This window comes from Schistocerca gregaria, chromosome 7, assembly GCF_023897955.1.
Source record: "Schistocerca gregaria isolate iqSchGreg1 chromosome 7, iqSchGreg1.2, whole genome shotgun sequence".
NCBI classification, from domain to species: Eukaryota; Metazoa; Arthropoda; class Insecta; order Orthoptera; family Acrididae; genus Schistocerca; species Schistocerca gregaria.
This window is the reverse complement of record NC_064926.1, coordinates 2,559,992-2,632,080: the sequence shown is the minus strand read 5'-3', so window position 1 is coordinate 2,632,080 and position 72,089 is coordinate 2,559,992.

The following is a 72,089-nucleotide window of genomic DNA, read 5'->3' as shown; positions in this document are numbered from 1 at the left end:
GTTGTATTCAATCCCGATGCAATTTCTGTGTTTCATCAACACTCAGTTAGTCCACAGATTTCAGAATGCCTCCAGATGTGCATCGGAAACTACTACTGGTCTTCCAGGGAACGATCAAAGCGTAGACTGTTTGAGACATTACTCCCATGGAGGAAAGTGCGCATGGTGACTGTTGAATTCAATCCCAACGCAATTTCTGTGTTTCATCAACATTCTGATAGTCCACAGATTACAGAATGCCACCAGACGTACATCGGGAACTACTACTCGTCTTCCAGGGAACGATCAAAGCGTAGACTGTTTGAGACATTACTCCCGTGGAAGAAAGTGCGCACGGTGAATGTTGTATTTAATCCCGATGCAATTTCTGTGTTCCATCAACACTCTGATAGTCCACTGATTACAGAATGCCTCCAGATATGCATCGAAAACTACTTCTGGTCTCCCAGGGCACGATCAAAGCGTAGCCAGTTTGAGACACTACTCCCATGGAGGAAAGTGCGCATGGTGATTGTTGTATTCAATCCCGATGCAATTTCTGTGTTTCAGCAACACTATGATAGTCCACAGATTACAGAATGCCTCCAGATGTGCATCGGAATCTACTACTTGTCTTCCAGGGAACTCAAAGCGTAGACTGTTTGAGACATTACTCTCATGGAGGGCGGTGCGCATGGTGACTGTTGTATTCAATCCCGATGCAATTTCTGTGTTTCATTAACACTCTGATAGTCCACAGATTACAGAATGCTTCCAGAAGTGCATCGGAAACTACTACAGGTCTTCCAGGAAACGATCAAAGCGTAGACTGCTTGAGACACTACTCCCACGGGGGAAAGTGCGCATGGTGACTGTTGTATTCAATCCCGATGCAATTTCTGTGTTTCATCAACACTATGATAGTCCACAGATTACAGAATGCCAAAAGATGTGCATCGGAAACTACTACTGGTCTTCCAGTGAACGATCAAAGCGTAGACTGTTTGAGATATTACTCCCGTGGAGGAAAGTGCGCATGGTGACTGTTGAATTCAATCCCAACGCAATTTCTGTGTTTCATCAACACTCTGATAGTCCACAGATTACAGAATGCCACCAGACGTACATCGGGAACTACTACTGGTCTTCCAGGGAACGCTCAAAGCGTAGACTGTTTGAGACATTACTCCCGTGGAGGAAAGTGCGCATGGTGACTGTTGTATTCAATCCCGATGCAGTTTCTGTGTTCCATCAACACTCTGATAGTCCACAGATTACAGATTGCCTCCAGATGTGCATCGGAAACTACTTCTGGACTTCCAGGGAACGATCAAAGCGTAGACTGTTTGAGATATTACTCCTGTGGAGGAATGTGCGCATGGTGACTGTTGTATTCAATCCCGATGCAATTACTGTGTTTCATCAACACTCTGATAATCCACAGATTACAGAATGCCAACAGATGTGCATCGGAAACTACTACTGATCTTCCAGGGAACGATCAAAGCGTAGACTGTTTGAGACATTACTCCCGTGGAGGAAAGTGAGCATGGGACTGTTGTATTCAATCCCAATGCAATTTCTGTGTTTCATCAACACTCTGATAGTCCACAGATTACAGAATATCTCCAGATGTGCATCGGAAACTACTACTGGTCTTCCAGGGAACTTAAAGCGTAGACTGTTTGAGACATTACTCCCATGGAGGAAAGTGCGCAAGGTGACAGTTGTTTTCAATCCCATTGCAAATTTCTGTGTTTTATCAACACTCAGTTAGTCCACAGAGTTCAGAATGCCTACAGATGTGCATCGGAAACTACTCCTGGTCTTCCAGGGAACGACCAAATCGTAGACTGTTTGAGACATTACTCCCATGGAGGAAAGTGCGCATGGTGACTATTGTATTCAATCCCGATGCAATTTCTTTGTTTCATCAACACTCTGCTAGCCCACAGATTACAGAATGCCTCCAGATGTGCATCGGAAACTACCACTGGTCTTCCAGGGAACGATCAAAGCGTAGACTGTTTGAGACATTACTAACATATAGGCAAGTGCGCATGGTGACTGTTGTATTCAATCCCGATGCAATTTCTATGTTTCATCAACACTTTGAAAGTCCACAGAATACAGAATGCATCCAGATGTGCATCGGAAACTACTACTGGTCTTCCAGGGAACCATCAAAGCGTAGACTATTTGAGACATTACTCCCATGGAGGAAAGTGCGCATGGTGACTGTTGTATTCAATCCCGATGCTATTTCTGTGTTTCATCAACACTCTGATAGTCCACAGATTAAAGAATGCCACCAGATGTGCTTCGGAAACTACTACTGGTCTTCCAGGGAACGATCAAAACGTAGACTGTTTGAGACATTACTCCCATGGAGGAAAGTGCGCATGGTGACTGTTGTATTCAATCCCGATGCAAATTCTGTGTTCCATCAACACTCTGATAGTCCGCAGTTTGCAGAATGCCTCCAGATGTGCATCCGAAGCTACTACTGGTCTTCCTGGGAACGATCAAAGCGTAGACTGTTATGGACATTTCTCCCATGTAGGCAAGTGCGCATGGTGACTGTTGTAATCAATCCCGATGCAATTTCTGTGTTTCATCAACACTTTGAAGGTCCACAGATTACAGAATGCATCCAGATGTGCATCGGAAACTACTACTGGTCTTCCAGGGAACGATCAAAGCGTAGACTATTTGAGACTTTATTCCCATGGAGGAAAATGCGCATGGTGACTGTTGTATTCAATCCCGATGAAATTTCTGTGTTTCATCAACACTCTGATAGTCCACAGATTACAGAATGCCTCCAGATGTGCATCGGAAACTACTACTGGTCTTCCAGGGAACGATCAAAGCGTTGGCTGTTGGAGACATTACTCCCGTGGAGGAAAGTGCGCATGGTGACTGTTGTATTCAATCCCGATGCTATTTCTGTGTTTCATCAACACTCTGATAGTCCACAGATTACAGAATGCCACCAGATGAGCTTCGGAAACTACTACTGGACTTCCAGGGAACGATGAAAGCGTAGACTGTTTGAGACATTACTCCTGTGGAGGAAAGTGCGCATGGTGACTGTTGTATTCAATCCCGATGCAAATTCTGTGTTCCATCAACACTCTGATAGTCCGCAGTTTACAGAATGCCTCCAGATGTGCATCGGAAACTACTACTGGTCTTCCAGGGAACGATCAAAGCATAGACTGTTTGAGACATTACTCACATGGAGGAAAGTGCGCATGGTGACTGTTGTATTCAATCCCGATGCAATTTCTGTGTTTCATCAACACTGTGATAGTCCGCAGTTTACAGAATGCCTCCAGATGTGCATCGGAAGCTACGACTGGTCTTCCTGGGAACGATCAAAGCGTAGACTGTTAGAGACATTTCTCCCATGTAGGCAAGTGCGAATGGTGACTGTTGTAATCAATCCCGATGCAATTTCTGTGTTTCATCAACACTTTGAAGGTCCACAGATTACAGAATGCATCCAGATGTGCATCGGAAACTACTACTGGCCTTCCAGGGAACGATCAAAGCGTACACTATTTGAGACATTACTCCCATGGAGGAAAATGCGCATGGTGACTGTTGTATTCAATCCCGATGCAATTTCTGTGTTTCATCAACACTCTGATAGTCCAGAGATGAAGGAATGCCACCAGATGTGCATCGGAAACTACTACTGGTCTTCCAGGGAACGATCAAAGCGTAGACTGTTTGAGACACTACTCCCATGGAGGAGAGTGGTCATGGTGACTGTTGTATTCAATCCCGATGCAATTTCTGTGTTTCATCAACACTCTGATAGTCCACAGATTGCAGAATGCCTCCATATGTGCATCGGAAACTACTACTGGTCTTCCAGGGAACGATCAAAGCGTAGACTGTTTGAGACACTACTATCTTGGAGTAAAATGCGCATGGTGACTGTTGTATTCAATCCCGATGCAATTTCTGTGTTTCGCCAACACTCTGATACTCCACAGATTACAGAATGCCTCCAGATGTGCATCGGAAACTACCACTGGTCTTCCAGGGAAATCAAAGCGTAGACTGTTTGAGACATTACTCCCAAGGATAATAGGGAGCATGGTGACTGTTGTATTCAATCCCATTGCAATCTCTGTTTTCTATTAACACTCATTCAGTCCACATATTTCAGAATGCCCCCAGATGTGCATCGGAAACTACTACTGGTCTTCCACGGAAAGATCAAACGTAGACTGTTTGAGACATTACTCCCATGTAGGCAAGTGCGCATGGTAACTGTTGTATTCAATCCCGATGCAATTTCTGTGTTTCATCAACACGTTGAAGGTCCACAGATTACAGGATGCATCCAGATGTGCATCGGAAACTACTACTGGTCTTCCAGGGAACGATCAAAGCGTAGACTATTTGAGACATTACTCCCATGGAGGAAAGTGCGCATGGTGACTGTTGTATTCTATCCCGATGCAATTTCTGTGTTTCATCAACACTCTGATAGTCCACAGATTACAGAATGCCACCAGATGTGCTTCGGAAACTACTACTGGTCTTCCAGGGAACGATCAAGGCGTAGACTGTTTGAGACACTACTCCCATGGAGGAGAGTGGTCATGGTGACTTATGTATTTAATCCCGATGCAATTTCTGTGTTTCATCAACACTCTGATACTCCACAGATTACAGAATGCCTCCAGATGTGCATCGGAAACTACTATTGGTCTTCCTGGGAACGATAAAACCGTATACTATTTAAGACACTACTCCCATGGAGGAAAGTGCGCATGGTGACTGTTGTATCCAATCCCGATGCAATTTCTGTGTTTCATCAACCATCGGATAGTCCACAGATTACAAAATGCCCCCAGATGTGCATCGGAAACTACTACTGGTCTTCCAGGGAACGATCAAATCGTAGACTGTTAGAGACATTACTCCCATGTAGTTAAGTGCGCATGGTGACTCTTGTATTCAATCCCGATGCAATTTCTGTGTTTCATCAACACTTTGAAGGTCCACAGATTACAGAATGCATCCAGATGTGCATCGGAAACTACCACTGGTCTTCCAGTGAACGATCAAAGCGTAGACTATTTGTGACATTACTCCCATGGAGGAAAGTGCGCATGGTAACTGTTGTATTCAATCCCGATGCAATATCTGTGTTTCATCAAAACTCTGATAGTCCACAGATTACAGAATGCCACCAGATGTGCATCGGAAACTACTACTGGTCTTCCAGGGCACGATCAAAGTATTGGCTGTTTGAGACATTACTCCCGTGGAGGAAAGTGCGTATGGTGACTGTTGTATTCAATCCCGATGCAAATTCTGTGTTCCATCAACACTCTGATAGTCCGCAGTTTACAGAATGCCTCCAGATGTGCATCGGAAACTACTACTGGCCTTCCAGGAACGATCAAAGCGTAGACTATTTGAGACATCACTCCCATGGAGGAAAATGCGCATGGTGACTGTTGTATTCAATCCCGATGCAATTTCTGTGTTTCATCAACACTCTGATAGTCCACAGATTACAGAATGCAACCAGATGTGCATCGGGAACTACTACTGGTCTTCCAGGGAACGATCAAAGCGTTGACTGTGTGAGACATTACTCCCGTGGAGGAAAGTGCGCATTGTGACTGTTGTATTCCATCCCGATGCTATTTCTGTGTTTTATCAACACTCTGATAGTCCACAAATTACAGAATGCCACGAGATGTGCTTCGGAAACTACTACTGGTCTTCCAAGGAACGATCAAAGCGTAGACTGTTTGAGACATTACTCCTGTGGAGGAAAGTGCGCATGGTGACTGTTGTATTCAATCCCGATGCAAATTCTGTGTTCCATCAACACTCTGATAGTCCGCAGTTTACAGAATGCCTCCAGATGTGCATCGGAAGCTACTACTGGTCTTCCTGGGAACGATCAAAGCTTAGACTGTTAGAGACATTTCTCCCATGTAGGCAAGTGCGTATGGTGACTGTTGTAATCAATCCCGATGCAATTTGTGTGTTTCATCAACACTTTGAAGGTCCACAGATTACAGAATGCATCCAGATGTGCATCGGAAACTACTACTGGCCTTCCAGGGAACGATCAAAGAGTACACTGTTTGAGACATTACTCCCGTGGAGGAAAGTGCGCATTGTGACTGTTGTATTCCATCCCGATGCAATTTCTATGTTTCATCAACACTCTGATAGTCCACAGATTACAGAATGCCACCAGATGTGCTTCGGAAACTACTACTGGTCTTCCAGGGAACGATCAAAGCGTAGACTGTTTGAGACATTACTCCCATGGAGGAAAGTGCGCATGGTGACTATTTTATTCAATCCCGATGCAATTTCTGTGTTTTATCAACACTCTGATAGTCCGCAGTTTACAGAATGCCTCCAGATGTGCAACGGAAGCTACTACTGGTCTTCCTGGGAACGATCAAAGCGTAGACTGTTAGAGACATTTCTCCCATGTAGGCAAGTGCGCATGGTGACTGTTGTATTCCATCCCGATGCTATTTCTGTGTTTCATCAACCCTCTGATAGTCCACAGATTACAGAATGCCACCAGATGTGCTTCGGAAACTACGACTGGCCTTCCAGGGAACGATCAAAGCATAGACTGTTTGAGACACTACTCCCATGGAGGAAAACGCGCATGGTGACTTATGTATTCAATCCCGATGCAATTTCTGTGTTTCATCAACACTCTGATACTCCACAGATTTCAGAATGCCTCCAGATGTGCATCGGAAACCTCTACTGGTCTTCCTGGGAACGATCAAAGCGTAGACTATTTGAGACACTACTCCCATGGAGGAAAGTGCGCATGGTGACTGTTGTCTTCAATCCCGATGCAATTTCTGTGTTTCATCAACCATCGGATAGTCCACAGATTACAAAATGCCCCCAGATGTGCATCGGAAACTACTACTGGTCTTCCAGGGAACGATCAAAACGTAGACTGTTAGAGACATTACTCCCATGTAGGCAAGTGCGCATGGTGACTGTTGTATTCAATCCCGATGCAATTTCTGTGTTTCATCAACACTTTGAAGGTCCACAGATTACAGTATGCACCCAGATGTGCATCGGAAACTACCACTGGTCTTCCAGTGAACGATCAAAGCGTAGACTATTTGTGACATTACTCCCATGGAGGAAAGTGCGCATGGTAACTGTTGTATTCAATCCCGATGCAATTTCTGTGTTTCTCAACACTCTGATAGTCCACAGATTACAGAATGCCACCAGACGTGCATCGGAAACTGCTACTGGTCTTCCAGGGAATGATCAAAGCATAGACTGTTTGAGATATTACTCGCGTGGAGGAAAGTGCGCATAGTGACTGTTGTATTCAATCCCGATGCAATTTCCGTGTTTCATCAACACTCTGATAGTCCACAGATTACAGAATGCCACCAGATGTGCTTCGGAAACTACTACTGGTCTTCCAGGGAACGATCAAAGCGAAGACTCTTTGATACACTACTCCCATGGAGGAAAACGCGCATGGTGACTTATGTATTCAATCCCGATGCAATTTCTGTGTTTCATCAACACTCTGATACTCCACAGATTACAGAATGCCTCCAGATGTGCATCGGAAACTACTACTGGTCTTCCGGGAATGAACAAAGCGTAGACTATTTGAGACACTACTCCCATGGAGGAAAGTGCGCATGGTGACTGTTGTATTCAATCCCGATGCAATTTTTGTGTTTCATCAACCATCGGATAGTCCACAGATTACAAAATGCAACCAGATGTGCATCGGAAACTACTACTGGTCTTCCAGGGAACGATCAAAACGTAGACTGTTAGAGACATTACTCCCATGTAGGCAAGTGCGCATGGTGACTGTTGTATTCAATCCCGATGCAATTTCTGTGTTTCATCAACACTTTGAAGGTCCACAGATTACAGAATGCATCCAGATGTACATCGGAACCTACCACTGGTCTTCCAATGAACGATCAAAGCGTAGACTACTTGTGACATTACTCCCATGGAGGAAAGTGCGCATGGTAACTGTTGTATTCAATCCCGATGCAATTTCTGTGTTTCAACAACACTCTGATAGTCCACAGATTACAGAATGCCACCAGATGTGCATCGGAAACTACTACTGGTCTTCCAGGGAACGATCAAAGCGTTGGCTGTTTGAGACATTACTCCCGTGGCGGAAAGTGCGTATGGTGACTGTTGTATTCAATCCTGATGCTATTTCTGTGTTTCATCAACACTCTGATAGTCCACAGATTACAGAATGATACCAGATGTGCTTCGGAAACTACTACTGGTCTCCCAGGGAATGATCAAAGCGTAGACTGTTTGAGACATTACTCCTGTGGAGGAATGTGCGCATGGTGACTGTTGTTTTCAATCCCGATGCAAATTCTGTGTTCCATTAACACTCTGATAGTCCGCAGTTTACAGAATGCCTCCAGATGTGCATCGGAAGCTACTACTGGTCTTCCTGGGAACGATCAAAGCGTAGACTGTTAGAGACATTTCTCCCATGTAGGCAAGTGCGTATGGTGACTGTTGAATCAATCCCGATGCAATTTCTGTGTTTCATCAACACTTTGAAGGTCCACAGATTACAGAATGCATCCAGATGTGCATCGGAAACTACTACTGGTCTTCCAGGGAACGATCAAAGCGTAGACTATTTGAGACATTACTCCCATGGAGGAAAATGCGCATGGTGACTGTTGTATTCAATCCCGATGCAATTTCTGTGTTTCATCAACACTCTGATAGTCCACAGATTACAGAATGCAACCAGATGTGCATCGGAAACTATTACTGGTCTTCCAGGGAACGATCAAATCGTTGGCAGTTTGAGACATTACTCCCGTGGAGGAAAGTGCGCATGGTGACTGTTGTATTCCATCCCGATGCTATTTCTGTGTTTCATCAACACTCTGATAGTCCACAGATTACAGAACGCCACCAGATGTGCTTCGGAAACTACTACTGGTCTTACAGGGAACGATGAAAGCGTAGACTGTTTGAGACATTACTCCCATGGATCAAAGTGCGCATGGTGACTGTTGTATTCAATCGCGATGCAAATTCTGTGTTTCAACAACACTCTGATACTCCACAGATTACAGAATGCCTCCAGATGTGCATCGGAAACTACTACTGGTCTTCCAGGGAACGATCAAAGCGTAGACTGTTTGAGACATTACTCCCATGGAGGAAAGTGTTCATGGTGACTGTTGTATACAATCCCAATGCAATTTCTGTGTTTCATCAACACTCTGATAGTCGACAGATTACAGAATGCCACCAGACGTGCATCGGAAACTACTACTGGTCTTCCTGGGAACGATCAAAGCGAAGACTGTTTGAGACACTACTCCCATGGAGGAAAACGCGCATGGTGACTGTTGTATTCAATCCCGATGCAATTTCTGTGTTTCATCAACCATCGGATAGTTCACAGGTTACAAAATGCCCCCATATGTGCATCGGAAACTACTACTGGTCTTCCAGGGAACGATTAAAACGTAGACTGTTAGAGACATTACTCCCATGTAGGCAAGTGCGCATGGTGACTGTTGTATTCAATCCCGATGCAATTTCTGTGTTTCATCAACACTTTGAAGGTCCACAGATTACAGAATGCATCCAGATGTGCAGCGGAAACTACCACTGGTTTTCCAGTGAACGATCAAAGCGTAGACTATTTGTGACATTACTCCCATGGAGGAAAGTGCGCATGGTAACTGTTGTATTCAATCCCGATGCAATTTCTGTGTTTCATCAACACTCTGATAGTCCACAGATTACAGAATGCCACCAGATGTGCATCGGAAACTACTACTGGTCTTCCAGGGAACGATCAAAGCGTTGGCTGTTTGAGACATTACTGCCGTGGAGGAAAGTGCGCATGGTGACTGTTGTATTCAATCCCGATGCAATTTCTGTGTTTCATCAACACTCTGATAGTCCACAGATTACAGTATGCCACCAGATGTGCTTCGGAAACTACTACTGGTCTTCCAGGGCACGATCAAAGCGTAGACTGTTTGAGACATTACTCCAGTGGAGGAAAGTGCGCTTGGTGACAGTTGTATTCAATCCCGATGCAAATTCTGTGTTCCATCAACACTCTGATAGTAGACAGATTACAGAATGCCTCCAGATGTGCATCGGAAACTACTACTGGTCTACCAGGGAACGATCAAAGCGTAGACTATTTGAGACATTACTCCCATGGAGGAAAATGCGCATGGTGACTGTTGTATTCAATCCCGATGCAAATTCTGTGTTTCATCAACACTCTGATACTCCACGGATTACAGAATGCCTCCAGGTGTGCATCGGAAACTACTACTGGTCTTCCTGGGAACGATCAAAGCGTAGACTGTTAGAGACATTACTCCCATGTAGGGAAGTGCGCTTGGTGACTGTTGTATTCAATCCCGATGCAATTTCTGTGTTTCATCAACGCTCTGATAGTCCACAGATTACAGAATGCCACCAGATGTGCATCGGAAACTACTACTGGTCTTCCAGGGAACGATCAAAGCGTAGGCTGTTTGAGACATTACTCCCGTGGAGGAAAGTGCGCATGGTGCCTGTTGTATTCAATCCCGATGATATTTCTATGTATAATCAACACTCTGATAGTCCACAGATTACAGAATGCCACAAGATGTGCTTCGGAAACTACTACTGGTCTTCCAGGGAACGATCAATGCGTAGACTGTTTGAGACATTACTCCTGTGGAGGAAAGTGCGCATGGTGACTGTTGTATTCAATCCCGATGCAAATTCTGTGTTCCATCAACAATCTGATAGTCCACAGATTACAGGATGCCTCCAGATGTGCATCGGAAACTACTACTGTTCTTCCAGGGAACTCAAAGCGTAGACTGTTTGAGACATTACTCCCATGGAGGAAAGTGCGCATGATGACTATTGTATTCAATCCCGATGCAATTTCTGTGTTTCATCAACACTCTGATAGTCCACAGATTACAGAATGCCTCCAGATGTGCATCGGAAAATACCACTGGTCTTCCAGGAAACGATCAAAGCGTCGACTGTTTGAGTCATTACTCCCATGGAGGAAAGTGCGCATGGTGACTGTTGTATTCAATCGCGATGCAATTTCTGTGTTTCATCAACAATCTGATACTCCACAGTTTACAGAATGATTCCGGATTTGCATCGGGAACTACTACTGGTCTTCCAGGTAATGATCAAAGCGTAGACAGTTTGAGACATTACTCCTGCGGGGGAAAGTGCGCATGGTGACTGATGTATTCAATCCCGATGCAATTTCTGTGTTTCATCAACACTCTGATAGTCCACAGATTACAGAATGCCACCAGACGTGCATCGGAAACTACTACTGGTCTTCCAGGGAACGATCAAAGCATAGACTGTTTGAGACATTATTCCCGTGGAGGAAAGTGCGCATAGTGACTGTTGTATTCAATCCCGATGCAATTTCCGTGTTTCATCAACACTCTGATAGTCCACAGATTACAGAATGCCACCAGATGTGCTTCGGAAACTACTACTGGTCTTCCAGGGAACGATCAAAGCGTAGACTGTTTGAGACACTACTCCCATGGAGGAAAACGCGCATGGTGACTATTGTATTCAATCCCGATGCAATTTCTGTGTTTCATCAACACTCTGATACTCCAATGATTACAAAATGCCTCCAGATGTGCATCGGAAACTACTACTGGTCTTCCTGGGATCGATCAAAGCCTAGACTATTTGAGATACTACTCCCATGGAGGAAAGTGCGCATGGTGACTGTTGTATTCAATCCCGATGCAATTTCTGTTTTTCATCAACCATCTGATAGTCCACAGAATACAGAATGCCTCCAGATGTGCATCGGAAACTACTACTGGTCTCCCAGGGAACGATCAAAGCGTAGGCTGTTTGAGACTTTACTCCCGTGGAGGAAGTGCGCATGGTGACTGTTGTATTCAATCCCGATGCTATTTCTGTGTTTCATCAACACTCTGATAGTCCACAGATTACAGAATGCCACCAGATGTGCTTCGGAAACTACTACTGGTCTTCCAGGGAACGATCAAAGCGTAGACTGATTGAGACATTACTCCTGTGGAGGAAAGTGCGCATGGTGACTGTTGTATTCAATCGCGATGCAAATGCTGTGTTCCATCAACACTCTGATAGTAGACAGATTACAGAATGCCTCCAGATGTGCATCGGAAACTACTACTGGTCTTCCAGGGAACGATCAAAGCGTAGACTGTTTGACACATTACTCCCATGGATTAGAGTGGTCATGGTGACTGTTGTATTCAATCCCGATGCAATTTCTGTGTTTCATCAACACTCTGATAGTCCGCAGTTTACAGAATGCCCCAGATGTGCATCGGAAGCTACTACTGATCTTCCAGGGAACGATCAAAGCGTAGACTGTTAGAGACATTTCTCCCATGTAGGCAAGTGCGCGTGGTGACTGTTGTAATCAATCCCGATGCAATTTCTGTGTTTCATCAACACTTTGAAGGTCCACATATTACAGAATGCATCCAGATGTGCATCGGAAACTACTACTGGTCTTCCAGGGAACGATCAAAGCGTAGACTATTTGAGACATTATTCCCATGGAGGTAAATGGGCATGGTGACTGTTGTACTCAATCCCGATGCAATTTCAGTGTTTCATCAACACTCTGGTACTCCACAGATTACAGAATGCCTCCAGATGTGCATCGGAAACTACTACTGGTCTTCCAGGGAAATCAAAGCGTAGACTGTTTGAGACATTACTCCTGTGGAGGAAAGTGCGCATGGTGACTGTTGTATTCAATCCCGTTGTAATTTCTGTGCTTCATCAACACTCTGATTGTCCACAGTATACAGAATGCCTCCAGATGTGCATCGGAAACTACCACTGGTCTTCCAGGGAACGATCAAAGCGTAGACTGTTTGAGACATTACTAACTTGTAGGCAAGTGCGCATGGTGACTGTTGTATTCAATCTCGATGCAATATCCGTGTTTCATCAACACTTTGAAGGTCAACCGATTACAGAATGCATCCAGATGTGCATCGGAAACTACTACTGGTCTTCCAGGGAACGATCAAAGCGTAGACTATTTGAGACATTACTCCCATGGAGGAAAGTGCCCATGGTGACTGTTGTATTCAATCCCGATGCAATATCTGTGTTTCATCAACAATCTGATAGTCAACAGATTAAGGAATGCCACCAGATGTGCATTGGAAGCTACTACTGGTCTTCCTGGGAACGATCAAAGCGTAGACTGTTAGAGACATTTTTCCCATGTACTCAAGTGCGCATGGTGACTGTTGTATTCAATCCCGATGCAATATCTGTGTTTCATCAACACTCTGATAGTCCACAGATTACAAAATGCCACCAGACGTGCATCGGAAACTACTTCTGGTCTTCCAGAGAACGATCAAAGCGTAGGCTTATTCAGACATTACTCCCGTATAGGAAAGTGCGGATGGTGACTGTTATTTCAATCCCGATGCTATTTCTGTGTTTCATGAACACTCTGATAGTCCACAGATTACAGAATGCCACCAGATGTGCTTCGGAAACTACTACTGTTCTTCCAGGGAACGATCAAAGCGTAGACTGTTTGAGACATTACTCCTGTGGAGGAAAGTGCGCATGGTGACTGTTGTATTCAATCCCGATGCAAATACTGTGTTCCATCAACACTCTGATAGTAGACAGATTACAGAATGCCTCCAGATGTGCATCGGAAACTACTACTGTTCTTCCAGGGAACGATCAAAGCGTAGACTATTTGAGACATTACTCCCGTGGAGGAAAGTGCGCATGGTGACTGTTGTATTCAATCACAATGCAATTTTTTTGTTTCTTCAACACTCTGATAGTCTGCAGTTTACAGAATGCCTCCAGACGTCCTTCGGATGCTACTACTGGTCTTCCTGGGAACGATCAAAACGTAGAGTGTTTGAGACATTTCTCCCATGTAGGCAAGTGCGCATAGTGACTGGTGTAATCAATCCCGATGCAATTTCTGTGTTTCATCAACACTTTGAAGGTCCACAGATTGCAGATTGCATCCAGATGTGCATCGGAAACTACTACTGGTCTTCCAGGGAACGATCAAAGCGTAGACTATTTGAGACATTACTCCCATGGAGGAAAATGCGCATGTTGACTGTTGTATTCAATCCCGATACAATTTCTGTGTTTCATCAACACTGATAGTCAACAGATTAAGGAATGCCACCAGATGTGCATCGGAAGCTACTACTTTTCTTCCTGGGAACGATCAAAGCGTAGACTGTTAGAGACATTTCTCCCATGTAGGCAAGTGGGCATGGTGACTGTTGTATTCAATAACCATGCAATTTCTGTTTTTCATCAACACTTTGAAGGTCCACAGATTACAGAATGCATGCAGATGTGCATCGGAAACTACTACTGCACTTCCAGGGAACGATTAAATCGTAGACTCTTTGAGACATTACTCCCATGGAGGAAAGTGCGCATGGTGACTGTTGTATTCAATCCCGATGCAATTTCAGTGTTTCATCAACACTCTGATACTCCACAGATTACAGAATGCCTCCAGATGTGCAACTTAAACTACTACTGGTCTTCCTGGGAACGATCAAAGCGTAGACTGTTAGAGACATTACTCCCATGTAGGGAAGTGCGCATGGTGACTGTTGTATTCAATCCCGATGCAATTTCTGTGTTTTATCAACACGTTGAAGGTCCACAGATTACAAAATGCATCCAGATGTGCATCGGAAACTACTACTGGTCTTCCAGGGAACGATCAAAGCGGAGACTGCTTGAGACATTACTCCCATGGAGGAGAGTGGTCATGGTGACTGTTGTACTCAATCCCGATGCAATTTCTGTGTTTCATCAACACTCTGATAGTCCACAGATTGCAGAATGCCTCCAGATGTGCATCGGAAACTACTACTGGTCTTCCTTTGAACGATCAAAGCGTAGACTGTTTGAGACACTACTATCTTGGAGGAAAGTGCGCATGGTGACTGTTGTATTCAATCCCGATGCAATTTCTGTGTTTCATCAACACTCTGATAGTCCACAGATTAAGGAATGCCACCAGGTGTGCATCGGAAACTACTACTGGTCTTCCAGGTAACGATCAAAGCGTACACTGTTTGAGACATTACTCCTGTGGAGGAAAGTGCGCATGGTGACTGTTGTATTCAATCCCGATGCAATTTCTGTGTTTCATCAACACTCTGATTGTCCACAGATTACAGAATGCCTCCAGATGTGCATCGGAAACTACCACTGGTCTTCCAGGGAACGATCAAAGCGTAGACTGTTTGAGACATTACTAACATGTAGGCAAGTGCGCATGGTGACTGTTGTATTCAATCTCGATGCAATATCCGTGTTTCATCAACACTTTGAAGGTCCACCGATTACAGAATGCATCCAGATGTGCATCGGAAACTACTAATGGTCTTCCAGGGAACGATCAAAGCGTAGACTATTTGAGACATTACTCCCATGGAGGAAAGTGCGCATGGTGACTGTTGTATTCAATCCCGATGCAATTTCTGTGTTTCATCAACACTGTGATAGTCAACAGATTAAGGAATGCCACCAGATGTGCATCGGAAGCTACTACTGGTCTTCCTGGGAACGATCAAAGCGTAGACTGTTAGAGACATTTCTCCCATGTAGGCAAGTGCCATGGTGACTGTTGTATTCAATCACGATGCAATTTCTGTGTTTCATAGACACTCAGTTAGTAGACAGATTTCAGAATGCCTCCAGATGTGCATCGGGAACTACTTCTGGTATTCCAGGGAACGATCAAAGCGTAGACTGTTTGAGGCATTACTCCCGTGGAGGAAAGTATGCATGGTGACTGTTGTATTCAATCCCGATGCAATTTCGGCGTTTCATCAACACTCTGATAGTCCACAGATTACAGAATGCCACCAGACATGCATCGGAAACTACTACTGGTCTTCCAGGGAACGATAAAAGCGATGACTGTTTGAGACATTACTCCCGTGGAGGAAAGTGCGCATGGTGACTGTTGTATAAAATCCCGATGCTATTTCTGTATTTCATCAACAATCTGATAGTCCACAGATTACAGAATGCTTCCAGATGTGCTTCGGAATCTACTACTGGTCTTCCAGGGAACGATCAAAGCGTAGACTGTTTGAGACATTACTCCTATGGAGGAAAGTGCGCATGGTGACTGTTGTATTCAATCCCGATGCAATTTCTGTGTTTCATCAACACACTGATAGTCCACAGATTGCAGAATGCTTCGAGATGTGCATCGGAAACTACTACTGGTCTTCCAGGGAACGATCAAAGCGTAGACTGTTTGAGACATTACTCCTATGGAGGAAAGTGCGCATGGTGACTGTTGTATTCAATCCCGATGCAATTTCTGTGTTTCATCAACACCCTGATAGTCCACAGATTGCAGAATGCTTCGAGATGTGCATCGGAAACTACTACTGGTCTTCCAGGGAACGATCAAAGCGTAGACTGTTTGAGACATTACTCCCATGGAGGAAAGTGGGCATGGTGACTCTTGTATTCAATCCCGATGCAATTTCTGTGTTTCATCAACAATCTGATAGTCAACAGATTAAGGAATGCCACCAGATGTGCATCAGAAGCTACTACTGTTCTTCCTGGGAACGATCAAAGCGTAGACTGTTAGAGACATTTCTCCCATGTAGGCAAGTGCGCAAAGTGACTGTTGTATTCAATCCCGATGCAATATCTGTGTTTCATCAACAATCTGATAGTCCACAGATTACAAAATGCCACCAGACGTGCATCGGAAACTACTACTGTTCTTCCTGGGAACGATCAAAGCGTAGACTGTTAGAGACATTTCTCCCATGTAGGCAAGTGCGCAAGGTGACTGTTGTATTCAATCCCGATGCAATATCTGTGTTTCATCAACAATCTGATAGTCCACAGATTACAGAATGCCACCAGATGTGCTTCGGAAACTACTACTGGTCTTCCAGGTAACGATCAAAGTGTAGACTGTGTGAGACGTTACTACTGTGGTGGAAAGTGCGCATGGTGACTGTTGTATTCAATCCCGATGCAAATTCTGTGTTCCATCAACACTCTGATAGTAGACAGATTACAGAATGCCTCCAGATGTGCATCGGAAACTACTACTGGTCTTCCAGGGAACGATCAAAGCGTAGACTATTTGAGACATTACTCCCATGGAGGAAAGTGCGCATGGTGACTGTTGTATTCAATCCCGATGCAATTTCTGTTTTTCATCAACACTCTGATATTCCGGAGATGAAGGAATGCCACAAGATGTGCATCGGAAACTACTTCTGGTCTTCCAGGGAACGATCAAAGCGTTGACTGTTTGAGACATTACTCCCGTGGAGGAAAGTTTGCATCTTGACTGTTGTATTTAATTCCGATGCAATTTCGGCGTTTCATCAACACTCTGATAGTCCACAGATTACAGAATGCCACCAGACATGCATCGGAAACTACTACTGGTCTTCCAGGGAACGATAAAAGCGTAGACTGTTTGAGACATTACTCCCGTGGAGGAAAGTGCGCATGGTGACTGTTGTATTCAATCCCAATGCAATTTTTTGTGTTTCATCAACACTCTGATAATCCACAGATTGCAGAATGCTTCGAGATGTGCATCGGAAACTACAACTGGTCTTCCAGGGAACGATCAAAGCGTAGACTGTTTGAGACACTACTCCCATGGAGGAAAGTGCGCATGGTGACTGTTGTATTCAATCCCGATGCAAATTCTGTGTTTCATCAACACTCTGATAGTCCACAGATTGCAGAATGCTTCGAGATGTGCATCGGAAACTACTACTGGTCTTCCAGGGAACGATCAAAACTTAGACTGTTTTAACACTACTCCCATGGACGAAAGTGCGCATGGTGACTTTTGTATTCAATCCCGATGCAATTTCTGTGTTTCATCAACAATCTGATAGTCAACAGATTAAGGAATGCCACCAGATGTGCATCGGAAGCTACTACTGTTCTTCCTGGGAACGGTCAAATCGTAGACTGTTAGAAACATTTCTCCCATGTAGGCAAGTGCGCATGGTGACTGTTGTATTCAAGCCCGATGCAATATCTGTGTTTCATCAACACTCTGATAGTCCACAGATTACAAAATGCCACCAGATGTACATCGGAAGCTACTACTGGTCTTCCTGGGAACGATCAAAGCGTAGACTGTTAGAGACATTTCTCCCATGTAGGCAAGTGCGCATGGTGACTGTTGTATTCAATCCCGATGCAATTTCTGTGTTTCATCAACACTTTGATGGTCCACAGATTACAGAATGCATCCAGATGTGCATCGGAAACTACTACTGGTCTTCCAGGGAACGATCAAAGCGTAGACTCTTTGAGATATTACTCCTGTGGAGGAAAGTGCGCATGGTGACTGTTGTATTCAATCCCGATGCAATTTCTGTGTTTCATCAACACTCTGATACTCCACAGATTACAGAATGCCAGCAGATGTGCATCGGAAATCACTACTGGTCTTCCTGGGAACGATCAAAGCGTAGACTGTTAGAGACTTTACTCCCATGTAGGGAAGTGCGCATGGTGACTGTTGTATTCAATCCCAATGCAATTTCTGTGTTTCATGAACACACTGATAGTCCACAGATTGCAGAATGCCTCCAGATTTGCATCGGAAACTACTACTGGTCTTCCAGGGAACGATCAAAGCGTAGACTGTTTGAGACACTACTATATTGAAGGAAAGTGCGCATGGTGACTGTTGTATTCAATCCCGATGCTATTTCTGTGTTTCATTAACACTCTGATACTCCATAGATTTCAGAATGCCTCCAGATGTACATCGGAAACTACTACTGGTCTTCCAGGGAAATCAAAGCGTAGACTGTTTGAGACATTACTCCCATGGAGGATAGTGCGCATGGTGACTGTTGTATTCAATCCCATAGCAATCTCTGTCTTCTATCAACACTCAGTTACACCACAGATTTCAGAATGCCTCCAGATGTGCATCGGAAACTACTACTGGTCTTCCAGGGAACGATCAAAGCGTAGACTGTTTGAGACACTACCCCCATGGACGAAAGTGCGCATGGTGACTGTTGTATTCAATCCCGATGCAATTTCTGTGTTTCATCAACACTCTGATACCCCACAGATTACAGAATGCATCTAGATGTGCATCGGAAACTACTACTGGTCTTCCAGGGAACGATCAAAGCGTAGACTATTTGAGACATTACTCCCATGCAGGAAAGTGCGCATGGTGACTGTTGTATTCAATCCCGATGCAACTTCTGTGTTTCATCAACACTTTGAAGGTCCACAGATTACAGAATGCATCCAGATGTGCATCGGAAACTACTACTGGTCTTCCAGGGAACGATCAAAGCGTAGACTCTTTGAGACACTACTCCCATGGAGGAAAGTGCGCATGGTGACTGTTGTATTCAATCCCGATGCAATTTCTGTGTTCCATCAACACTCTGATACTCCACAGATTACAGAATGCCTACAGCTGTGCATCGGAAACTACTACTGGTCTTCCTGGGAACGGTCAAAGCGTAGACTGTTAGAGACATTACTCCCATGTAGGGAAGTGCGCATGGTGACTGTTGTATTCAATCCCGATGCAATTTCTGTGTTTCATCAACACGTTGAAGGTCCACAGATTACAAAATGCATCCAGATGTGGATCGGAAACTACTACTGGTCTTCCAGGGAACGATCAAAACGTACACTATTTGAGATATTACTCCCATGGATCAAAGTGCGCATGGTGACTGTTGTATTCAATCCCGACGCAATTTCTGTGTTTCATCAACACTCTGATAGTCCAGAGATGAAGGAATGCCACCAGATGTGCATCGGAAACTACTACTGGTCTTCCAGGGAACGATCAAAGCGTATACTGTTTGAGACATTACTCCCATGGAGGAGAGTGGTCATGGTGACTGTTGTATTCAATCCTGATGCAATTTCTGTGTTTCATCAACACACTGATGGTCCACAGATTGCAAAATGCCTCCAGCTTTGCATCGGAAACTACTACTGGTCTTCCAGGGAACGATCAAAGCGTAGACTTTTTGAGACACTACTATATTGAAGGAAAGTGCGCATGGTGACTGTTGTATTCAATCCTGATGCAATTTCTGTGTTCCATCAACACTCTGATACTCCACAGATTACAGAATGCCTACAGCTGTGCATCGGAAACTACTACTGGTCTTCCTGGGAACGGTCAAAGCGTAGACTGTTAGAGACATTACTCCCATGTAGGGAAGTGCGCATGGTGACTGTTGTATTCAATCCCGATGCAATTTCTGTGTTTCATCAACACGTTGAAGGTCCACAGATTACAAAATGCATCGAGATGTGGATCGGAAACTACTACTGGTCTTCCAGGGAACGATCAAAACGTAGACTGTTTGAGACATTACTCCCAAGGAAGTTAGTGCGAATAGTGACGTATTCAATCCCATTGCAATCTCTGTCTTCTATCAACACTCAGTTAGTCCCCAGATTTCAGAATGCCTCCAGATGTGCATCGGAAACTACTACTGGTCTTCCAGGGAACGATCAAAGCGTAGACTGTTTGAGACATTACTCCCATGGAGGAAAGTGCGCATGGTGACTGTTGTATTAAATCCCGATGCAATTTCTGTGTTTCATCAACACTCTGATACTCGACAGATTACAGAGTGCCTCCAGATGTGAATCGGAAACTGCTATTGGTCTTCCAATGAACGATCAAAGCGTAAACTGTTTGCGACACTCCTCCCATGGAGGAAAGTGCGCATGGTGTCTGTTGTATTCAATCCCGATGCAATTTCTGTGTTTCATCAACACTCTGATAGTCCACAGATTACAGAATCCCACCAGATGTGCTTCGGAAACTACTACTGGTCTTCCAGGGAACGATCAAAGCGTAGACTATTTGAGACATTACTCCCATGGAGGAAAGTGCGCATGGTGACTGTTGTATTCAATCCCGATGCAATTTCTGTGTTTCATCAACACTCTGATATTCAACAGATTAAGGAATGCCACCAGATGTGCATCGGAAGTTACTACTGGTCTTCCTGGGAACGATCAAAGCGTAGACTGTTAAAGACATTCCTCCCATGTAGGCAAGTGCGCATGGTGACTGTTGTATTCAATCCTGATGCAATTTCTGTGTTTCATCAACACTTTGAAGGTCCACAGATTACAGAATGCATCCAGATGTGCATCGGAAACTACTACTGGTCTTCCAGGGAACGATCAAAGCGTAGACTATTTGAGACATTACTCCCATGGATCAAAGTGCGCATGGTTACTGTTGTATTCAATCCCGATGCAATTTCTGTGTTTCATCAACACACTGATAGTCCACAGATTGCAGAATGCCTCCAGATTTGCATCGGAAACTACTACTGGTCTTCCAGGGAACGATCAAAGCGTAGACTGTTTGAGACATTACTCCCATGGAGGAAAGTGCGCATGGTGACTGTTGTATTAAATCCCGATGCAATTTCTGTGTTTCATCAACACTCTGATACTCGACAGATTACAGAGTGCCTCCAGATGTGAATCGGAAACTGCTATTGGTCTTCCAATGAACGATCAAAGCGTAAACTGTTTGCGACACTCCTCCCATGGAGGAAAGTGCGCATGGTGTCTGTTGTATTCAATCCCGATGCAATTTCTGTGTTTCATCAACACTCTGATTGTCCACAGATTACAGAATGCCTCCAGATGTGCATCGAAAACTATTACTGGTCTTCCAGGGAACGATCAAAGCGTAGACTGTTTGAGACGTTACTAACATGTAGGCAAGTGCGCATGGTGACTGTTGTATTCAATCCCGATGCAATTTCTGTGTTTCATCAACACTCTGATAGTCCACAGATTGCAGAATGCCTAAAGATTTGCATCGGAAACTACTACTGGTCTTCCAGGTAACGATCAAAGCGTAGACTGTTTGAGACACTACTATCTTGGAGGAAAGTGCGCATGGTGACTGTTGTATTCAATCCCGATGCAATTTCTGTGTTCAATCAACACTCTGATAGTAGACAGATTACAGAATGCCTCCAGATGTGCATCGGAAACTACTACTGGTCTTCCGGGGATCTCAAAGCGTAGAGTGTTTGAGACATTACTCCCTTAGAGGAAAGTGCGCATGGTGAGTGTCGTATTCAATCCCATTGCAATTTCTGTGTTTCATCAACACTCAGTTAGTCCACAGATTTCAGAATGCCTCCAGATGTGCATCGGAAACTACAACTGGTCTTCCTGGGAACGATCAAAGCCTAGACTGTTAGAGACATTACTCCCATGTAGGGAAGTGCGCATGGTGACTGTTGTATTCAATCCCGATGCAATTTCTGTGTTTCATCAACACGTTGAAGGTCCACAGATTACAAAATGCATCTAGATGTGCATCGGAAACTACTACTGGTCTTCCAGGGAACGATCAAAACGTAGACTATTTGAGACATTACTCCCATGGATCAAAGTGCGTATAGTGACTGTTGTATTCAATCCCGACGCATTTTCTGTGTTTCATCATCACTCTGATAGTCCAGAGATGAAGGATGCCACCAGATGTGCGTCGGAAACTACTACTGGTCTTCCAGGGAACGATCAAAGCGTATACTGTTTGAGACATTACTCCCATGGAGGAGAGTGGTCATGGTTACTGTTGTATTCAATCCTGATGCAATTTCTGTGTTTCATCAACACACTGATAGTCCACAGATTGCAGAATGCCTCCAGCTTTGCATCGGAAACTACTACTGGTCTTCCAGGGAAATCAAAGCGGAGACTGTTTGAGACATTACTCCCAAGGAGGATAGTGCGAATGGTGACGTATTCAATCCCATTGCAATCTCTGTCTTCTATCAACACTCAGTTAGTCCCCAGATTTCAGAAAGACTCCAGATGTGCATCGGAAACTACTACTGGTCTTCCAGGGAACGATCAAAGCGTAGACTGTTTGAGACATTACTCCCATGGAGGAAAGTGCGCATGGTGACTGTTGTATTAAATCCCGATGCAATTTCTGTGTTTCATCAACAATCTGATACTCCACAGATTACTGAATGCCTCCAGATGTGCATCGGAAATTGCTATTGGTCTTCCAATGAACGATCATAGCGTAGACTGTTTGAGACTCTACTCCCATGGAGGAAAGTGCGCATGGTGACTGTTGTATTCAATCTCGATGCAATTTCTGTGTTTCATCAACACTCTGATAGCCCACAGATTAAGGAATGCCACCAGGTGTGCATCGGAAACTACTACTGGTCTTCCAGGTAACGATCAAAGCGTAGACTGTTGGAGACATTACTCCTGTGGAGGAAAGTGCGCATTGTGACTGTTGTATTAAATCCCGATGCAATTTCTGTGTTTCATCAACACTCTGATACTCCACAGATTACAGAATGCCTCCAGATGTGCATCGGAAACTGCTATTGGTCTTCCAATGAACGATCAAAGCGTAAACTGTTTGAGACACTCCTCTCATGGAGCAAAGTGCGCATGGTGACTGTTGTATTCAATCCCGATGCAATTTCTGTGTTTCATGAACACTCTGATAGTCCACAGATTACAGAATGCCACCAGATGTGCTTCGGAAACTACTACTGGTCTTCCAGGGAACGATCAAAGCGTAGACTATTTGAGACATTTCTCCCATGGAGGAAAGTGCGCATGGTGACTGTTGTATTCAATCCCGATGCAATTTCTGTGTTTCATCAACACTCTGATATTCAACAGGTTAAGGAATGCCACCAGATGTGCATCGGAAGCTACTACTGGTCTTCCTGGGAACGATCAAAGCGTAGACTGTTAGAGACATTTCTCCCATGTACGCAAGTGCGCATGGTGACTGTTGTATTCAATCCCGATGCTATTTCTGTGTTTCATCAACACTTTGAAGGTCCACAGATTACAGAATGCATCCAGATGTGCATCGGAAACTACTACTGGTCTTCCAGGGAACGATCAAAGCGTAGACTGTTTGAGACACTACTATATTGAAGGAAAGTGCGAATGGTGACTGTTGTATTCAATCCCGATGCTATTTCTGTGTTTCATCAACACACTGATGGTCCACAGATTGCAGAATGCCTCCAGCTTTGCATCGGAAACTACTACTGGTCTTCCAGGGAACGATCAAAGCGTAGACTTTTTGAGACACTACTATATTGAAGGAAAGTGCGCATGGTGACTGTTGTATTCAATCCCTCATGCTATTTCTGTGTTTCATCAACACTCTGATACTCCACAGATTACAGAATGCCTCCAGATGTACATCGGAAACTACTACTGTTCTTCCAGGGAAATCAAAGCGTAGACTGTTTGAGACATTACTCCCAAGGAGGATAGTGCGAATGGTGACGTATTCAATCCCATTGCAATCTCTGTCTTCTATCAACACTCAGTTAGTCCCCAGATTTCAGAATGCCTCCAGATGTGCATCGGGAACTACTACTGGTCTTCCAGGGAACGATCAAAGCGTAGACTGTTTGAGACATTACTCCCATGGAGGAAAGTGCGCATGGTGACTGTTGTATTAAATCCCGATGCAATTTCTGTGTTTCATCAACACTCTGATACTCCACAGACTACAGAATGCCTCCAGATGTGCATCGGAAACTGCTATTGGTCTTCCAATGAACGATCAAAGCGTAAACTGTTTGAGACACTCGTCCCATGGAGGAAAGTGCGCATGGTGACTGTTGTATTCAATCCCGATGCAATTTCTGTGTTTCATTAACACTCTGATAGTCCACAGATTACAGAATGCCACCAGATGTGCTTCGGAAACTACTACTGGTCTTCCAGGGAACTATCAAAGCGTAGACTATTTGAGACATTACTCCCATGGAGGAAAGTGCGCATGGTGACTGTTGTATTCAATCCCGATGCAATTACTGTGTTTCATCAACACTCTGATATTCAACAGATTAAGGAATGCCACCAGATGTGCATCGGAAGCTACTACTGGTCTTCCTGGGAACGATCAAAGCGTAGACTGTTAGAGACATTTCTCCCATGTAGGCAAGTGCGCATGGTGACTGTTGTATTCAATCCTGATGCAATTTCTGTGTTTCATCAACACTTTGAAGGTCCACAGATTACAGAATGCATCCGGATGTGCATCGGAAACTACTACTGGTCTTCCAGGGAACGATCAAAGCGTAGACTATTTGAGACATTACTCCCATGGATCAAAGTGCGCATGGTGACTGTTGTATTCAATCCCGATGCAATTTCTGTGTTTCATCAACACACTGATAGTCCACAGATTGCAGAATGCCTCCAGATTTGCATCGGAAACTACTACTGGTCTTCCAGGGAACGATCAAAGCGTAGACTGTTTGAGACACTACTATATTGAAGGAAAGTGCGCATGGTGACTGTTGTATTCAATCCCGATGCTATTTCTGTGTTTCATTAACACTCTGATACTCCACAGATTACAGAATGCCTCCAGATGTACATCGGAAACTACTACTGGTCTTCCACGGAAATCAAAGCGTAGACTGTTTGAGACATTACTCCCATGGAGGAAAGTGCGCATGGTGACTGTTGTATTTAATCCCGATGCAATTTCTGTGTTTCATAAACACTCTGATACTTTACAGATTACAGAATGCCTCCAGATGTGCATCGGAAACTGCTATTGGTCTTCCAATTAACGATCAAAGCGTAGACTGTTTGAGACACTACTCCCATGGAGGAAAGTGCGCATGGTGACTGTTGTATTCAATCCCGATGCAATTTCTGTGTTTCATCAACACTCTGATACTCCACAGATTACTGAATGCCTCCAGATGTGCATCGGAAATTGCTATTGGTCTTCCAATGAACGATCATAGCGTAGACTGTTTGAGACTCTACTCCCATGGAGGAAAGTGCGCATGGTGACTGTTGTATTCAATCCTGATGCAATTTCTGTGTTTCATCAACACACTGATAGTCCACAGATTGCAGAATGCCTCCAGCTTTGCATCGGAAACTACTACTGGTCTTCCAGGGAAATCAAAGCGGAGACTGTTTGAGACATTACTCCCAAGGAGGATAGTGCGAATGGTGACGTATTCAATCCCATTGCAATCTCTGTCTTCTATCAACACTCAGTTAGTCCCCAGATTTCAGAAAGACTCCAGATGTGCATCGGAAACTACTACTGGTCTTCCACGGAACGATCAAAGCGTAGACTGTTTGAGACATTACTCCCATGGAGGAAAGTGCGCATGGTGACTGTTGTATTAAATCCCGATGCAATTTCTGTGTTTCATCAACAATCTGATACTCCACAGATTACTGAATGCCTCCAGATGTGCATCGGAAATTGCTATTGGTCTTCCAATGAACGATCATAGCGTAGACTGTTTGAGACTCTACTCCCATGGAGGAAAGTGCGCATGGTGACTGTTGTATTCAATCCCGATGCAATTTCTGTGTTTCATCAACACTCTGATAGCCCACAGATTAAGGAATGCCACCAGGTGTGCATCGGAAACTACTACTGGTCTTCCAGGTAACGATCAAAGCGTAGACTGTTGGAGACATTACTCCAGTGGAGGAAAGTGCGCATTGTGACTGTTGTATTAAATCCTGATGCAATTTCTGTGTTTCATCAACACTCTGATACTCCACAGATTACAGAATGCCTCCAGATGTGCATCGGAAACTGCTATTGGTCTTCCAATGAACGATCAAAGCGTAAACTGTTAGAGACACTCCTCCCATGGAGGAAAGTGCGCATGGTGACTGTTGTATTCAATCCCGATGCAATTTCTGTGTTTCATCAACACCCTGATATTCAACAGATTAAGGAATGCCACCAGATGTGCATCGGAAGCTACTACTGGTCTTCCTGGGAACGATCAAATCGTAGACTGTTTGAGACACTACTATATTGAAGGAAAGTGCGAATGGTGACTGTTGTATTCAATCCCGATGCTATTTCTGTGTTTCATCAACACACTGATGGTCCACAGATTGCAGAATGCCTCCAGCTTTGCATCGGAAACTACTACTGGTCTTCCAGGGAACGATCAAAGCGTAGACTTTTTGAGACACTACTATATTGAAGGAAAGTGCGCATAGTGACTGTTGTATTCAATCCCTCATGCTATTTCTGTGTTTCATCAACACTCTGATACTCCACAGATTACAGAATGCCTCCAGATGTACATCGGAAACTACTACTGGTCTTCCAGGGAAATCAAAGCGTAGACTGTTTGAGACATTACTCCCAAGGAGGATAGTGCGAATGGTGACATATTCAATCCCATTGCAATCTCTGTCTTCTATCAACACTCAGTTAGTCCCCAGATTTCAGAATGCCTCCAGATGTGCATCGGGAACTACTACTGGTCTTCCAGGGAACGATCAAAGCGTAGACTGTTTGAGACATTACTCCCATGGAGGAAAGTGCGCATGGTGACTGTTGTATTCAATCCCGATGCAATTTCTGTGTTTCATTAACACTCTGATAGTCCACAGACTACAGAATGCCACCAGATGTGCTTCGGAAACTACTACTGGTCTTCCAGGGAACTATCAAAGCGTAGACTATTTGAGACATTACTCCCATGGAGGAAAGTGCGCATGGTGACTGTTGTATTCAATCCTGATGCAATTACTGTGTTTCATCAACACTCTGATATTCAACAGATTAAGGAATGCCACCAGATGTGCATCGGAAGCTACTACTGGTCTTCCTGGGAACGATCAAAGCGGAGACTGTTAGAGACATTTCTCCCATGTAGGCAAGTGCGCATGGTGACTGTTGTATTCAATCCTATAGCAATTTCTGTGTTTCATCAACACTTTGAAGGTCCACAGATTACAGAATGCATCCAGATGTGCATCGGAAACTACTACTGGTCTTCCAGTGAACGATCAAAGCGTAGACTATTTGAGACATTACTCCCATGGATCAAAGTGCGCATGGTGACTGTTGTATTCAATCCCGATGCAATTTCTGTGTTTCATCAACACACTGATAGTCCACAGATTGCAGAATGCCTCCAGATTTGCATCGGAAACTACTACTGGTCTTCCAGGGAACGATCAAAGCGTAGACTGTTTGAGACACTACTATATTGAAGGAAAGTGCGCATGGTGACTGTTGTATTCAATCCCGATGCTATTTCTGTGTTTCATTAACACTCTGATACTCCACAGATTACAGAATGCCTTCCAGATGTACATCGGAAACTACTACTGGTCTTCCACGGAAATCAAAGCGTAGACTGTTTGAGACATTACTCCCATGGAGGAAAGTGCGCATGGTGACTGTTGTATTTAATCCCGATGCAATTTCTGTGTTTCATCAACACTCTGATACTCCACAGATTACAGAATGCCTCCAGATGTGCATCGGAAACTGCTATTGGTCTTCCAATTAACGATCAAAGCGTAGACTGTTTGAGACACTACTCCCATGGAGGAAAGTGCGCATGGTGACTGTTGTATTCAATCCCGATGCAATATCTGTGTTTCATCAACACTCTGATACTCCACAGATTACTGAATGCCTCCAGATGTGCATCGGAAATTGCTATTGGTCTTCCAATGAACGATCATAGCGTAGACTGTTTGAGACTCTACTCCCATGGAGGAAAGTGCGCATGGTGACTGTTGTATTCAATCCCGATGCAATTTCTGTGTTTCATCAACACTCTGATAGCCCACAGATTAAGGAATGCCACCAGGTGTGCATCGGAAACTACTACTGGTCTTCCAGGTAACGATCAAAGCGTAGACTGTTGGAGACATTACTCCTGTGGAGGAAAGTGCGCATTGTGACTGTTGTATTAAATCCCGATGCAATTTCTGTGTTTCATCAACACTCTGATATTCAACAGATTAAGGAATGCCACCAGATGTGCATCGGAAGCTACTACTGGTCTTCCTGGGAACGATCAAAGCGTAGACTGTTAGAGACATTTCTCCCATGTAGGCAAGTGCGCATGGTGACTGTTGTATTCAATCCCGATGCAATTTCTGTGTTTCATCAACACTTTGAAGGTCCACAGATTACAGAATGCATCCAGATGTGCATCGGAAACTACTACTGGTCTTCCAGGGAACGATCAAAGCGTAGACTGTTTGAGACACTACTATATTGAAGGAAAGTGCGCATGGTGACTGTTGTATTCAATCCCGATGCTATTTCTGTGTTTCATCAACACACAGATGGTCCACAGATTGCAGAATGCCTCCAGCTTTGCATCGGAAACTACTACTGGTCTTCCAGGGAACGATCAAAGCGTAGACTTTTTGAGACACTACTATATTGAAGGAAAGTGCGCATGGTGACTGTTGTATTCAATCCCTCATGCTATTTCTGTGTTTCATCAACTCTCTGATACTCCACAGATTACAGAATGCCTCCAGATGTACATCGGAAACTACTACTGGTCTTCCAGGGAAATCAAAGCGTAGACTGTTTGAGACATTACTCCCAAGGAGGATAGTGCGAATGGTGACGTATTCAATCCCATTGCAATCTCTGTCTTCTATCAACACTCAGTTAGTCCCCAGATTTCAGAATGCCTCCAGATGTGCATCGGAAACTACTACTGGTCTTCCAGGGAACGATCAAAGCGTAGACTGTTTGAGACATTACTCCCATGGAGGAAAGTGCGCATGGTGACTGTTGTATTAAATCCCGATGCAATTTCTGTGTTTCATCAACACTCTGATACTCCACAGATTACAGAATGCCTCCAGATGTGCATCGGAAACTGCTATTGGTCTTCCAATGAACGATCAAAGCGTAAACTGTTTGAGACACTCCTCCCATGGAGGAAAGTGCGCATGGTGACTGTTGTATTCAATCCCGATGCAATTTCTGTGTTTCATCAACACTCTGATAGTCCACAGATTACAGAATGCCACCAGATGTGCTTCGGAAACTACTACTGGTCTTCCAGGGAACGATCAAAGCGTAGACTATTTGAGACATTACTCCCATGGAGGAAAGTGCGCATGGTGACTGTTGTATTCAATCCCGATGCAATTACCGTGTTTCATCAACACTCTGATATTCAACAGATTAAGGAATGCCACCAGATGTGCATCGGAAGCTACTACTGGTCTTCGTGGGAACGATCAAAGCGTAGACTGTTAGAGCCATTTCTCCCATGTAGGCAAGTGCGCATGGTGACTGTTGTATTCAATCCTGATGCAATTTCTGTGTTTCATCAACACTTTGAAGGTCCACAGATTACAGAATGCATCCAGATGTGCATCGGAAACTACTACTGGTCTTCCAGGGAACGATCAAAGCGTAGACTATTTGAGACATTACTCCCATGGATCAAAGTGCGCATGGTGACTGTTGTATTCAATCCCGATGCAATTTCTGTGTTTCATCAACACACTGATAGTCCACAGATTGCAGAATGCCTCCATATTTGCATCGGAAACTACTACTGGTCTTCCAGGGAACGATCAAAGCGTAGACTGTTTGAGACACTTCTATATTGAAGGAAAGTGCGCATGGTGACTGTTGTATTCAATCCCGATGCTATTTCTGTGTTTCATTAACACTCTGATACTCCACAGATTACAGAATGCCTCCAGATGTATATCGGAAACTACTACTGGTCTTCCACGGAAATCAAAGCGTAGACTGTTTGAGACATTACTCCCATGGAGGAAAGTGCGCATGGTGACTGTTGTATTTAATCCCGATGCAATTTCTGTGTTTCATCAACACTCTGATACTCCACACATTACAGAATGCCTCCAGATGTGCATCGGAAACTGCTATTGGTCTTCCAATTAACGATCAAAGCGTAGACTGTTTGAGACACTACTCCCATGGAGGAAAGTGCGCATGGTGACTGTTGTATTCAATCCCGATGCATTTTCTGTGTTTCATCAATACTCTGATAGTCCACAGATTACGGAATGCCACCAGGTGTGCATCGGAAACTACTACTGGTCTTCCAGGTAACGATCAAAGCGTAGACTGTTTGAGATATTACTCCTCTGGAGGAAAGTGCGCATGGTGACTGTTGTATTCAATCCCGATGCAATTTCTGTGTTTCATCAACACTCTGATTGACCACAGATTACAGAATGCCTCCAGATGTGTATCGAAAACTATTACTGGTCTTCTAGGGAACGATCAAAGCGTAGACTGTTTGAGACATTACTAACATGTAGGCAAGTGCGCATGGTGACTGTTGTATTCAATCCCGATGCAATTTCTGTGTTTCATCAACACTCTGATAGTCCACAGATTGCAGAATGCCTCCAGATTTGCATCGGAAACTACTACTGGTCTTCCAGGGAACGATCAAAGCGTAGACTGTTTGAGACACTACTATCTTGGAGGAAAGTGCGCATGGTGACTGTTGTATTGAATCCCGATGCAATTTCTGTGTTCAATCAACACTCTGATAGTAGACAGATTACAGAATGCCTCCAGATGTGCATCGGAAACTACTACTGGTCTTCCGGGGATCTCAAAGCGTAGAGTGTTTGAGACATTACTCCCTTAGAGGAAAGTGCGCATTGTGACTGTTGTATTCAATCCCATTGCAATTTCTGTGTTTCATCAACACTCAGTTAGTCCACAGATTTCAGAATGCCTCCAGATGTGCATCGGGAACTACTACTGGTCTTCCTGGGAACGATCAAAGCGTAGACTGTTAGAGACATTACTCCCATGTAGGGAAGTGCGCATGGTGACTGTTGTATTCAATCCCGATGCAATTTCTGTGTTTCATCAACACTCAGTTAGTCCACAGATTACAGAATGCATCCAGATGTGCATCGGAAACTACTACTGGTCTTCCAGGGAACGATCAAAGCGTAGACTGTTTGAGACACTACTATATTGAAGGAAAGTGCGCATGGTGACTGTTGTATTCAATCCCGATGCTATTTCTGTGTTTCATCAACACACAGATGGTCCACAGATTGCAGAATGCCTCCAGCTTTGCATCGGAAACTACTACTGGTCTTCCAGGGAACGATCAAAGCGTAGACTTTTTGAGACACTACTATATTGAAGGAAAGTGCGCATGGTGACTGTTGTATTCAATCCCTCATGCTATTTCTGTGTTTCATCAACACTCTGATACTCCACAGATTACAGAATGCCTCCAGATGTACATCGGAAACTACTACTGGTCTTCCAGGGAAATCAAAGCGTAGACTGTTTGAGACATTACTCCCAAGGAGGATAGTGCGAATGGTGACGTATTCAATCCCATTGCAATCTCTGTCTTCTATCAACACTCAGTTCGTCCCCAGATTTCAGAATGCCTCCAGATGTGCATCGGAAACTACTACTGGTCTTCCAGGGAACGATCAAAGCGTAGACTGTTTGAGACATTACTCCCATGGAGGAAAGTGCGCATGGTGACTGTTGTATTAAATACCGATGCAATTTCTGTGTTTCATCAACACTCTGATACTCCACAGATTACAGAATGCCTCCAGATGTGCATCGGAAACTGCTATTGGTCTTCCAATGAACGATCAAAGCGTAAACTGTTTGAGACACTCCTCCCATGGAGGAAAGTGCGCATGGTGACTGTTGTATTCAATCCCGATGCAATTTCTGTGTTTCATCAACACTCTGATAGTCCACAGATTACAGAATGCCACCAGATGTGCTTCGGAAACTACTACTGGTCTTCCAGGGAACGATCAAAGCGTAGACTATTTGAGACATTACTCCCATGGAGGAAAGTGCGCATGGTGACTGTTGTATTCAATCCCGATGCAATTACCGTGTTTCATCAACACTCTGATATTCAACAGATTAAGGAATGCCACCAGATGTGCATCGGAAGCTACTACTGGTCTTCGTGGGAACGATCAAAGCGTAGACTGTTAGAGCCATTTCTCCCATGTAGGCAAGTGCGCATGGTGACTGTTGTATTCAATCCTGATGCAATTTCTGTGTTTCATCAACACTTTGAAGGTCCACAGATTACAGAATGCATCCAGATGTGCATCGGAAACTACTACTGGTCTTCCAGGGAACGATCAAAGCGTAGACTATTTGAGACATTACTCCCATGGATCAAAGTGCGCATGGTGACTGTTGTATTCAATCCCGATGCAATTTCTGTGTTTCATCAACACACTGATAGTCCACAGATTGCAGAATGCCTCCATATTTGCATCGGAAACTACTACTGGTCTTCCAGGGAACGATCAAAGCGTAGACTGTTTGAGACACTACTATATTGAAGGAAAGTGCGCATGGTGACTGTTGTATTCAATCCCGATGCTATTTCTGTTTTTCATTAACACTCTGATACTCCACAGATTACAGAATGCCTCCAGATGTATATCGGAAACTACTACTGGTCTTCCACGGAAATCAAAGCGTAGACTGTTTGAGACATTACTCCCATGGAGGAAAGTGCGCATGGTGACTGTTGTATTTAATCCCGATGCAATTTCTGTGTTTCATCAACACTCTGATACTCCACAGATTACAGAATGCCTCCAGATGTGCATCGGAAACTGCTATTGGTCTTCCAATTAACGATCAAAGCGTAGACTGTTTGAGACACTACTCCCATGGAGGAAAGTGCGCATGGTGACTGTTGTATTCAATCCCGATGCATTTTCTGTGTTTCATCAATACTCCGATAGTCCACAGATTACGGAATGCCACCAGGTGTGCATCGGAAACTACTACTGGTCTTCCAGGTAACGATCAAAGCGTAGACTGTTTGAGATATTACTCCTGTGGAGGAAAGTGCGCATGGTGACTGTTGTATTCAATCCCGATGCAATTTCTGTGTTTCATCAACACTCTGATTGACCACAGATTACAGAATGCCTCCAGATGTGTATCGAAAACTATTACTGGTCTTCCAGGGAACGATCAAAGCGTAGACTGTTTGAGACATTACTAACATGTAGGCAAGTGCGCATGGTGACTGTTGTATTCAATCCCGATGCAATTTCTGTGTTTCATCAACACTCTGATAGTCCACAGATTGCAGAATGCCTCCAGATTTGCATCGGAAACTACTACTGGTCTTCCAGGGAACGATCAAAGCGTAGACTGTTTGAGACACTACTATCTTGGAGGAAAGTGCGCATGGTGACTGTTGTATTGAATCCCGATGCAATTTCTGTGTTCAATCAACACTCTGATAGTAGACAGATTACAGAATGCCTCCAGATGTGCATCGGAAACTACTACTGGTCTTCCGGGGATCTCAAAGCGTAGAGTGTTTGAGACATTACTCCCTTAGAGGAAAGTGCGCATTGTGACTGTTGTATTCAATCCCATTGCAATTTCTGTGTTTCATCAACACTCAGTTAGTCCACAGATTTCAGAATGCCTCCAGATGTGCATCGGGAACTACTACTGGTCTTCCTGGGAACGATCAAAGCGTAGACTGTTAGAGACATTACTCCCATGTAGGGAAGTGCGCATGGTGACTGTTGTATTCAATCCCGATGCAATTTCTGTGTTTCATCAACACGTTGAAGGTCCACAGATTACAAAATGCATCCAGATGTGCATCGGAAACTACTACTGGTCTTCCAGGGAACGATCAAATCGTAGACTATTTGAGACATTACTCCCATGGATCAAAGTGCGCATAGTGACTGTTGTATTCAATCCCGACGCAATTTCTGTGTTTCATCATCACTCTGATAGTCCAGAGATGAAGGATGCCACCAGATGTGCATCGGAAACTACTACTGGTCTTCCAGGGAACGATCAAAGCGGATACTGTTTGAGACATTACTCCCATGGAGGAGAGTGGTCATGGTTACTGTTGCATTCAATCCTGATGCAATTTCTGTGTTTCATCAACACACTGATAGTCCACAGATTGCAGAATGCCTCCAGCTTTGCATCGGAAACTACTACTGGTCTTCCAGGGAAATCAAAGCGGAGACTGTTTGAGACATTATTCCCAAGGAGGATAGTGCGAATGGTGACGTATTCAATCCCATTGCAATCTCTGTCTTCTATCAACACTCAGTTAGTCCCCAGATTTCAGAATGACTCCAGATGTGCATCGGAAACTACTACTGGTCTTCCAGGGAACGATCAAAGCGTAGACTGTTTGAGACATTACTCCCATGGAGGAAAGTGCACATGGTGACTGTTGTATTCAATCCCGATGCTATTTCTGTGTTTCATCAACACACAGATGGTCCACAGATTGCAGAATGCCTCCAGCTTTGCATCGGAAACTACTACTGGTCTTCCAGGGAACGATCAAAGCGTAGACTTTTTGAGACACTACTATATTGAAGGAAAGTGCGCATGGTGACTGTTGTATTCAATCCCTCATGCTATTTCTGTGTTTCATCAACACTCTGATACTCCACAGATTACAGAATGCCTCCAGATGTACATCGGAAACTACTACTGGTCTTCCAGGGAAATCAAAGCGTAGACTGTTTGAGACATTACTCCCAAGGAGGATAGTGCGAATGGTGACGTATTCAATCCCATTGCAATCTCTGTCTTCTATCAACACTCAGTTAGTCCCCAGATTTCAGAATGCCTCCAGGTGTGCATCGGAAACTACTACTGGTCTTCCAGGGAACGATCAAAGCGTAGACTGTTTGAGACATTACTCCCATGGAGGAAATTGCGCATGGTGACTGTTGTATTAAATCCCGATGCAATTTCTGTGTTTCATCAACACTCTGATACTCCACAGATTACAGAATGCCTCCAGATGTGCATCGGAAACTGCTATTGGTCTTCCAATGAACGATCAAAGCGTAAACTGTTTGAGACACTCCTCCCATGGAGGAAAGTGCGCATGGTGACTGTTGTATTCAATCCCGATGCAATTTCTGTGTTTCATCAACACTCTGATAGTCCACAGATTACAGAATGCCACCAGATGTGCTTCGGAAACTACTACTGGTCTTCCAGGGAACGATCAAAGCGTAGACTATTTGAGACATTACTCCCATGGAGGAAAGTGCGCATGGTGACTGTTGTATTCAATCCCGATGCAATTACTGTGTTTCATCAACACTCTGATATTCAACAGATTAAGGAATGCCACCAGATGTGCATCGGAAGCTACTACTGGTCTTCGTGGGAACGATCAAAGCGTAGACTGTTAGAGCCATTTCTCCCATGTAGGCAAGTGCGCATGGTGACTGTTGTATTCAATCATGATGCAATTTCTGTGTTTCATCAACACTTTGAAGGTCCACAGATTACAGAATGCATCCAGATGTGCATCGGAAACTACTACTGGTCTTCCAGGGAACGATCAAAGCGTAGACTATTTGAGACATTACTCCCATGGATCAAAGTGCGCATGGTGACTGTTGTATTCAATCCCGATGCAATTTCTGTGTTTCATCAACACACTGATAGTCCACAGATTGCAGAATGCCTCCATATTTGCATCGGAAACTACTACTGGTCTTCCAGGGAACGATCAAAGCGTAGACTGTTTGAGACACTACTATATTGAAGGAAAGTGCGCATGGTGACTGTTGTATTCAATCCCGATGCTATTTCTGTGTTTCATTAACACTCTGATACTCCACAGATTACAGAATGCCTCCAGATGTACATCGGAAACTACTACTGGTCTTCCACGGAAATCAAAGCGTAGACTGTTTGAGACATTACTCCCATGGAGGAAAGTGCGCATGGTGACTGTTGTATTCAATCCCGATGCTATTTCTGTGTTTCATTAACACTCTGATACTCCACAGATTACAGAATGCCACCAGGTGTGCATCGGAAACTACTACTGGTCTTCCAGGTAACGATCAAAGCGTAGACTGTTTGAGATATTACTCCTGTGGAGGAAAGTGCGCATGGTGACTGTTGTATTCAATCCCGATGCAATTTCTGTGTTTCATCAACACTCTGATTGACCACAGATTACAGAATGCCTCCAGATGTGTATCGAAAACTATTACTGGTCTTCCAGGGAACGATCAAAGCGTAGACTGTTTGAGACATTACTAACATGTAGGCAAGTGCGCATGGTGACTGTTGTATTCAATCCCGATGCAATTTCTGTGTTTCATCAACACTCTGATAGTCCACAGATTGCAGAATGCCTCCGGATTTGCATCGGAAACTACTACTGGTCTTCCAGGGAACGATCAAAGCGTAGACTGTTTGAGACACTACTATCTTGGAGGAAAGTGCGCATGGTGACTGTTGTATTGAATCCCGATGCAATTTCTGTGTTCAATCAACACTCTGATAGTAGACAGATTACAGAATGCCTCCAGATGTGCATCGGAAACTACTACTGGTCTTCCGGGGATCTCAAAGCGTAGAGTGTTTGAGACATTACTCCCTTAGAGGAAAGTGCGCATTGTGACTGTTGTATTCAATCCCATTGCAATTTCTGTGTTTCATCAACACTCAGTTAGTCCACAGATTTCAGAATGCCTCCAGATGTGCATCGGGAACTACTACTGGTCTTCCTGGGAACGATCAAAGCCTAGACTGTTAGAGACATTACTCCCATGTAGGGAAGTGCGCATGGTGACTGTTGTATTCAATCCCGATGCAATTTCTGTGTTTCATCAACACGTTGAAGGTCCACAGATTACAAAATGCATCCAGATGTGCATCGGAAACTACTACTGGTCTTCCAGGGAACGATCAAATCGTAGACTATTTGAGACATTACTCCCATGGATCAAAGTGCGCATAGTGACTGTTGTATTCAATCCCGACGCAATTTCTGTGTTTCATCATCACTCTGATAGTCCAGAGATGAAGGATGCCACCAGATGTGCATCGGAAACTACTACTGGTCTTCCAGGGAACGATCAAAGCGTATACTGTTTGAGACATTACTCCCATGGAGGAGAGTGGTCATGGTTACTGTTGTATTCAATCCTGATGCAATTTCTGTGTTTCATCAACACACTGATCGTCCACAGATTGCAGAATGCCTCCAGCTTTGCATCGGAAACTACTACTGGTCTTCCAGGGAAATCAAAGCGGAGACTGTTTGAGACATTACTCCCAAGGAGGATAGTGCGAATGGTGACGTATTCAATCCCATTGCAATCTCTGTCTTCTATCAACACTCAGTTAGTCCCCAGATTTCAGAATGACTCCAGATGTGCATCGGAAACTACTACTGGTCTTCCAGGGAACGATCAAAGCGTAGACTGTTTGAGACATTACTCCCATGGAGGAAAGTGCGCATGGTGACTGTTGTATTAAATCCCGATGCTATTTCTGTGTTTCATCAACACTCTGATACTCCACAGATTACTGAATGCCTCCAGATGTGCATCGGAAATTGCTATTGGTCTTCCAATGAACGATCATAGCGTAGACTGTTTGAGACTCTACTCCCATGGAGGAAAGTGCGCATGGTGACTGTTGTATTCAATCCCGATGCAATTTCTGTGTTTCATCAACACTCTGATAGCCCACAGATTTAGGAATGCCACCAGGTGTGCATCGGAAACTACTACTGGTCTTCCAGGTAACGATCAAAGCGTAGACTGTTGGAGACATTACTCCTGTGGAGGAAAGTGCGCATTGTGACTGTTGTATTATATCCCGATGCAATTTCTGTGTTTCATCAACACTCTGATACTCCACAGATTACAGAATGCCTCCAGATGTGCATCGGAAACTGCTATTGGTCTTCCAATGAACGATCAAAGCGTAAACTGTTTGAGACACTCCTCCCATGGAGGAAAGTGCGCATGGTGACTGTTGTATTCAATCCCGATGCAATTTCTGTGTTTCATCAACACTCTGATAGTCCACAGATTACAGAATGCCACCAGATGTGCTTCGGAAACTACTACTGGTCTTCCAGGGAACGATCAAAGCGTAGACTATTTGAGACATTACTCCCATGGAGGAAAGTGCGCATGGTGACTGTTGTATTCAATCCCGATGCAATTACTGTGTTTCATCAACACTCTGATATTCAACAGATTAAGGAATGCCACCAGATGTGCATCGGAAGCTACTACTGGTCTTCCTGGGAACGATCAAAGCGTAGACTGTTAGAGACATTTCTCCCATGCAGGCAAGTGCGCATGGTGACTGTTGTATTCAATCCTGATGCAATATCTGTGTTTCATCAACACTTTGAAGGTCCACAGATTACAGAATGCATCCAGATGTGCATCGGAAACTACTACTGGTCTTCCAGGGAACGATCAAAGCGTAGACTATTTGAGACATTACTCCCATGGATCAAAGTGCGCATGGTGACTGTTGTATTCAATCCCGATGCAATTTCTGTGTTTCATCTACACACTGATAGTCCACAGATTGCAGAATGCCTCCAGATTTGCATCGGAAACTACTACTGGTCTTCCAGGGAACGATCAAAGCGTAGACTGTTTGAGACACTACTATATTGAAGGAAAGTGCGCATCGTGACTGTTGTATTCAATCCCGATGCTATTTCTGTGTTTCATTAACACTCTGATACTCCACAGATTACAGAATGCCTCCAGATGTACATCGGAAACTACTACTGGTCTTCCACGGAAATCAAAGCGTAGACTGTTTGAGACATTACTCCCATGGAGGAAAGTGCGCATGGTGACTGTTGTATTTAATCCCGATGCAATTTCTGTGTTTCATCAACACTCTGATACTCCACAGATTACAGAATGCCTCCAGATGTGCATCGGAAACTGCTATTGGTCTTCCAATTAACGATCAAAGCGTAGACAGTTTGAGACACTACTCCCATGGAGGAAAGTGCGCATGGTGACTGTTGTATTCAATCCCGATGCATTTTCTGTGTTTCATCAACACTCTGATAGTCCACAGATTACGGAATGCCACCAGGTGTGCATCGGAAACTACTACTGGTCTTCCAGGTAACGATCAAAGCGTAGACTGTTTGAGATATTACTCCTGTGGAGGAAAGTGCGCATGGTGACTGTTGTATTCAATCCCGATGCAATTTCTGTGTTTCATCAACACTCTGATTGACCACAGATTACAGAATGCCTCCAGATGTGTATCGAAAACTATTACTGGTCTTCCAGGGAACGATCAAAGCGTAGACTGTTTGAGACATTACTAACATGTAGGCAAGTGCGCATGGTGACTGTTGTATTCAATCCCGATGCAATTTCTGTGTTTCATCAACACTCTGATAGTCCACAGATTGCAGAATGCCTCCAGATTTGCATCGGAAACTACTACTGGTCTTCCAGGGAACGATCAAAGCGTAGACTGTTTGAGACACTACTATCTTGGAGGAAAGTGCGCATGGTGACTGTTGTATTCAATCCCATTGCAATTTCTGTGTTTCATCAACACTCAGTTAGTCCACAGATTTCAGAATGCCTCCAGATGTGCATCGGAAACTACTACTGGTCTTCCTGGGAACGATCAAAGCGTAGACTGTTAGAGACATTACTCCCATGTAGGGAAGTGCGCATGGTGACTGTTGTATTCAATCCCGATGCAATTTCTGTGTTTCATCAACACGTTGAAGGTCCACAGATTACAAAATGCATCCAGATGTGCATCGGAAACTACTACTGGTCTTCCAGGGAACGATCAAAACGTAGACTGTTTGAGACATTACTCCCATGGAGGAAAGTGCGCATGGTGACTGTTGTATTAAATCCCGATGCAATTTCTGTGTTTCATCAACACTCTGATACTCCACAGATTACTGAATGCCTCCAGATGTGCATCGGAAATTGCTATTGGTCTTCCAATGAACGATCATAGCGTAGACTGTTTGAGACTCTACTCCCATGGAGGAAAGTGCGCATGGTGACTGTTGTATTCAATCCCGATGCAATTTCTGTGTTTCATCAACACTCTGATAGCCCACAGATTAAGGAATGCCCCCAGGTGTGCATCTGAAACTACTACTGGTCTTCCAGGTAACGATCCAAGCGTAGACTGTTGGAGACATTACTCCTGTGGAGGAAAGTGCGCATTGTGACTGTTGTATTAAATCCCGATGCAATTTCTGTGTTTCATCAACACTCTGATACTCCACAGATTACAGAATGCCTCCAGATGTGCATCGGAAACTGCTATTGGTCTTCCAATGAACGATCAAAGCGTAAACTGTTTGAGACACTCCTCCCATGGAGGAAAGTGCGCATGGTGACTGTTGTATTCAATCCCGATGCAATTTCTGTGTTTCATCAACACTCTGATAGTCCACAGATTACAGAATGCCACCAGATGTGCTTCGGAAACTACTACTGGTCTTCCAGAGAACGATCAAAGCGTAGACTATTTGAGACATTTCTCCCATGGAGGAAAGTGCGCATGGTGACTGTTGTATTCAATCCCAATGCAATTTCTGTGTTTCATCAACACTCTGATATTCAACAGATTAAGGAATGCCACCAGATGTGCATCGGAAGCTACTACTGGTCTTCCTGGGAACGATCAAAGCGTAGACTGTTAGAGACATTTCTCCCATGTAGGCAAGTGCGCATGGTGACTGTTGTATTCAATCCCGATGCAATTTCTGTGTTTCATCAACACTTTGAAGGTCCACAGATTACAGAATGCATCTAGATGTGCATCGGAAACTACTACTGGTCTTCCAGGGAACGATCAAAGCGTAGACTATTTGAGACATTACTCCCATGGATCAAAGTGTGCATGGTGACTGTTGTATTCAATCCCGATACAATTCCTGTGTTTCATCAACACACTGATAGTCCACAAATTGCAGAATGCCTCCATATTTGCATCGGAAACTACTACTGGTCTTCCAGGGAACGATCAAAGCGTAGACTGTTTGAGACACTACTATATTGAAGGAAAGTGCGCATGGTGACTGTTGTATTCAATCCCGATGCAATTTCTGTGTTTCATCAACACTCTGATACTCCACAGATTACAGAATGCCTCCAGATGTACATCGGGAACTACTACTGGTCTTCCAGATAAATCAAAGCGTAGACTGTTTGAGACATTACTCCCATGGAGGATAGTGCGCATGGTGACTGTTGTATTCAATCCCATAGAAATCTCTGTCTCCTATCAACTCTCAGTTAGACCACAGATTTCAGAATGCCTCCAGATGTGCATCGGGAACTACTACTGGTCTTCCTGGGAACGATCAAAGCCTAGACTGTTAGAGACATTACTCCCATGTAGGGAAGTGCGCATGGTGACTGTTGTATTCAATCCCGATGCAATTTCTGTGTTTCATCAACACGTTGAAGGTCCACAGATTACAAAATGCATCCAGATGTGCATCGGAAACTACTACTGGTCTTCCAGGGAACGATCAAATCGTAGACTATTTGAGACATTACTCCCATGGATCAAAGTGCGCATAGTGACTGTTGTATTCAATCCCGACGCAATTTCTGTGTTTCATCATCACTCTGATAGTCCAGAGATGAAGGATGCCACCAGATGTGCATCGGAAACTACTACTGGTCTTCCAGGGAACGATCAAAGCGTATACTGTTTGAGACATTACTCCCATGGAGGAGAGTGGTCATGGTTACTGTTGTATTCAATCCTGATGCAATTTCTGTGTTTCATCAACACACTGATCGTCCACAGATTGCAGAATGCCTCCAGCTTTGCATCGGAAACTACTACTGGTCTTCCAGGGAAATCAAAGCGGAGACTGTTTGAGACATTACTCCCAAGGAGGATAGTGCGAATGGTGACGTATTCAATCCCATTGCAATCTCTGTCTTCTATCAACACTCAGTTAGTCCCCAGATTTCAGAATGACTCCAGATGTGCATCGGAAACTACTACTGGTCTTCCAGGGAACGATCAAAGCGTAGACTGTTTGAGACATTACTCCCATGGAGGAAAGTGCGCATGGTGACTGTTGTATTAAATCCCGATGCTATTTCTGTGTTTCATCAACACTCTGATACTCCACAGATTACTGAATGCCTCCAGATGTGCATCGGAAATTGCTATTGGTCTTCCAATGAACGATCATAGCGTAGACTGTTTGAGACTCTACTCCCATGGAGGAAAGTGCGCATGGTGACTGTTGTATTCAATCCCGATGCAATTTCTGTGTTTCATCAACACTCTGATAGCCCACAGATTTAGGAATGCCACCAGGTGTGCATCGGAAACTACTACTGGTCTTCCAGGTAACGATCAAAGCGTAGACTGTTGGAGACATTACTCCTGTGGAGGAAAGTGCGCATTGTGACTGTTGTATTATATCCCGATGCAATTTCTGTGTTTCATCAACACTCTGATACTCCACAGATTACAGAATGCCTCCAGATGTGCATCGGAAACTGCTATTGGTCTTCCAATGAACGATCAAAGCGTAAACTGTTTGAGACACTCCTCCCATGGAGGAAAGTGCGCATGGTGACTGTTGTATTCAATCCCGATGCAATTTCTGTGTTTCATCAACACTCTGATAGTCCACAGATTACAGAATGCCACCAGATGTGCTTCGGAAACTACTACTGGTCTTCCAGGGAACGATCAAAGCGTAGACTATTTGAGACATTACTCCCATGGAGGAAAGTGCGCATGGTGACTGTTGTATTCAATCCCGATGCAATTACTGTGTTTCATCAACACTCTGATATTCAACAGATTAAGGAATGCCACCAGATGTGCATCGGAAGCTACTACTGGTCTTCCTGGGAACGATCAAAGCGTAGACTGTTAGAGACATTTCTCCCATGCAGGCAAGTGCGCATGGTGACTGTTGTATTCAATCCTGATGCAATATCTGTGTTTCATCAACACTTTGAAGGTCCACAGATTACAGAATGCATCCAGATGTGCATCGGAAACTACTACTGGTCTTCCAGGGAACGATCAAAGCGTAGACTATTTGAGACATTACTAGCATTGGTTCAAAGTGCGCATGGTGACTGTTGTATTCAATCCCGATGCAATTTCTGTGTTTCATCTACACACTGATAGTCCACAGATTGCAGAATGCCTCCAGATTTGCATCGGAAACTACTACTGGTCTTCCAGGGAACGATCAAAGCGTAGACTGTTTGAGACACTACTATATTGAAGGAAAGTGCGCATCGTGACTGTTGTATTCAATCCCGATGCTATTTCTGTGTTTCATTAACACTCTGATACTCCACAGATTACAGAATGCCTCCAGATGTACATCGGAAACTACTACTGGTCTTCCACGGAAATCAAAGCGTAGACTGTTTGAGACATTACTCCCATGGAGGAAAGTGCGCATGGTGACTGTTGTATTTAATCCCGATGCAATTTCTGTGTTTCATCAACACTCTGATACTCCACAGATTACAGAATGCCTCCAGATGTGCATCGGAAACTGCTATTGGTCTTCCAATTAACGATCAAAGCGTAGACAGTTTGAGACACTACTCCCATGGAGGAAAGTGCGCATGGTGACTGTTGTATTCAATCCCGATGCATTTTCTGTGTTTCATCAACACTCTGATAGTCCACAGATTACGGAATGCCACCAGGTGTGCATCGGAAACTACTACTGGTCTTCCAGGTAACGATCAAAGCGTAGACTGTTTGAGATATTACTCCTGTGGAGGAAAGTGCGCATGGTGACTGTTGTATTCAATCCCGATGCAATTTCTGTGTTTCATCAACACTCTGATTGACCACAGATTACAGAATGCCTCCAGATGTGTATCGAAAACTATTACTGGTCTTCCAGGGAACGATCAAAGCGTAGACTGTTTGAGACATTACTAACATGTAGGCAAGTGCGCATGGTGACTGTTGTATTCAATCCCGATGCAATTTCTGTGTTTCATCAACACTCTGATAGTCCACAGATTGCAGAATGCCTCCAGATTTGCATCGGAAACTACTACTGGTCTTCCAGGGTACGATCAAAGCGTAGACTGTTTGAGACACTACTATCTTGGAGGAAAGTGCGCATGGTGACTGTTGTATTCAATCCCATTGCAATTTCTGTGTTTCATCAACACTCAGTTAGTCCACAGATTTCAGAATGCCTCCAGATGTGCATCGGAAACTACTACTGGTCTTCCTGGGAACGATCAAAGCGTAGACTATTTGAGACATTTCTCCCATGGAGGAAAGTGCGCATGGTGACTGTTGTATTCAATCCCAATGCAATTTCTGTGTTTCATCAACACTCTGATATTCAACAGATTAAGGAATGCCACCAGATGTGCATCGGAAGCTACTACTGGTCTTCCTGGGAACGATCAAAGCGTAGACTGTTAGAGACATTTCTCCCATGTAGGCAAGTGCGCATGGTGACTGTTGTATTCAATCCCGATGCAATTTCTGTGTTTCATCAACACTTTGAAGGTCCACAGATTACAGAATGCATCTAGATGTGCATCGGAAACTACTACTGGTCTTCCAGGGAACGATCAAAGCGTAGACTATTTGAGACATTACTCCCATGGATCAAAGTGTGCATGGTGACTGTTGTATTCAATCCCGATACAATTCCTGTGTTTCATCAACACACTGATAGTCCACAAATTGCAGAATGCCTCCATATTTGCATCGGAAACTACTACTGGTCTTCCAGGGAACGATCAAAGCGTAGACTGTTTGAGACACTACTATATTGAAGGAAAGTGCGCATGGTGACTGTTGTATTCAATCCCGATGCAATTTCTGTGTTTCATCAACACTCTGATACTCCACAGATTACAGAATGCCTCCAGATGTACATCGGGAACTACTACTGGTCTTCCAGATAAATCAAAGCGTAGACTGTTTGAGACATTACTCCCATGGAGGATAGTGCGCATGGTGACTGTTGTATTCAATCCCATAGAAATCTCTGTCTCCTATCAACTCTCAGTTAGACCACAGATTTCAGAATGCCTCCAGATGTGCATCGGGAACTACTACTGGTCTTCCTGGGAACGATCAAAGCCTAGACTGTTAGAGACATTACTCCCATGTAGGGAAGTGCGCATGGTGACTGTTGTATTCAATCCCGATGCAATTTCTGTGTTTCATCAACACGTTGAAGGTCCACAGATTACAAAATACATCCAGATGTGCATCGGAAACTACTACTGGTCTTCCAGGGAACGATCAAATCGTAGACTATTTGAGACATTACTCCCATGGATCAAAGTGCGCATAGTGACTGTTGTATTCAATCCCGACGCAATTTCTGTGTTTCATCATCACTCTGATAGTCCAGAGATGAAGGATGCCACCAGATGTGCATCGGAAACTACTACTGGTCTTCCAGGGAACGATCAAAGCGTATACTGTTTGAGACATTACTCCCATGGAGGAGAGTGGTCATGGTTACTGTTGTATTCAATCCTGATGCAATTTCTGTGTTTCATCAACACACTGATCGTCCACAGATTGCAGAATGCCTCCAGCTTTGCATCGGAAACTACTACTGGTCTTCCAGGGAAATCAAAGCGGAGACTGTTTGAGACATTACTCCCAAGGAGGATAGTGCGAATGGTGACGTATTCAATCCCATTGCAATCTCTGTCTTCTATCAACACTCAGTTAGTCCCCAGATTTCAGAATGACTCCAGATGTGCATCGGAAACTACTACTGGTCTTCCAGGGAACGATCAAAGCGTAGACTGTTTGAGACATTACTCCCATGGAGGAAAGTGCGCATGGTGACTGTTGTATTAAATCCCGATGCTATTTCTGTGTTTCATCAACACTCTGATACTCCACAGATTACTGAATGCCTCCAGATGTGCATCGGAAATTGCTATTGGTCTTCCAATGAACGATCATAGCGTAGACTGTTTGAGACTCTACTCCCATGGAGGAAAGTGCGCATGGTGACTGTTGTATTCAATCCCGATGCAATTTCTGTGTTTCATCAACACTCTGATAGCCCACAGATTTAGGAATGCCACCAGGTGTGCATCGGAAACTACTACTGGTCTTCCAGGTAACGATCAAAGCGTAGACTGTTGGAGACATTACTCCTGTGGAGGAAAGTGCGCATTGTGACTGTTGTATTATATCCCGATGCAATTTCTGTGTTTCATCAACACTCTGATACTCCACAGATTACAGAATGCCTCCAGATGTGCATCGGAAACTGCTATTGGTCTTCCAATGAACGATCAAAGCGTAAACTGTTTGAGACACTCCTCCCATGGAGGAAAGTGCGCATGGTGACTGTTGTATTCAATCCCGATGCAATTTCTGTGTTTCATCAACACTCTGATAGTCCACAGATTACAGAATGCCACCAGATGTGCTTCGGAAACTACTACTGGTCTTCCAGGGAACGATCAAAGCGTAGACTATTTGAGACATTACTCCCATGGAGGAAAGTGCGCATGGTGACTGTTGTATTCAATCCCGATGCAATTACTGTGTTTCATCAACACTCTGATATTCAACAGATTAAGGAATGCCACCAGATGTGCATCGGAAGCTACTACTGGTCTTCCTGGGAACGATCAAAGCGTAGACTGTTAGAGACATTTCTCCCATGCAGGCAAGTGCGCATGGTGACTGTTGTATTCAATCCTGATGCAATATCTGTGTTTCATCAACACTTTGAAGGTCCACAGATTACAGAATGCATCCAGATGTGCATCGGAAACTACTACTGGTCTTCCAGGGAACGATCAAAGCGTAGACTATTTGAGACATTACTAGCATTGGTTCAAAGTGCGCATGGTGACTGTTGTATTCAATCCCGATGCAATTTCTGTGTTTCATCTACACACTGATAGTCCACAGATTGCAGAATGCCTCCAGATTTGCATCGGAAACTACTACTGGTCTTCCAGGGAACGATCAAAGCGTAGACTGTTTGAGACACTACTATATTGAAGGAAAGTGCGCATCGTGACTGTTGTATTCAATCCCGATGCTATTTCTGTGTTTCATTAACACTCTGATACTCCACAGATTACAGAATGCCTCCAGATGTACATCGGAAACTACTACTGGTCTTCCACGGAAATCAAAGCGTAGACTGTTTGAGACATTACTCCCATGGAGGAAAGTGCGCATGGTGACTGTTGTATTTAATCCCGATGCAATTTCTGTGTTTCATCAACACTCTGATACTCCACAGATTACAGAATGCCTCCAGATGTGCATCGGAAACTGCTATTGGTCTTCCAATTAACGATCAAAGCGTAGACAGTTTGAGACACTACTCCCATGGAGGAAAGTGCGCATGGTGACTGTTGTATTCAATCCCGATGCATTTTCTGTGTTTCATCAACACTCTGATAGTCCACAGATTACGGAATGCCACCAGGTGTGCATCGGAAACTACTACTGGTCTTCCAGGTAACGATCAAAGCGTAGACTGTTTGAGATATTACTCCTGTGGAGGAAAGTGCGCATGGTGACTGTTGTATTCAATCCCGATGCAATTTCTGTGTTTCATCAACACTCTGATTGACCACAGATTACAGAATGCCTCCAGATGTGTATCGAAAACTATTACTGGTCTTCCAGGGAACGATCAAAGCGTAGACTGTTTGAGACATTACTAACATGTAGGCAAGTGCGCATGGTGACTGTTGTATTCAATCCCGATGCAATTTCTGTGTTTCATCAACACTCTGATAGTCCACAGATTGCAGAATGCCTCCAGATTTGCATCGGAAACTACTACTGGTCTTCCAGGGAACGATCAAAGCGTAGACTGTTTGAGACACTACTATCTTGGAGGAAAGTGCGCATGGTGACTGTTGTATTCAATCCCATTGCAATTTCTGTGTTTCATCAACACTCAGTTAGTCCACAGATTTCAGAATGCCTCCAGATGTGCATCGGAAACTACTACTGGTCTTCCTGGGAACGATCAAAGCGTAGACTGTTAGAGACATTACTCCCATGTAGGGAAGTGCGCATGGTGACTGTTGTATTCAATCCCGATGCAATTTCTGTGTTTCATCAACACGTTGAAGGTCCACAGATTACAAAATGCATCCAGATGTGCATCGGAAACTACTACTGGTCTTCCAGGGAACGATCAAAACGTAGACTGTTTGAGACATTACTCCCATGGAGGAAAGTGCGCATGGTGACTGTTGTATTAAATCCCGATGCAATTTCTGTGTTTCATCAACACTCTGATACTCCACAGATTACTGAATGCCTCCAGATGTGCATCGGAAATTGCTATTGGTCTTCCAATGAACGATCATAGCGTAGACTGTTTGAGACTCTACTCCCATGGAGGAAAGTGCGCATGGTGACTGTTGTATTCAATCCCGATGCAATTTCTGTGTTTAATCAACACTCTGATAGCCCACAGATTAAGGAATGCCCCCAGGTGTGCATCTGAAACTACTACTGGTCTTCCAGGTAACGATCCAAGCGTAGACTGTTGGAGACATTACTCCTGTGGAGGAAAGTGCGCATTGTGACTGTTGTATTAAATCCCGATGCAATTTCTGTGTTTCATCAACACTCTGATACTCCACAGATTACAGAATGCCTCCAGATGTGCATCGGAAACTGCTATTGGTCTTCCAATGAACGATCAAAGCGTAAACTGTTTGAGACACTCCTCCCATGGAGGAAAGTGCGCATGGTGACTGTTGTATTCAATCCCGATGCAATTTCTGTGTTTCATCAACACTCTGATAGTCCACAGATTACAGAATGCCACCAGATGTGCTTCGGAAACTACTACTGGTCTTCCAGGGAACGATCAAAGCGTAGACTATTTGAGACATTTCTCCCATGGAGGAAAGTGCGCATGGTGACTGTTGTATTCAATCCCAATGCAATTTCTGTGTTTCATCAACACTCTGATATTCAACAGATTAAGGAATGCCACCAGATGTGCATCGGAAGCTACTACTGGTCTTCCTGGGAACGATCAAAGCGTAGACTGTTAGAGACATTTCTCCCATGTAGGCAAGTGCGCATGGTGACTGTTGTATTCAATCCCGATGCAATTTCTGTGTTTCATCAACACTTTGAAGGTCCACAGATTACAGAATGCATCTAGATGTGCATCGGAAACTACTACTGGTCTTCCAGGGAACGATCAAAGCGTAGACTATTTGAGACATTACTCCCATGGATCAAAGTGTGCATGGTGACTGTTGTATTCAATCCCGATGCAATTCCTGTGTTTCATCAACACACTGATAGTCCACAAATTGCAGAATGCCTCCAGATTTGCATCGGAAACTACTACTGGTCTTCCAGGGAACGATCAAAGCGTAGACTGTTTGAGACACTACTATATTGAAGGAAAGTGCGCATGGTGACTGTTGTATTCAATCCCGATGCAATTTCTGTGTTTCATCAACACTCTGATACTCCACAGATTACAGAATGCCTCCAGATGTACATCGGGAACTACTACTGGTCTTCCAGATAAATCAAAGCGTAGACTGTTTGAGACATTACTCCCATGGAGGATAGTGCGCATGGTGACTGTTGTATTCAATCCCATAGAAATCTCTGTCTCCTATCAACTCTCAGTTAGACCACAGATTTCAGAATGCCTCCAGATGTGCATCGGAAACTACTACTAGTCTTCCAGGGAACGATCAAAGCATAGACTGTTTGAGACATTACTCCCATGGAGGAAAGTGCGCATGGTGACTGTTGTATTTAATCCCGATGCAATTTCTGTGTTTCATCAACACTCTGATACTCCACAGATTACAGAATGCCTCCAGATTTGCATCGGAAACTACTACTGGTCTTCCAGGGAACGATCAAAGCGTAGACTGTTTGAGACACTACTATCTTGGAGGAAAGTGCGCATGGTGGCTGTTGTATTCAATCCCGATGCAATTTCTGTGTTCAATCAACACTCTGATAGTAGACAGATTACAGAACGCCTCCAGATGTGCATCGGAAACTACTACTGGCCTTCCAGGGAACGATCAAAGCGTAGACTGTTTGAGACACTACTCCCATGGACGAAAGTGCGCATGGTGACTGTTGTATTCAATCCCGATGCAATTTCTAGGTTTCATCAACACTCTGATACTCCACAGATTACAGAATGCATGTAGATGTGCATTGGAAACTACTACTGGTCTTCCAGGGAACGATCAAAGCGTAGACAATTTGAGACATTACTACCATGGAGGAAAGTGCGCATGGTGACTGTTGTATTCAATCCCGATGCAATTTCTGTGTTTCATCAACAATCTGATAATCAACAGGTTAAGGAATGCCACCAGATGTGCATCGGAAGCTACTACTGTTCTTCCTGGGAACGGTCAAAGCGTAGACTGTAAGAGACATTTCTCCCATGTAGGCAAGTGCGCATGGTGACTGTTGTATTCAATCCCGATGCAACTTCTGTGTTTCATCAACACTTTGAAGGTCCACAGATTACAGAATGCATCCAGATGTGCATCGGAAACTACTACTGGTCTTCCGGGGATCTCAAAGCGTAGAGTGTTTGAGACATTACTCCCTGAGAGGAAAGTGCGCATGGTGACTGTTGTATTCAATCCCATTGCAATTTCTGTGTTTCATCAACACTCAGTTAGTCCACAGATTTCAGAATGCCTACAGATGTGCATCGGAAACTACTACTGGTCTTCCAGGGAACGATCAAAGCGTAGACTGTTTGAGACATTACTCCCATGGAGGAAAGTGCGCATGGTGACTATTGTATTCAATCCCGATGCAATTTCTGTGTTTCATCAACACTCTGATAGTCCACAGATTGCAGAATGCTTCGAGATGTGCATCGGAAACTACTACTGGTCTTCCAGGGAACGATCAAAGCGTAGACTATTTGAGACATTACTCCCATGGAGGAAAGTGCGCATGGTGACTGTTGTATTCAATCCCGATGCAATTTCTGTGTTTCATCAACAATCTGATAGTCAACAGATTAAGGAATGCCACCAGATGTGCATCGGAAGCTACTACTGTTGTTCCTGGGAACGGTCAAAGCGTAGACTGTTAGAGACATTTCTCCCATGTAGGCAAGTGCGCATGGTGACTGTTGTATTGAATCCCGATGCAACTTCTGTGTTTCAACAACACTCTGATACTCCACAGATTACAGAATGCCTCCAGATGTGCATCGGAAACTGCTATTGGTCTTCCAATGAACGATCAAAGCGTAGACTGTTTGAGACACTACTCCCATGGAGGAAAGTGCGCATGGTGGCTGTTGTATTCTATCCCGATGCAATTTCTGTGTTTCATCAACACTCTGATAGCACACAGATTAAGGAATGCCACCAGGTGTGCATCGGAAACTACTACTGGTCTTCCAGGTAACGATCAAAGCGTAGACTGTTGGAGACATTACTCCTGTGGAGGAAAGTGCGCATTGTGACTGTTGTATTAAATCCCGATGCAATTTCTGTGTTTCATCAACACTCTGATACGCCACAGATTACAGAATGCCTCCAGATGTGCATCGGAAACTGCTATTGGTCTTCCAATGAACGATTAAAGCGTAAACTGTTTGAGACACTCCTCCCATGGAGGAAAGTGCGCATGGTGACTGTTGTATTCAATCCGGATGCAATTTCTGTGTTTCATCAACACTCTGATAGTCCACAGATTACAGAATGCGACCAGATGTGCTTCGGAAACTACTACTGGTCTTCCAGGGAACGATCAAAGCGTAGACTATTTGAGACATTACTCCCATGGAGGAAAGTGCGCACGGTGACTGTTGTATTCAGTCCCGATGCAATTTCTGTGTTTCATCAACACTCTGATATTCAACAGCTTAAGGAATGCCACCAGATGTGCATCGGAAGCTACTACTGGTCTTCCTGGTAACGATCAAAGCGTAGACTGTTAGAGACATTTCTCCCATGTAGGCAATGCGCATGGTGACTGTTGTATTCAATCCCGATGCAATTTCTGTGTTTCATCAACACTTTGAAGGTCCACAGTTTACAGAATGCATCCAGATGTGCATCGGAAGCTACTACTGGTCTTCCAGGGAACGATCAAAGCGTAGACTATTTGAGACATTACTCCCATGGATCAAAGTGCGCATGGTGACTGTTGTATTCAATCCCGATGCAATTTCTGTGTTTCATCAACACTCTGATAGTCCGGAGATGAAGGAATGCCACCAGATGTGCATCGGAAACTACTTCTGGTCTTCCAGGGAAAGATCAAAGCGTAGACCGTTTGAGACATTACTCCCGTGGAGGAGAGTTTGCATCCTGACTGTTGTATTCAATCCCGATGCAATTTCGGCGTTTCATCAACACTCTGATAGTTCACAGATTACAGAATGCCACCAGACATGCATCGGAAACTACTACTGGTCTTCCAGGGAACGATAAAAGCGTAGACTGTTTGAGACATTACTCCCATGGAGGAAAGTGCGCATGGTGACTGTTGTATTCAATCCCGATGCAATTTCTGTGTTTCATCAACACTCTGAGAGTAGACAGATTGAAGAATGCTTCGAGATGTGCATCGGAAACTACTACTGGTCTTCCAGGGAACGATCAAAGCGTAGACTGTTTGAGACACTACTCCCATGGAGGAAAGTGCGCATGGTGACTGTTCTATTCAATCCCGATGCAATTTCTGTGTTTCATCGACACACTGATACTCCACAGATTACAGAATACATCCAGATGTGCTTTGGAAGCTACTACTGTTCTTCCTGGGAACGGTCAAAGCGTAGACTGTTAGAGACATTTCTCCCATGTAGGCAAGTGCGCATGGTGACTGTTGTAATCATCCCGACGCAATTTCTGTGTTTCATCAACAATCTGAAGGGCAACAGATTAAGGTATGCCACCAGATTTGCATCGGAAGCTACTACTGTTCTTCCTGGGAACGATCATAGCGTAGACTGTTAGAGACATTTCTCCCATGTAGGCAAGTGCGCATGGTGACTGTTGTATTCAATCCCGATGCAATTTCTGTGTTTCATCAACACTCTGATAGTCCACAGATTACAAAATGCCACTAGACGTGCATCGGAAACTACTACTGGTCTTCCAGGGAACGATCAAAGCGTAGGCTGTTTGAGACATTACTCCCGTGGAGGAAAGTGCGCATGGTGACTGTTATTTCAATTCCGATGATATTTCTGTGTTTCATCAACACTCTGATAGTCCACAGATTACAGAATGCCACCAGATGTGCTTCGGAAACTACTACTGATCTTCCAGGGAACGATCAAAGCGTAGACTGTTTGAGTCATTACTCCTGTGGAGGAAAGTGTGCATGGTGACTGTTGTATTCAATCCCGATACAATTTCTGTGTTCCATCAACACTCTGATAGTAGACAGATTACAGAATGCCTCCAGATGTGCATCGGAAACTACTACTGGTCTTCCAGGAAAATCAAAGCATAGACTGTTTGAGACATTACTCGCAAGGAGGATAGTGCCAATGGTGACGTATTCAATCCCATTGCAATCTCTGTCTTCTATCAACACTCAATTAGTCCACAGATTTCAGAATGCCTCCAGATGTGCATCGGAAACTACTACTGGTCTTCCAGGGAACGATCAAAGCGTAGACTGTTTGAGACATTACTCCCATGGAGGAAAGTGCGCATGGTGACTGTTGTATTAAATCGCGATGCAATTTCTGTGTTTCATCAACACTCTGATACTCCACAGATTACAGAATGCCTCCAGATGTGCATCGGAGACTGCTATTGGTCTTCCAATGAACGATCAAAGCGTAGACTCTTTGAGACACTACTCCCATGGAGGAAAGTGCGCATGGTGACTGTTGTATTCAATCCCGATGCAATTTCTGTGTTTCATCAACACTCTGATTGTCCACAGATTAAGGAATGCCACCAGGTGTGCATCGGAAACTACTACTGGTCTTCCAGGTAACGATCAAAGCGTAGACTTTTGGAGACATTACTCCTGTGGAGGAAAGTGCGCATGGTGACTGTTGTATTAAATCCCGTTGCAATTTCTGTGTTTCATCAACACTCTGATACTCCACAGATTACAGAATGCCTCCAGATGTGCATCGGAAACTGCTATTGGTCTTCCAAAGAACGATCAAAGCGTAAACTGTTTAAGACACTCCTCCCATGGAGGAAAGTGCGCATGGTGACTGTTGTATTCAATCCCGATGCAATTTCTGTGTTTCATCAACACTCTGATAGTCCACAGATTACAGAATGCCACCAGATGTGCTTCGGAAACTACTACTGGTCTTCCAGGGAACGATCAAAGCGTAGACTGTATGAGACATTACTCCTGTGGAGGAAAGTGCGCATGGTGACTGTTGTATTCAATCCCGATGCAAATTCTGTGTTCCATCAACACTCTGATAGTACACAGATTACAGAATGCCTCCAGATGTGCATCGGAAACTACTACTGGTCTTCCAGGGAACGATCAAAGCGTAGACAATTTGAGACATTACTCCCATGGAGGAAAGTGCGCATGGTGACTGTTGTATTCAATCCCGATGCTATTTCTGTGTTTCATCAACACTCTGATATTCAACAGATTAAGGAATGCCACCAGATGTGCATCGGAAGCTACTACTGGTCTTCCTGGGAACGATCAAAGCGTAGACTGTTAGAGACATTTCTCCCATGTAGGCAAGTGCGCATGGTGACTGTTGTATTCAATCCCGATGCAATTTCTGTGTTTCATCAACACTTTAAAGGTCCACAGATTACAGAATGCATCCAGATGTGCATCGGAAACTACTACTGGTCTTCCAGGGAACGATCAAAGCGTAGACTATTTGAGACATTACTCCCATGGATCAAAGTGCGCATGGTGACTGTTGTATTCAATCCCGATGCAATTTCTGTGATTCATCAACACATTAAAGGTCCACAGATTACAAAATGCATCCAGATGTGCATCAGAAACTACTACTGGTCTTCCAGGGAACGATCAAAACGTAGACTATTTGAGACATTACTCCCATGGATCAAAGTGCGCATGGTGACTGTTGTATTCAATCCCGATGCAATTTCTGTGTTTCATCAACACTCTGATAGTCCGGAGATGAAGGAATGCCACCAGATGTGCATCGGAAACTACTTCTGGTCTTCCAGGGAAAGATCAAAGCGTAGACTGTTTGAGACATTACTCCCGTGGAGGAAAGTTTGCATCCTGACTGTTGTATTCAATCCCGATGCAATTTCTGTGTTTCATCAACACTCTGATAGTCCACAGATTACAGAATGCCACCAGATGTGCATCGGAAACTACTACTGGTCTTCCAGGGAACGATCAAAACGTAGACTATTTGAGACATTACTCCCATGGATCAAAGTGCGCATGGTGACTGTTGTATTCAATCCCGACGCAATTTCTGTGTTTCATCAACACTCTGATAGTCCAGAGATGAAGTAATGCCACCAGATGTGCATCGGAAACTACTACTGGTCTTCCAGGGAACGATCAAAGCGTAGACTTTTTGAGACACTACTATATTGAAGGAAAGTGCGCATGGTGACTGTTGTATTCAATCCCTCATGCTATTTCTGTGTTTCATCAACACTCTGATACTCCACAGATTACAGAATGCCTCCAGATGTGCATCGAAAACTATTACTGGTCTTCCAGGGAAAGATCAAAGCGTAGACTGTTTGAGACATTACTAACATGTAGGCAAGTGCGCATGGTGACTGTTGTATTCAATCCCGATGCAATTTCTGTGTTTCATCAACACTCTGATAGTCCACAGATTGCAGAATGCCTCCAGATTTGCATCGGAAACTACTACTAGTCTTCCAGGGAACGATCAAAGCGTAGACTGTTTGAGACACTACTATCTTCTAGGAAAGTGCGCATGGTGACTGTTGTATTCAATCCCGATGCAATTTCTGTGTTCAATCAATACTCTGATAGTAGACAGATTACAGAATGCCTCCAGATGTGCATCGGAAACTACTACTGGTCTTCCGGGGATCTCAAAGCGTAGAGTGTTTGAGACATTACTCCCTGAGAGGAAAGTGCGCATGGTGACTGTTGTATTCAATCCCATTGCAATTTCTGTGTTTCATCAACACTCAGTTAGTCCACAGATTTCAGAATGCCTACAGATTTGCATCGGAAACTACTACTGGTCTTCCAGGGAACGATCAAAGCGTAGACTGTTTGAGACATTACTCCCATGGAGGAAAGTGCGCATGGTGACTATTGTATTCAATCCCGATGCAATTTCTGTGTTTCATCAACACTCTGATAGTTCACAGATTGCAGAATGCTTCGGATTGTGCATCGGAAACTACTACTGGTCTTCCAGGGAACGATCAAAGCGTAGACTATTTGAGACATTACTCCCATGGAGGAAAGTGCGCATGGTGACTGTTGTATTCAATCCCGATGCAATTTCTGTGTTTCATCAACAATCTGATAGTCAACAGATTAAGGAATGCCACCAAATGTGCATCGGAAGCTACTACTGTTGTTCCTGGGAACGGTCAAAGCGTAGACTGGTAGAGACACTTCTCCCATGTAGGCAAGTGCGCCTGGTGACTGTTGTATTGACTCCCGATGCAACTTCTGTGTTTCATCAACACTCTGATACTCCACAGATTACAGAATGCCTCCAGATGTGCATCGGAAACTGCTATTGGTCTTCCAATGAACGATCAAAGCGTAAACTGTTTGAGACACTCCTCCCATGGAGGAAAGTGCGCATGGTGACTGTTGTATTCAATCCCGATGCAATTTCTGTGTTTCATCAACACTCTGATAGTCCACAGATTACAGAATGCCACCAGATGTGCTTCGGAAACTACTACTGGTCTTCCAGGGAACGATCAAAGCGTAGACAATTTGAGACATTACTCCCATGGAGGAAAGTGCGCACGGTGACTGTTGTATTCAATCCCGATGCAATTTCTGTGTTTCATCAACACTCTGATATTCAACAGATTAAGGAATGCCACCAGATGTGCATCGGAAGCTACTACTGGTCTTCCTGGTAACGATCAAAGCGTAGACTGTTAGAGACATGTCTCCCATGTAGGCAATGCGCATGGTGACTGTTGTATTCAATCCCGATGCAATTTCTGTGTTTCATCAACACTTTGAAGGTCCACAGATTACAGAATGCATCCAGATGTGCATCGGAAACTACTACTGGTCTTCCAGGGAACGATCAAAGCGTAGACTATTTGAGACATTACTCCCATGGATCAAAGTGCGCATGGTGACTGTTGTATTCAATCCCGATGCAATTTCTGTGTTTCATCAACACTCTGATAGTCCGGAGATGAAGGAATGCCACCAGATGTGCATCGGAAACTACTTCTGGTCTTCCAGGGAAAGATCAAAGCGTAGACCGTTTGAGACATTACTCCCGTGGAGGAAAGTTTGCATCCTGACTGTTGTATTCAATCTCGATGCAATTTCGGCGTTTCATCAACACTCTGATAGTTCACAGATTACAGAATGCCACCAGACATGCATCGGAAACTACTACTGGTCTTCCAGGGAACGATAAAAGCGTAGACTGTTTGAGACATTACTCCCATGGAGGAAAGTGCGCATGGTGACTGTTGTATTCAATCCCGATGCAATTTCTGTGTTTCATCAACACTCTGAGAGTAGACAGATTGAAGAATGTTTCGAGATGTGCATCGGAAACTACTACTGGTCTTCCAGGGAACGATCAAAGCGTAGACTGTTTGAGACACTACTCCCATGGAGGAAAGTGCGCATGGTGACTGTTCTATTCAATCCCGATGCAATTTCTGTGTTTCATCAACACACTGATACTCCACAGATTACAGAATACATCCAGATGTGCTTTGGAAGCTACTACTGTTCTTCCTGGGAACGGTCAAAGCGTAGACTGTTAGAGACATTTCTCCCATGTAGGCAAGTGCGCATGGTGACTGTTGTAATCATCCCGAAGCAATTTCTGTGTTTCATCAACAATCTGAAGGGCAACAGATTAAGGAATGCCACCAGATTTGCATTGGAAGCTACTACTGTTCTTCCTGGGAACGATCAAAGCGTAGACTGTTAGAGACATTTCTCCCATGTAGGCAAGTGCGCATGGTGACTGTTGTATTCAATCCCGATGCAATATCTGTGTTTCATCAACACTCTGATAGTCCACAGATTACAAAATGCCACTAGACGTGCATCGGAAACCACTACTGGTCTTCCAGGGAACGATCAAAGCGTAGGCTGTTTGAGACATTACTCCCGTGGAGGAAAGTGCGCATGGTGACTGTTATTTCAATTCCGATGATATTTCTGTGTTTCATCAACACTCTGATAGTCCACAGATTACAGAATGCCACCAGATGTGCTTCGGAAACTACTACTGATCTTCCAGGGAACGATCAAAGCGTAGACTGTTTGAGTCATTACTTCTGTGGAGGAAAGTGCGCATGGTGACTGTTGTATTCAATCCCGATACAATTTCTGTGGTCCATCAACACTCTGATAGTAGACAGATTACAGAATGCCTCCAGATGTGCATCGGAAACTACTACTGGTCTTCCAGGAAAATCAAAGCATAGACTGTTTGAGACATTACTAGCAAGGAGGATAGTGCGAATGGTGACGTATTCAATCCCATTGCAATCTCTGTCTTCTATCAACACTCAATTAGTCCACAGATTTCAGAATGCCTTCAGATGTGCATCGGAAACTACTACTGGTCTTCCAGGGAACGATCAAAGCGTAGACTGTTTGAGACATTACTCCCATGGAGGAAAGTGCGCATGGTGACTGTTGTATTAAATCGCGATGCAATCTCTGTGTTTCATCAACACTCTGATACTCCACAGATTACAGAATGCCTCCAGATATGCATCGGAGACTGCTATTGGTCTTCCAATGAACGATCAAAGCGTAGACTCTTTGAGACACTACTCCCATGGAGGAAAGTGCGCATGGTGACTGTTGTATTCAATCCCGATGCAATTTCTGTGTTTCATCAACACTCTGATTGTCCACAGATTAAGGAATGCCACCAGGTGTGCATCGGAAACTACTACTGGTCTTCCAGGTAACGATCAAAGCGTAGACTTTTGGAGACATTACTCCTGTGGAGGAAAGTGCGCATGGTGACTGTTGTATTGAATCCCGTTGCAATTTCTGTGTTTCATCAACACTCTGATACTCCACAGATTACAGAATGCCTCCAGATGTGCATCGGAAACTGCTATTGGTCTTCCAAAGAACGATCAAAGCGTAAACTGTTTAAGACACTCCTCCCATGGAGGAAAGTGCGCATGGTGACTGTTGTATTCAATCCCGATGCAATTTCTGTGTTTCATCAACACTCTGATAGTCCACAAATTACAGAATGCCACCAGATGTGCTTCGGAAACTACTACTGCTCTTCCAGGGAACGATCAAAGCGTAGACTGTATGAGACATTACTCCTGTGGAGGAAAGTGCGCATGGTGACTGTTGTATTCAATCCCGATGCAAATTCTGTGTTCCATCAACACTCTGATAGTACACAGATTACAGAATGCCTCCAGATGTGCATCGGAAACTACTACTGGTCTTCCAGGGAACGATCAAATCATTGACTCTTCGAGACATTACTCCCATGGAGGAAAGTGCGCATGGTGACTGTTGTATTCAATCCCGATGCTATTTCTGTGATTCATCAACACATTGAAGGTCCACAGATTACAAAATGCATCCAGATGTGCATCGGAAACTACTACTGGTCTTCCAGGGAACGATCAAAACGTAGACTATTTGAGACACTACTCCCATGGATCAAAGTGCGCATGGTGACTGTTGTATTCAATCCCGATGCAATTTCTGTGTTTCATCAACACTTTAAAGGTCCACAGATTACAGAATGCATCCAGATGTGCATCGGAAACTACTACTGGTCTTCCAGGGAACGATCAAAGCGTAGACTATTTGAGACATTACTCCCATGGATCAAAGTGCGCATGGTGACTGTTGTATTCAATCCCGATGCAATTTCTGTGATTCATCAACACATTGAAGGTCCACAGATTACAAAATGCATCCAGATGTTCATCGGAAACTACTACTGGTCTTCCAGGGAACGATCCAAACGTAGACTATTTGAGACATTACTCCCATGGATCAAAGTGCGCATGGTGACTGTTGTATTCAATCCCGATGCAATTTCTGTGTTTCATCAACACTCTGATAGTCCGGAGATGAAGGAATGCCACCAGATGTGCATCGGAAACTACTTCTGGTCTTCCAGGGAAAGATCAAAGCGTAGACTGTTTGAGACATTACTCCCGTGGAGGAAAGTTTGCATCCTGACTGTTGTATTCAATCCCGATGCAATTTCGGCGTATCATCAACACTCTGAGAGTCCACAGATTGCAGAATGCTTCGAGATGTGCATCGGAAACTACTACTGGTCTTCCAGGGAACGATCAAAGCGTAGACTGTTTGAGACACTACTCCCATGGAGGAAAGTGCGCATGGTGACTGTTGTATTCAATAACGATGCAATTTCTGTGTTTCATCAACACTCTGATACTCCACAGATTACAGAATGCATCCATATGTGCATCGGAAGCTACTACTGTTCTTCCTGGTAACGGTCAAAGTGTATACTGTTAGAGACATTTCTCCCATGTTGCAAGTGCGCATGGTGACTTTTGTAATCATCTCGATGCAATTTCTGTGTTTCATCAACAATCTGAAGGGCAACAGATTAAGGAATGCCACCAGATTTGCATCGGAAGCTACTACTGTTCTACCTGGGAACGATCAAAGCGTAGACTGTTAGAGACATTTCTCCCATGTTGGCAAGTGCGCATGGTGACTGTTGTATTTAATCCCGATGCAATATGTGTGTTTCATCAACACTCTGATAGTCCACAGATTACAAAATGCCACCAGACGTGCATCGGAAACTACTACTGGTCTTCCAGGGAACGATCAAAGCGTAGGCTGTTTGAGACATTACTCCCGTAGAGGAAAGTGCGCATGGTGACTGTTATTTCAATCCCGATGATATATCTGTGTTTCATCAACACTCTGATAGTCCACAGATTACAGAATGCCACCAGATGTGCTTCGGAAACTACTACTGGTCTTCCAGGCAACGATCAAATCGTTGACTGTTTGAGTCATTACTCCTGTGGAGGAAAGTGCGCATGGTGACTGTTGTATTAAATCGCGATGCAATTTCTGTGTTTCATCAACACTCTGATAGTCCACAGATTACAGAATGCCACCAGATGTGCTTCGGAAACTACTACTGGTCTTCCAGGGAACGATCAAAGCGTAGCCTGTTTGAGACATTACTCCCATGGAGGAAAGTGCGCATGGTGACTGTTGTATTAAATCGCGATGCAATTTCTGTGTTTCATCAACACTCTGATACTCCACAGACTACAGAATGCCTCCAGATGTGCATCGGAAACTGCTATTGGTCTTCCAATGAACGATCAAAGCGTAGACTGTTTGAGACACTACTCCCATGGAGGAATGTGCGCATGGTGACTGTTGTATTCAATCCTGATGCAATTTCTGTGTTTCATCAACAATCTGATTGTCCACAGATTAAGGAATGCCACCAGGTGTGCATCGGAAACTACCACTGGTGTTCCAGGTAAAGATCAAAGCGTAGACTGTTGGAGACATTACTCCTGTGGAGGAAAGTGCGCATGGTGACTGTTGTATTCAATCCCGATGCAATTTCTGTGTTTCATCAACACTCTGATACTCCACAGATTACAGAATGCCTCCAGATGTGCATCGGAAACTGCTATTGGTCTTCCAATGAACGATCAAAGCGTAGACTGTTTGTGACACTACTCCCATGGAGGAATGTGCGCATGGTGACTGTTGTATTCAATCCCGATGCAATTTCTGTGTTTCATCAACACTCTGATTGTCCACAGATTAAGGAATGCCACCAGGTGTGCATTGGAAACTACTACTGGTGTTCCAGGTAACGATCAAAGCGTAGACTGTTGGAGACATTACTCCTGTGGAGGAAAGTGCGCATGGTGACTGTTGAATTCAATCCCGATGCAATTTCTGTGTTTCATCAACACTCTGATAGTCCACAGATTACGGAATGCCACCAGATGTGCTTCGGAAACTACTACTGGTCTTCCAGGGAACGATCAAAGCGTAGACTGTTTGAGACATTACTCCTGTGGAGGAAAGTGCGCATGGTGACTGTTGTATTAAATCCCGATGCAAATTCAGTGTTCCATCAACACTCTGATACTCTACAGATTACAGAATGCCTCCAGATGTGCATCGAAAACTGCTATTGGTCTTCCAATGAACGATCAAAGCGAAGACTCATTGAGACCCTACTCCCATGGAGGAAAGTGCGCATGGTGACTGCTGTATTTAATCCCGATGCAATTTCTGTGTTTCATCAACACTCTGATACTCCACAGATTACAGAATGCCTCCAGATGTGCATCGGAAACTGCTATTGTTCTTCCAAAGAACGATCATAGCGTAAACTGTTTGAGACACTCCTCCCATGTAGGGAAGTGCGCATGGTGACTGTTGAATTCAATCCCGATGCAATTTCTTCGTTTCATCAACACTCTGATAGTCCACAGATTACAGAATGCCACCAGATGTGCTTCGGAAACTACTACTGGTCTTCCAGGGAACGATCAAAGCGTAGACTATTTGAGACATTACTCATGTGGAGGAAAGTGCGCATGGTGACTGTTGTATTCAATCCCGATGCAAATTCTGTGTTCCATCAACACTCTGATATGAAACTTCCTGGCAGATTAAAACTGTGTGCCCGACCGAGACTCGAACTCGGGACCTTTGCCTTTCGCGGGCAAGTGCTCTACCATCTGAGCTACCGAAGCACGACTCACGCCCGGTACTCACAGCTTTACTTCTGCCAGTATCCGTCTCCTACCTTCCAAACTTTACAGAAGCTCTCCTGCGGAACTTGCAGAACTAGCACTCCTGAAAGAAAGGATATTGCGGAGACATGGCTTAGCCACAGCCTGGGGGATGTTTCCAGAATGAGATTTTCACTCTGCAGCGGAGTGTGCGCTGATATGAAACTTCCTGGCAGATTAAAACTGTGTGCCCGACCGAGACTCGAACTCGGGACCTTTGCCTTTCGCGGGCAAGTGCTCTACCATCTGAGCTACCGAAGCACGACTCACGCCCGGTACTCACAGCTTTACTTCTGCCAGTATCCGTCTCCTACCTTCCAAACCGGGCGTGAGTCGTGCTTCGGTAGCTCAGATGGTAGAGCACTTGCCCGCGAAAGGCAAAGGTCCCGAGTTCGAGTCTCGGTCGGGCACACAGTTTTAATCTGCCAGGAAGTTTCATATCAGCGCACACTCCGCTGCAGAGTGAAAATCTCATTCTGGAAACATCCCCCAGGCTGTGGCTAAGCCATGTCTCCGCAATATCCTTTCTTTCAGGAGTGCTAGTTCTGCAAGTTCCGCAGGAGAGCTTCTGTAAAGTTTGGAAGGTAGGAGACGGATACTGGCAGAAGTAAAGCTGTGAGTACCGGGCGTGAGTCGTGCTTCGGTAGCTCAGATGGTAGAGCACTTGCCCGCGAAAGGCAAAGGTCCCGAGTTCGAGTCTCGGTCGGGCACACAGTTTTAATCTGCCAGGAAGTTTCATATCAGCGCACACTCCGCTGCAGAGTGAAAATCTCATTCTGGAAACATCCCCCAGGCTGTGGCTAAGCCATGTCTCCGCAATATCCTTTCTTTCAGGAGTGCTAGTTCTGCAAGTTCCGCAGGAGAGCTTCTGTAAAGTTTGGAAGGTAGGAGACGGATACTGGCAGAAGTAAAGCTGTGAGTACCGGGCGTGAGTCGTGCTTCGGTAGCTCAGATGGTAGAGCACTTGCCCGCGAAAGGCAAAGGTCCCGAGTTCGAGTCTCGGTCGGGCACACAGTTTTAATCTGCCAGGAAGTTTCATATCAGCGCACACTCCGCTGCAGAGTGAAAATCTCATTCTGGAAACATCCCCCAGGCTGTGGCTAAGCCATGTCTCCGCAATATCCTTTCTTTCAGGAGTGCTAGTTCTGCAAGTTCCGCAGGAGAGCTTCTGTAAAGTTTGGAAGGTAGGAGACGGATACTGGCAGAAGTAAAGCTGTGAGTACCGGGCGTGAGTCGTGCTTCGGTAGCTCAGATGGTAGAGCACTTGCCCGCGAAAGGCAAAGGTCCCGAGTTCGAGTCTCGGTCGGGCACACAGTTTTAATCTGCCAGGAAGTTTCATATCAGCGCACACTCCGCTGCAGAGTGAAAATCTCATTCTGGAAACATCCCCCAGGCTGTGGCTAAGCCATGTCTCCGCAATATCCTTTCTTTCAGGAGTGCTAGTTCTGCAAGTTCCGCAGGAGAGCTTCTGTAAAGTTTGGAAGGTAGGAGACGGATACTGGCAGAAGTAAAGCTGTGAGTACCGGGCGTGAGTCGTGCTTCGGTAGCTCAGATGGTAGAGCACTTGCCCGCGAAAGGCAAAGGTCCCGAGTTCGAGTCTCGGTCGGGCACACAGTTTTAATCTGCCAGGAAGTTTCATATCAGCGCACACTCCGCTGCAGAGTGAAAATCTCATTCTGGAAACATCCCCCAGGCTGTGGCTAAGCCATGTCTCCGCAATATCCTTTCTTTCAGGAGTGCTAGTTCTGCAAGTTCCGCAGGAGAGCTTCTGTAACGTTTGGAAGGTAGGAGACGGATACTGGCAGAAGTAAAGCTGTGAGTACCGGGCGTGAGTCGTGCTTCGGTAGCTCAGATGGTAGAGCACTTGCCCGCGAAAGGCAAAGGTCCCGAGTTCGAGTCTCGGTCGGGCACACAGTTTTAATCTGCCAGGAAGTTTCATATCAGCGCACACTCCGCTGCAGAGTGAAAATCTCATTCTGGAAACATCCCCCAGGCTGTGGCTAAGCCATGTCTCCGCAATATCCTTTCTTTCAGGAGTGCTAGTTCTGCAAGTTCCGCAGGAGAGCTTCTGTAAAGTTTGGAAGGTAGGAGACGGATACTGGCAGAAGTAAAGCTGTGAGTACCGGGCGTGAGTCGTGCTTCGGTAGCTCAGATGGTAGAGCACTTGCCCGCGAAAGGCAAAGGTCCCGAGTTCGAGTCTCGGTCGGGCACACAGTTTTAATCTGCCAGGAAGTTTCATATCAGCGCACACTCCGCTGCAGAGTGAAAATCTCATTCTGGAAACATCCCCCAGGCTGTGGCTAAGCCATGTCTCCGCAATATCCTTTCTTTCAGGAGTGCTAGTTCTGCAAGTTCCGCAGGAGAGCTTCTGTAAAGTTTGGAAGGTAGGAGACGGATACTGGCAGAAGTAAAGCTGTGAGTACCGGGCGTGAGTCGTGCTTCGGTAGCTCAGATGGTAGAGCACTTGCCCGCGAAAGGCAAAGGTCCCGAGTTCGAGTCTCGGTCGGGCACACAGTTTTAATCTGCCAGGAAGTTTCATATCAGCGCACACTCCGCTGCAGAGTGAAAATCTCATTCTGAACACTCTGATAGTAGACAGATTACAGAATGCCTCCAGATGTGCATCGAAAACTACTACTGGTCTTCCAGGGAACGATCATAGCGTAGACTATTTGAGACATTACTCCCATGGAGGAAAGTGCGCATGGTGACTGTTGTATTCAATCCCGATGCTATTTCTGTGTTTCATCAACACTACGATATTCAACAGATTAAGGAATGCAACCTGATGTGCATCGGAAGCTACTACTGGTCTTCCTGGGAACGATCAAAGCGTAGACTGTTAGAGACATTTCTCCCATGTAGGCAAGTGCTCATGGTGACTGTTGTATTCAATCCCGATGCAATTTCTGTGTTTCATCAACACTTTGAAGGTCCACAGATTACAGAATGCATAAAGATGTGCATCGGAAACTACTACTGGTCTTCCAGGGAACGATCAAAGCGTAGACTATTTGAGACATTACTCCCATGGATCAAAGTGCGCATGGTGACTGTTGTATTCAATCCCGATGCAATTTCTGTGTTTCATCAACACTCTGATAGTTCGGAGATGAAGGAATGCCACCAGATGTGCATCGGAAACTACTTCTGGTCTTCCAGGGAAAGATCAAAGCGTAGACTGTTTGGGACATTACTCCCGTGGAGGAAAGTTTGCAACCTGACTGTTGTATTCAATCCCGAAGCAATTTCGGCGTTTCATCAACACTCTGATAGTCCACAGATTACAGAATGCCACCAGACATGCATCGGAAACTACTACTGGTCTTCCAGGGAACGATAAAAGCGTAGACTGTTTGAGACATTTCTCCCGTGGAGGAAAGTGCGCATGGTGACTGTTGTATTCAATCCCGATGCAATTTCTGTGTTTCATCAACTCTCTGAGAGTCCACAGATTGCAGAATGCTTAGACATGTGCATCGGAAACTACTACTGGTCTTCCAGCGAACGATCAAAGCGTAGACTGTTTGAGACACTACTCCCATGGAGGAAAGTGCGCATGGTGACTGTTCAATTCAATCCCGATGCAATTTCTGTGTTTCATCAACACTCTGATACTCCACAGATTACAGAATGCAACCAGATGTGCATCGGAAGCTACTACTGTTCTTCCTGGGAACGATCAAAGCGTAGACTGTTAGAGACATTTCTCCCTTGTAGGCAAGTGCGCATGCTGACTGTTGTATTTAATCCCGATGCAATATCTGTGTTTCATCAACACTCTGATAGTCCACAGATTACAAAATGCCACCAGACGTGCATCGGAAACTACTACTGGTCTTCCAGGGAACGATCAAAGCGTAGGCTGTTTGAGACATTACTCCCGTGGAGGAAAGTGCGCATGGTGACTGTTATTTCAATCCCGATGATATTTCTGTGTTTCATCAACACTCTGATAGTCCACAGATTACAGAATGCCACCAGATGTGCTTCGGAAACTACCACTGGTCTTCCAGGGAACGATCAAAGCGTAGACTGTTTGAGTTTTTACTCCTGTGGAGGAAAGTGCGCATGGTGACTGTTGTATTCAATCCCGATGCAAATTCTGTGTTCCATCAACACTCTGATAGTCGACAGATTACAGAATGCCTCCAGGTGTGCATCGGAAACTACTACTGGTCTTCCAGGGATCTTAAAGCGTAGAGTGTTTGAGACATTACTCCCATAGAGGAAAGTGCGCATGGTGACTGTTGTATTCAATCCCATTGCAATTTCTGTTTTTCATCAACACTCAGTTAGTCCACAGATTTCAGAATGCCTCCAGATGTGCATCGGAAACTACTACTCGTCTTCCAGGGAACGATCAAAGCCTAGACTGTTTGAGATATTACTCCCATGGATCAAAGTGCGCATGGTGACTGTTGTATTCAATCCTGATGCAATATCTGTGTGTCATCAACACTCTGATAGTCCACAGATTGCAGAATGCTTCGAGATGTGCATCGGAAACTACTACTGGTCTTCCAGGGAACGATCAATGCGTAGACTGTTTGGACACTACTCCCATGGACGAAAGTGCGCATGGTGACTGTTGTATTCAATCCCGATGCAATTTCTGTGTTTCATCAACACTCTGATTATCCACAGATTACAGAATTAATCCAGATGTGCATCGAAAACTATTACTGGTCTTCCAGGGAACGATCAAAGCGTAGACTGTTTGAGACATTACTAACATGTAGGCAAGTGCGCATAGTGACTGTTGTATTCAATCCCGATGCAATATCTGTGTTTCATCAACACTTTGAAGGTCCACCGATTACAGAATGCTTCCAGATGTGCATCGGAAACTACTACTGGTCTTCCACGGAACGATCAAAGCGTAGACTATTTGAGACATTACTCCCATGGATGAAAGAGCGCATGGTGACTGTTGTATTCAATCCCGATCTACCTTCTGTGTTTCATCAACACTCTGATAGTCAACAGATTAAGGAATGCCACCAGATGTGCAACGGAAGCTACTACTGGTCTTCCTGGGAACGATCAAAGCGTAGACTGTCAGACACATTTCTCCCATGTAGGCAAGTGCGCATGGTGAATGTTGTATTCAATCCCGATGCAATTTCTGTGTTTCATCAACACTCTGAGAGTCCACAGATTGCAGAATGCTTCAAGATGTGCATCGGAAACTACTATTGGTCTTCCAGGGAACGATCAAAGCGTAGACTATTTGAGACACTACTCCCATGGAGGAAAGTGCGCATGTTGACTGTTGTATTCAATCCCGATGCAATTTCTGTGTTTCATCAACACTCTGAGAGTCCACAGATTGCAGAATGCTTCGAGATGTGCATCGGAAACTACTACTGGTCTTCCAGGGAACGATCAAAGCGTAGACTATTTGAGACACTACTCCCATGGAGGAAAGTGCGCATGGTGACTGTTCTATTCAATCCCGATGCAATTTCTGTGTTTCATCAACACTCTGATACTCCACAGATTGCAGAATGCTTAGAGATGTGCATCGGAAACTACTACTGGTCTTCCAGCGAACGATCAACGCGTAGACTGTTTGAGACACTACTCCCATGGAGGAAAGTGCGCATGGTGACTGTTCAATTCAATCCCGATGCAATTTCTGTGTTTCATCAACACTCTGATATTCCACAGATTACAGAATGCATCCAGATGTGCATCGGAAGCTACTACTGTTCTTCCTGGGAACGGTCAAAGCGTAGACTGTTAGAGACATTTCTCCCATGTAGGCAAGTGCGCATGGTGGCTGTTGTAATCATCAAGATGCAATTTCTGTGTTTCATCAACAATCTGAAGGGCAACAGATTAAGGAATGCCACCAGATTTGCATCGGAAGCTACTACTGTTCTTCCTGGGAACGATCAAAGCGTAGACTGTTAGAGACATTTCTCCCTTGTAGGCAAGTGCGCATGGTGACTGTTGTATTTAATCCCGATGCAATATCTGTGTTTCATCAACACTCTGATAGTCCACAGATTACAAAATGCCACCAGACGTGCATCGGAAACTACTACTGGTCTTCCAGGGAACGATCAAAGCGTAGGCTGTTTGAGACATTAGTCCCGTGGAGGAAAGTGCGCATGGTGACTGTTATTTCAATCCCGATGATATTTCTGTGTTTCATCAACACTCTGATAGTCCACAGATTACAGAATGCCACCAGATGTGCTTCGGAAACTACTACTCGTCTTCCAGGGAACGATCAAAGCCTAGACTGTTTGAGACATTACTCCCATGGATCAAAGTGCGCATGGTGACTGTTGTATTCAATCCTGATGCAATATCTGTGTGTCATCAACACTCTGATAGTCCACAGATTGCAGAATGCTTCGAGATGTGCATCGGAAACTACTACTGGTCTTCCAGGGAACGATCAATGCGTAGACTGTTTGGACACTACTCCCATGGACGAAAGTGCGCATGGTGACTGTTGTATTCAATCCCGATGCAATTTCTGTGTTTCATCAACACTCTGATTATCCACAGATTACAGAATGAATCCAGATGTGCATCGAAAACTATTACTGGTCTTCCAGGGAACGATCAAAGCGTAGACTGTTTGAGACATTACTAACATGTAGGCAAGTGCGCATAGTGACTGTTGTATTCGATCCCGATGCAATATCTGTGTTTCATCAACACTTTGAAGGTCCACCGATTACAGAATGCTTCCAGATGTGCATCGGAAACTACTACTGGTCTTCCACGGAACGATCAAAGCGTAGACTATTTGAGACATTACTCCCATGGATGAAAGTGCGCATGGTGACTGTTGTATTCAATCCCGATCTAACTTCTGTGTTTCATCACCACTCTGATAGCCCACAGATTAAGGAATGCCACCAGATGTGCATCGGAAGCTACTACTGGTCTTCCTGGGAACGATCAAAGCGTAGACTGTCAGACACATTTCTCCCATGTAGGCAAGTGCGCATGGTGAATGTTGTATTCAATCCTGATGCAATTTCTGTGTTTCATCAACACTCTGAGAGTCCACAGATTGCAGAATGCTTCGAGATGTGCATCGGAAACTACTACTGGTCTTCCAGGGAACGATCAAAGCGTAGACTATTTGAGACACTACTCCCATGGAGGAAAGTGCGCATGTTGACTGTTGTATTCAATCCCGATGCAATTTCTGTGTTTCATCAACACTCTGAGAGTCCACAGATTGCAGAATGCTTCGAGATGTGCATCGGAAACTACTACTGGTCTTCCAGGGAACGATCAAAGCGTAGACTATTTGAGACACTACTCTCATGGAGGAAAGTGCGCATGGTGACAGTTCTATTCAATCCCGATTCAATTTCTGTGTTTCATCAACACTCTGATACTCCACAGATTACAGAATGCATCCAGATGTGCTTCGGAAGCTACTACTGTTCTTCCTGGGAACGGCAAAGCGTAGACTGTTAGAGACATTTCTCCCATGTAGGCAAGTGCGCATGGTGACTGTTGTAATCATCCCGATGCAATTTCTGTGTTTCATCAACAATCTGAAGGGCAACAGATTAAGGAATGCCACCAGATTTGCATCGGAAGCTACTACTGTTCTTCCTGGGAACGATCAAAGCGTAGACTGTTAGAGACATTTCTCCCATGTAGTCAAGTGCGCATGGTGACTGTTGTATTTAATCCCGATGCAATATCTGTGTTTCATCGACACTCTGATAGTCCACAGATTACAAAATGCCACCAGACGTGCATCGGAAACTACTACTGGTCTTCCAGGGAACGATCAAAGCCTAGACTGTTTGAGACATTACTCCCATGGAAGAAAGTGCGCATAGTGACTGTTGTATTCAATCCCGATGCAATTTCTGTGTTTCATCAACACTCTGATAGTCCGGAGATGAAGGAATGCCACCAGATGTGCATCGGAAACTACTTCTGGTCTTCCAGGGACAGATCAAAGCGTAGACTGTTTGAGACATTACTCCCGTGGAGGAAAGTTTGCATCCTGACTGTTGTATTCAATCCCGATGCAATTTCGGCGTTTCATCAACACTCTGATAGTCCACAGATTACAGAATGCCACCAGACATGCATCGGAAACTACTACTGGTCTTCCAGGGAACGATCAAAGCGTAGGCTGTTTGAGACGTTACTCCGGTGGAGGAAAGTGCGCATGGTGACTGTTATTTCAATCCCGATGATATTTCTGTGTTTCATCAACACTCTGATAGTCCACAGATTACAGAATGCCACCAGATGTGCTTCGGAAACTACTACTGGTCTTCCAGGGAACGATCAAAGCGTAGACTGTTTGAGTCATTACTCCTGTGGAGGAAAGTGCGCATGGTGACTGTTGTATTCAATCCCGATGCAAATTCTGTGTTCCATCAACACTCTGATAGTAGACAGATTACAGAATGCCTCCAGATGTGCATCGG